General features: G+C 31.9%; 5 protein-coding genes, 1 long non-coding RNA gene and 1 other non-coding gene across 8 annotated transcripts; 3 read left to right on the top strand and 4 right to left on the bottom strand.

Annotated features, from left to right (window-relative positions):
• Positions 1–599: 599 nt before the first annotated feature.
• LOC116022022 (receptor kinase-like protein Xa21) lies at positions 600–4177 on the top strand. The gene is made up of 6 exons (XM_031262604.1): positions 600–1938; positions 2077–2160; positions 2339–2579; positions 2685–3223; positions 3405–3789; positions 3939–4177. Exons 1-6 carry the CDS (start codon positions 600–602, stop codon positions 3955–3957), a joined length of 2607 nt encoding a protein of 868 aa, XP_031118464.1. The 3' UTR covers positions 3958–4177.
• Positions 4178–12660: 8483 nt separating this feature from the next.
• On the top strand, positions 12661–18073 carry LOC116021933 (probable LRR receptor-like serine/threonine-protein kinase At3g47570). The gene is made up of 6 exons (XM_031262495.1): positions 12661–13252; positions 14570–14833; positions 14906–15715; positions 15998–17167; positions 17343–17727; positions 17878–18073. Exons 1-6 carry the CDS (start codon positions 12661–12663, stop codon positions 17879–17881), a joined length of 3225 nt encoding a protein of 1074 aa, XP_031118355.1. The 3' UTR covers positions 17882–18073.
• A 2140-nt stretch (positions 18074–20213) lies between these two features.
• TRNAQ-UUG lies at positions 20214–20285 on the top strand. The gene has a single exon. It is a non-coding gene; the product is annotated as a tRNA-Gln (tRNA).
• A 2549-nt stretch (positions 20286–22834) lies between these two features.
• On the bottom strand, positions 22835–23664 carry LOC115999834. Its single transcript, XR_004094041.1, has 2 exons — positions 23459–23664; positions 22835–23179 (listed from the first exon to the last, which is right to left on the bottom strand). It is a non-coding gene; the product is annotated as an uncharacterized LOC115999834 (long non-coding RNA).
• Positions 23665–35080: 11416 nt separating this feature from the next.
• On the bottom strand, positions 35081–38430 carry LOC116014597 (probable glycosyltransferase At5g25310). Its single transcript, XM_031254612.1, has 3 exons — positions 38303–38430; positions 36468–36819; positions 35081–35746 (listed from the first exon to the last, which is right to left on the bottom strand). Exons 2-3 carry the CDS (start codon positions 36804–36806, stop codon positions 35081–35083), a joined length of 1005 nt encoding a protein of 334 aa, XP_031110472.1. The 5' UTR covers positions 36807–36819; positions 38303–38430.
• Positions 38431–51110: 12680 nt separating this feature from the next.
• LOC116001452 (vesicle-associated membrane protein 711-like) lies at positions 51111–53193 on the bottom strand. Its single transcript, XM_031241331.1, has 4 exons — positions 52894–53193; positions 52440–52630; positions 51626–51789; positions 51111–51398 (listed from the first exon to the last, which is right to left on the bottom strand). The coding sequence occupies exons 1-4, from the start codon at positions 53108–53110 to the stop codon at positions 51308–51310; spliced, it is 663 nt and encodes a 220-aa protein (XP_031097191.1). The 5' UTR covers positions 53111–53193; the 3' UTR covers positions 51111–51307.
• Positions 53194–57282: 4089 nt separating this feature from the next.
• LOC116016715 (adenine phosphoribosyltransferase 5-like) lies at positions 57283–60182 on the bottom strand. 2 transcript variants are annotated; one of them, XM_031257092.1, is made up of 7 exons: positions 60025–60182; positions 59772–59882; positions 59064–59156; positions 58554–58703; positions 58379–58437; positions 57744–57853; positions 57283–57587 (listed from the first exon to the last, which is right to left on the bottom strand). In XM_031257092.1, the coding sequence occupies exons 1-7, from the start codon at positions 60113–60115 to the stop codon at positions 57575–57577; spliced, it is 627 nt and encodes a 208-aa protein (XP_031112952.1). In that variant the 5' UTR covers positions 60116–60182; the 3' UTR covers positions 57283–57574. The 2 variants fall into 2 exon arrangements, with proteins under 2 accessions (XP_031112952.1, XP_031112959.1); XM_031257099.1 differs by having other exon boundaries at positions 57768–57853.
• Positions 60183–72089: the final 11907 nt, after the last annotated feature.

Raw genomic sequence — 72089 nt, 5'->3', positions numbered from 1 at the left:
ATTAATATGTAAATTGTGAACATACAATATATATAAATTGTGTATTTTTAAACCCTGATCCACCTTACAAAATGGACCCGTGTCCATAGAATAATTTGCGAAAATTATTTATATGAGCCATTTTCCTTTTCGATCTTTTTTATTTACAATTTATACTTTGTATTTATTTGGAGATTTATATTTAGTTATCCAAGCTTACAAATAAGATAAATTTACACTCTGTACACTTTAGTACTTCTAATTCTTGAGTGAAGATAAAAAATTACATGAATGTTTGCACTAGATAAATTTCACCTTGTATCGCTATTTAACAAAATACTACCAAAAAAAAAAAAAAAAAGTAAACGAAAGTAGTTAGAGGTTGCCTATTAAATATGTTTTCCCATGAAAGACGTTGGTACCTCAAGCACGGTTTGTACGTCCTAATGGACGAATTTAAAGCTGCCTTTAGTTAATGGATTCAGTATTTGATAAGATTTTTCATTTTAATAACCCAAAATTTTATATTGGTTTTGTATTCTTGAGCTCTATATATACTCTCAACTATCCACCCAGTCCCAGTGCACTCAGTATAATAAAGTTTGTATCTTCCCCACAAAATGAGCTCCTCCCTCTTTTGTTTTTATGCCTTATTTGCCTTCCTCTGCAAAGCTTCCTTCTCCCTTCCCGGAAATGTTTCTGATCACACAGCATTGCTTTCATTCAAAGCCAACATCATCGGAGATTCTCTTCAGTCGTGGAATGAGTCTACTCATTTCTGTAATTGGGTTGGAATAAGTTGTGGTCGCAAACACCAACGAGTTGTAGCAATCCATTTGAACTCGAGCAACCTTCAAGGCTCTTTGTCCCCTGCAATTGGGAACTTGAGTTTTCTTAGAGATCTGTGGCTTGACAACAACACTCTAGCAGGTATAATTCCTAAAGAGATGGGTAGACTTACAAGATTAAGAGTGTTGATTCTCCAAAGTAATGTATTTTCAGGTGAAATTCCAAAAAACCTTTCACATTGTGTTAGTCTAACAAATTTTTATTTGGGAGACAATAATCTAAGGGGTACATTTCCTTTGGAGTTTCGATCACTGTCCAAACTTAAGTACCTTTCGGTTGACACAAACCACTTGATGGGAGAGATACCTGCTTACATAGGCAATTTTTCATCACTTAAGATGCTTTCTTTTGCTGAAAATAATTTCAAGGGAAAAATTCCTACTTCTTTTGGATGCCTGCAGAAAGTTTATTATATTGCTTTATCCATCAACTACCTGACTTCTACCATCCCCATATCCATTTTCAATCTGTCATCATTGGTAAGTTTTGATGTACAACAAAATAAACTTGAAGGATATCTTCCTTCAAATTTAGGCTCTACCCTTCCAAATCTAGAGCATTTTCATATTGGTTATAATCTTTTAAGAGGGCGACTTCCTATCTCAATGTCAAATGCCACAGCACTAGACTATTTTGATGTTCGTCAAAATGATTTTTATGGAGGGGTACCGTCATTTAGTGGACTTAAAACACTAAAATTTCTTTCACTTTTTGACAATCCGCTTGGTAATAGAAAATCCACTGATTTGGATTTCATGTCATCTCTTCTCAATAGTACTGCTACACTAGTGGTCCTGCTTCTTGATAACTGCAATTTTGGAGGGGTTTTGCCCAGATTCATAGCAAACTTTTCGCGTCTTGAGGATTTTTACATTGCAGAAAATGTCATTAGTGGTACTATTCCCAGTGAAATTCATCTTCTTGTTAACTTACAACTCCTATACTTATCAAAAAACCAGCTAGGCGGTACTATTCCAAGCTCATGGGGAAGCCTTCAACAATTCATTGGTTTATACCTTGATGGAAACAAATTGTTTGGTGAGATTCCAATTTCATTGGGAAATCTGTCCTTTCTTAATAGGCTTTACCTATCATTCAATGAGTTGCAAGGTACTATACCGATAAGTTTTGAAAATTTTAAATATTTGTTGCAATTAGATCTTTCCCAAAACAAACTCCAAGGAAATTTTCCCAAAGTTATCTTCACATCACTTGTGTATTTAGACCTCTCTCACAATCGCTTTACAGGTCCTCTTCCTGTAGAGATTGGTGGGTTCAAAAATTTGGTGACACTAAAACTCTCAAACAACATGTTCTTAAGCACACTTCCAAGTACCATTGGTGCACTGAGTAGCTTAATTGAACTCAACATCAATCATAATCTTTTCCATGGATTTATCCCTCCTTCTTTCAATTCTTTAAAAAGCCTAGAACACAGGAAAAATACCAAAATTTCTAGGAAAACTTCAGTACTTGAAGCAACTGAATATATCATTTAATCATTTGGAAGGTGAGATACCTAGTGAAGGGATTTTTAAAAACAAGACTGAAGTTGAGCTTGGTGGTAACTCCAACCTCTGCGGAGGTATTCCGCAATTTGGGTTGCCAACATGCCCAAGAGAAGGGGGAACAAAGCATCTGTCCCATATTCAAAAGCTGGCTATTTTTATTTCAAGTGGGACTTTGATTCTACTGATAATTGTGGCTCTCCTTGTGGTCATTTACAAGCAGAAGAACAAGCAGTCGTTAACGTTGGATGCAACAATAGAGTTCATGCCTAAGTTGTCATATTCGAGTATCTAGAAGGCAACTAATGAATTTTCTAAATCCAGCATAATTGGATTTGGAAAATTCAGTACTGTTTACAAAGGCATTCTTGATGGTAGTTTGGGAATAGTTGCAATTAAAGTCTTCAAGCTTCAAGTGAGAGGATCATCCAAGAGCTTTTTGGCAGAATGTGAAGCATTGAGGCAAATTAGGCACCGAAACTTGGTAAAAGTTTTAACCACTTGTTGTAGCATCGACCATGAGGGTAATGACTTCTTCGCCATTGTTTATGAGTATATGATCAATGGTAGTCTGGACAATTGGTTGCACAATCAGTCAAGGGACATCGGAGGGAATAATGATTCAAAGAGTTTGAACTTGTTACAGAGGGTAAATATCGCAATTGATGTGGCAAATGCACTTGATTATCTTCATAATCAATTGGAGACAGGTTTAGTACATTGTGATTTGAAGCCAAGCAATATTTTGTTGGACGGAGACTTAGTTGCTCACGTGGCTGATTTTGGATTAGCAAAGTTTCTTCCCACAGAAGTTACACTTGCATCTTCATCTAACCAAGAGAATTCATCTATAGGAATTAAAGGGACTATTGGATATGCAGCTCCAGGTAGACTATTCTCCTTTCTGAATTTAGTTAATCATCTATCTGAGTGAGTTTTAGATATTCACAACTTGAAACTTTTAAGAGAGAATCAATTCTCATTAAACATAAAAACTTTTAGAGTATATATATATATATATATATATATATTTGGTGACTACTAATGCTTGAATTTGAATTTTTTCAGAGTATGGGATGGGAAGTGATTTGTCAACATCTGGTGATATGTATAGCTATGGAATCCTTTTGCTAGAGATATTTACCAGTAAAAGTCCTACTAGTGATATCTTCAATAATGGCTTAACTCTTCATAACTATGTTAGAATGAGCATTCCTGAGCAAGTCATTGAGATTGTGGATCCAAAGCTATTCCACAAAGAAGCTAATGCAACACCTAGAAGCCTTGTACTTCAGAACCAGATAATAGAATGCCTTGTATCAATTTTTAAGATTGGAATAGCTTGTTCCATGGAGTTACCCAGAGACAGAATGAGCATTGGCAATGCCGTCAAGGAGTTACATTCAATCAAAGACACCCTTGCAGAACTTGGAGACATTAGGACCATTCCTCGGTGAGATAATTCATTTGTGATGCTCCTTAAATTAGTGCTTTGAAAATTTGCTTTTGTTGGTCATTTATACTTATTTATTTTTATATGTTTTTCATGCCATATTCAATATTGGTCGATGTCATACTACCATGTCGATCCATGAAAGTTAGAGCAAGATGTATGAAGTAATTAAGGTAGCAGCGGAGTTTGCAACGTCAACAATCCAATAAGCAGATCGAAGACTGAGATCATACAAGGAAGCAATTTATGAGGATTGTACTTGATTGAGAATTTGATTTGATTTTATTTCGTTTGTGATGTTGGTTAATTTTGATGTTTTGAAGATTTTGCTACTTTCCCTTTTGAAGTTAATTAGTTTGCAAGTCCATTGCAACTTCTTTTTCCTGCAAATTTCTTTCTCCCTTAGTTTTGACAATGCTTTCCCTGGAGTTTACGGATAATTGCAATACAAAAACACCCAGAATATCCACATGTAAGAACTCAAAGCACGAAGTAGAAACATATATGCTATTAGGAAAAGGAAAATGACTCATTTTCTAAAAACTATACTAGCTAGTACCATTAACATTCTTCATAATAGGTCTTTCTAAGTAATACAATCCATTTTCTGAAGATTTTTCTAGCATTGGCTGTATTTTGCCTATCTTGCTGAGAAATCTTAGCATAGACCTTATTCATTGATGAATAGGATCCGTCACCATAAGTTGTAACCTCAGATCACTCCAGCATACTCTTCATTTAGACCTATCAAGAATCTAGCAACATTCATTTGGGTCTTGATTCTGACCCCAAAAAAAAATTCCATCGTCTTAGTCGAACGGACAACAACCAACACAGGTTCAAAATTTTTACAGAGTGCTATGGTCATTGAATCCTCTATGGGTATATCTAATATCTCCACTTCAAAGTCTATTTTGTTTGGGGTCTATCAAATAATCTCATAGATGTTTCTAGGGTTTCTTTGCCTATCTGATAAACTCATTGTGTAAAAAATTGATAATCTGAAAATTTTGGGAGTCGGTCTATCTGAACCTATGCACACACATCCCCAAGTTGTTTCAATGCCTGAGATTAAATCTTATGTGAATATGTTTGCTCCCACTTTTGTACTTGTGCAAGTGTCCTTTGTGTCTATTCCATGTCTTTGCAAGTATACTTGAAATTTATGCACACACACCATAAAACATCAAAGTGCTCGCCTTTGGTTCTAGTTCGTCAGACTTTGAGTTTGAGTGCTCAAACACTAAAGTCGTAATCTGTTTTAACCTGGGAGATTGACGCTACAACGCTCCTAGCACCATTGGGAGGTGGCGGATCGATTTTAAGGAAAGTGTGTGACGGACAACTCTACGGACGAGATGAAAGGACGAATGGAGAATAAATAACATTTATCATGACATTAAAACGGATAATAAAATCAGTCTATGTAACCTTTATACCAGACAACCATTACTCTGAAAATTAATTATAAAATTTAAAAATTAGAATTAATTCCATAACATCAGAAATAATTAATACCTAAAATGGTACTCCGAATATTAGTTTGAATCGTGAGTAGTTCAAAAAGTAACTACTACCGAATGGTACCTTCCGGAAGGTCGAGACAAGGGGTTAACATTCGATTAAACCCATTTTTACCGAATGGTAAACCCCTCTAGTCGAGTAGTCAAGGCCTTCATTCGAATGGTAAGCCCAATTAAGTTACTACTCGGACGACATTCGTATCTGCAAGTGCTGACGTACACGAATCACACATTTTTCAAACTCATTCTGGGATTTGATTTACACACTCTGGTGCATGATATAAATTGTCATGGTAAACTAGGTGATGTTAATTTAATTCCATGCGTTGACTAATTATGTGAGGTGAGGCTAGCTATTTTAATTTGCCTAGAACTACTATTTAAATAAGATATCCGGCAAGAAACTCGATAAGACTCACGAGTTTTTGAAAGGTAAGACACATTCATGCTATCAATAATTGAAAGGGGTGCAAATCGAAAATCTAAATCACATGTTTATCAATGTGTTTCGCACATAATTTTGAAAATTTCAAGCAAGTAATAGTAAGCAACAACAACGACGACCATCATCATCAAGCCTATCTAGCTAGTCTGCGAAGTTAATTTCACACTGAGCTTGGTCTTCCAAATTTTATATCATACAAAATTCCAAGTCAATAGCTCTGATCTTCGTGATTCATGCTCCAAATTCCAAATTTTTTATTGATTTACGAGATTGTCTTTTTCTCGGTAGGTATTTTGGAGTGTGGACTTGAATTTAACAGTTTTGAGTTTGTTGTTCACAGATTTGTCCCATAATTAACAAATTAGACTTCATTGATATATGCATGTATGTGTGTGTACGTGTGAATGCCCATAATTATACTAGCCATTGAATGCGCGTTGTGCGTGTGAGAAATAGTGTAGGGACCCAACAATCTTTGTTTCTTTTTTTCTTCTTGTCTTATGCTGCCAGCTTGCTTCAACCACATGGAGGGACCCAACAAAGACGAAGAAAAATGTGCATGCCGATCTAGGATACAACGTTGATTATTTCAAATAACTGATGTTGTATCTTCAATTTTTTTATAAAAAATAAAAATAAAAAATTGAACATATACGTCGGTTCATTGAGGAACCTACGTTATATGTGTAATTACTTTTAAAAAAAAATCAATGAACATTTAACGTCGATTTTTGTAGTTAAGTGCACATTGATTATACTCAAGCATAATTTTTAAACACAAAACCCTATTAATTGGTGTGATCCATGCTTCATCTTGTTGTCACTTTCGCCAGAAATGAATTTTTGATTTAATCTAGTCCACTGGTGTTCTTTAGTGCAATTTTAGTGCCTTGGCGCAGTGCACCTTCAAAAACAAAACTGAATCCTCCTTCCAAAAAGACAATGATAATATGCATAGTTTTCCATCTATGTTGAAAATATACTGTAAATTAGGTACACATCACCAAAAAACACACCACTAGGTATGCAAATATACACCACACAGTGTTAGCAAATGCACCATTAGGGGCAGGAGAGTTATGGTGCATTATTTTGGGCGTGTGGTGTGTTTTTGTGTATTTCCATTGTGGTGTGTTTTCTAACATTGAGTGGTGCAAACCGCACTGCCCGCACGGGAAGACGCGGCCACATTTGAACAGATTTCTATATATATATATATGTGTGTGTGTGTGTGTGTGTGTGTGTGTGTGTGTGTGTGTGTGTGTGTGTGTGTGTGTGTGTGTGTGTGTGTATGTATGTATGTATGTATATAAAAGAACCAATTAAGTTAGGTCTATAACGAGAATTAAAAACTGTCCATCAAACTATTTGATTAAGCTAAGGGTCACACTTGTGTGAGACCGTCTCACGGATCCTTATTCGTGAGACGGGTCGGGTCGGGTCGAAGCACCATGCAAATGTCATACTTATATGTGCAAATGTCATACTTATATGCTCAAATATGATACTAATCAGAAATACAAATTTTGTTACTTATAAGAGAAAAAGTATTACATTTTTCATAATAAGTAATGTTGACATGTGTCCCTTACTTATAAAGGGAAAATATAATACTTTTGAGGGAAAATGTAACACTTTTTAATTGAAATGTAAAAGTATTGTATTTTCCCTTAAAAGTATTACATTTACCCTTATAAGTAGCAAAAATTTTATTCCCGATTAGTATTATATTTGAGCATATAAGTATGACATTTGTGCGTATAAGTATTACAATTCATCTTGACCCGACCCGTCTCACGGTGAGACGGTCTCACACAAGTTTTTGCCTTTGATTAAATGAATGGTTCGCATTATTTTGATTTCAGTATTTTTTATTTTCCTACTTTATCCTCTATTATATTATTTTCTTCCTTAAATAGCTCCGCATTCTGATAGTATAAACTTTAGTAACGGAATATTACGTTAACAATTTATTATTCTTAACTTACTCATTTATTCTATAAGAAAGGTCTTAGGTTGTTGAACCCCATCCCAATAAGAGTTGGCATAAGTGTTAGAGTTTATTAAAAAAATACAATATAGAATTTAACATAAACTTTGGTCAAATAATTAGCCCGACTAAATACATAGCATTTAAATTTGAGAATCAAAAATTATAAATAAGAAAACTTGAAAATTATTTTCTTGCATTTAAAAAAAAAAACAAATTTAGGTTAATTTTTTTCGTTTAATTAATCTTCTTTTGATTATTTAGAACAATACTCAATATTGCATTATTCCAATGGTACTTGATTGAGAATTTGGTTTTATTTTATTTCGTTTGTGATGTTGGTTAATTTTGATGCTTTGAAGATTTTGCTACTTTTCCTTTTGAAGTTAATTAGTTTGCAAGTCCATTGCAACTTCTTTTTCCTGCAAATTTCTTTTCTCCCTTAGTTTTGACAGCTTTCCCTAGAGTTTATTGATAATTGCAATAGGAAAACACCCCGAATATCCACACGTATCAATTGTGTACTCATGTATTGTTGCCTGCTGAGATTGGGCGATTGATGTCTGTGTTGTTTGTGAATTGTGTGATTTTCGTAATGTATGAACTCAAGCTACCATACTAATAGTTGGAGTTGGGGATTCAACCTTTTGGGAGAAGTGTAATAGGGCACACTTGCTATCTTGTTGACTTGCGCCGATTCTTTGCGGAATGTAAAGCAGAAAGAAAAAGATTTGCTTAAGGAGTTTAGCGCCGATTCTCCGCCGATGAAAAGCTGAAGGAAAAGGATTTTGCTTAAAGAGTTAGGTTCTGTTTGGTAAATGGCTGTTAGCTGATTGGGTTGGCTGTTTGGGTTAGAAGGTATGATTTGTTGATAACATTGGCTGATTGTAAAAAGTTGTTTGATAAATTAGCTGTTAGCTGATGGCTGTTTGGTATAATTTCTTTTCTCAAAAAGCTAATTGAAAAGGCTGCTTTGAGTAGCCTTTTGAATTTTAGTATTTTGGAGTTACAAAAAGCTTATTATTTACCAACTAATAGTGGTCAAATAAGCCAAAATTGACTGATAGGCTGATTATTTACCAAACAGGGCCTTAATATATATAATATATTGGCTAATGATGTTTAAGGGCTTGTATGCAGTATACATAATATATATACTATTTTTTATTTTAAATAAGGGGCCCCCAAGCAAAGGCCCTGGGCAGACATGCCCAGGGCCAGCCTTGGGTGTGCGAAGACAACAAGTATGTTGGCTGGAAAGAAAACAAAGCGTCCACCAAAATGGATTAAATGTTCGATAAGTATTTTATACACTTGTAAAACTACATATATTTTATTGCTTTTTATTAAATAAATTTATAATTGTATTTTAATTCAAATGTAGTGTGCCATACCAGTTGGAAGTACTGAATGCGGATTTTATATGATGAAATACATGTTTGAAATTCTTTCTGATCAAGCATACAAAGGAATGAATAATGCAAGTAATTTAATAAAATACGTTTTTCCTTCAAATTTTAAAAATACTACCTTACTAATTATTTATTAACTTTCAACTTTGTAGAGCTTGGAGAGAGTTGGTAGATTGAGCTACAATCAATCAGAGATTAATAAAGTTGACTTTAAATGGCTCTTATATATATAGTTGTAAACCCACTTTCGAAATCAATGTCAAACAAGTGTTTTTACAAGGTCATTCCACCTTTATTTTCTAACTCAAATGGGTGTACTTTGATAATCAATTTTTCATTCACCTATTATCCGTTTTGAGTGTCAATTATGCATAAATTTGTACATTAATTTTGTAAACATTCTACTAGCTACTGCCAATCCCCAAATTTTCACGCGGATTTTGGTCCCCCTAAATTTCCGTGCAATTGTTTTCATGAATTGTATTATGCAGAAATTTGTACAATCATTCAACTTTCTACTATCGATCAGGACCCAAATTTTCACGCGGATCGGAGTTTGGTCTCCCAAAATTTCCATGCGATCAATTGCTTTCACGAATATCAACATCGAAGTTATTCGAAAAACTATGAAGAATATATTTTCATTCAATATATAATTCAATATTTTTTAAAGTGTACTTTGGTACCTAATAAAAATTTCTGACATTGCCATTATTAACTTTTTCAAAAAGATTATGACTCTATTTGGCAGAATTTATTTAGGAGCTTATAGCTTATTTTAAGCTACTAATAAGCAATAAGTCCTGTTTGGTAATGTTCCTAAAGTAAGCTAATAGCTTAAAATAAGAGCTTATTTTAGAACGCTACCTAAAGTAGCGTTTCAAAATAAGCTAGTAGCTTCCTAACTTTTTTTCCATCCTTAACCTTATTATTTTAAAGAAATGACATCATTTACCCTTTCCAATTAAAACCTTTTTGGCTACACCTTTTTGACTTTTTTTCTTCAATATGTTTGGTTGTAATTTCAATTTGACATTTGTATTTGAACATTGATTTTTGTATGAACTAATCTTATGAATTATAAACATTTTGTTTTTTTTTTTGAAGAAATAAACATTTTGTTTTACTTTATATGTTTTCAAATATATGTTCTTACTTTATATTTTATTAAAATATATTGATTTCACTATTTTATATTTTAATTTAATATATAAACAAACCTAATTAAATTGTATGAAGATATCCTTTTTGGTCTTTTTACATTTATCAGTTTATCAAAAAGCTAATTTTACCAAACACTTTTAAGCATAAGAGCTAGATTAACAACTCTTTAGATTTCAGCTTCGAGCTTATAGCTTTTCAGTTTGCAGATACTTTTCAGCTTTCAGCTAGGTTTGCCAAACATAGCCCTAAGGCAGCGTTTCAAAATAAGCTAGTAGCTTCCTAACTTTTTTTCTATCTTTAACGTTATTATTCTAAAGAAATGACGTCAATTACCCTTCCCAATTAAAACCTTTTTGACTAAACCTTTTTGACATTTTCTCTTCAATATGTTTGGTTGTAATTTCAATTTGACATTTGTGTTTGAACATTGATTTTTGTATGAACTAATCTTATAAATTATAAACATTTTGTTTTACTTTATATGTTTTCAAATATATGTTCTTACTCTATATTTTATTAAAATATATTGATTTCACTATTTTATATTTTAATATATAAACAAACCTATTTAAATTTAAAACTATTTAAATTGTGTGAAGATGTCCTTTTTAGTCTTTTTACATTTATCGGCTTATCAAAAAGCTAATTTTACCAAACACTTTTAATCATAACAGCTAGCTTAACAGCTCTTCAGATTTCAACTTCGAGCTTATAGCTTTTCAATTTTTAGCTTTCAGCTAGGTTTGCCAAACATAGCCTACGCAGTTTATAAATAAAAACAAAAGCTTAAAAGAAAATTGTAATGGCACCTAGAAGATTAGTACGGTCTTGTGAAAAGATGACACTTATAAATTGAGAAATAGTTCAAATTTTTGTGTTATCCTAACCGAGCTGATGAAGTAATTGATTTAATAATTACAAGATTTCAAGTTTAACTTTATATGAAAGTCGTCTATTGGCATTTTTGGTTTAAGCTCGTCAACTATCAACAACCTAAGTTGATTTACATACTTGTGATTCTTTACCATAACAAAATGGATTTTATTCAAAGCGTCTCTTGCCAAGCACTTTGTGCTCAAATGGCAAGTAATGACATCCCTATATGGGAGGTCATGAGAGTCAATATTGATATTGACACTTTGTGCTTCAACAGATTAAAAAAGTATAGATGAACAGATACTACAATGTAGTAGGGCCAATTATATTTAAAAAAAATCGAAAATAGCTGTAGTTTTTCCGGAAACGACTAGCTGCAGTTTTTCCGGAAATAAAACAAAATTAGAGTTAATTCCAGCAATGGTCCCCCGACTATCATGATTTTCCAAAATTAGTCCTCGTCTTTTAATTTGGACAAAATAAGCCCTTGACTATTAGATTTCTTCCAACACTAGTCCTTCCGTTAACATGGCTGTGAACACACGTTAAGTTTGGGGGTAAAAACGTACTTTCGACTCGGTCTTCTTTTATTCTCCTTCATCTACGACCGGTTGACCATCTAAAGTTCAAAATCCCCAAATCGTAAGAAATTTTGCTTAACCCTAAGTTAGTGAGAACGAAGCGCAGCAACGGTGTGGTCTCAATCGTCTGACTTGGAGTTGAACAACGAAGTAATTGGAAGCGAAAAACAGCCAGAATAGATTCTTTGGTGATGGATTCGACAGGTACGTACTTCGTTTCACTAAATCTTGTCTTGTTGTCTAGCTTTAGGAGAAAACAAAACATGATAGTGGGGACCAAATTTGAATTTTGTTTTCTGTTGTTTATTATATGCTTGTTCGCATACATATATATATTGACTGTAGAATGAATTTTGTAGCGGTGGGGACCATGGGTCCATTGTTGTTCCTTTACTGCTGAATACTTTGTTTAATGCATATACATGTGTTGAAAGTAGTTGGTGGGACCATTGTTGGTGTAAAGTGTATTTCTTTGTTGTTTAGTGTATTGCTTTGTTCTAGAAAGTAATTCTTTGCAGTACTAGAAAGTTGTGCTTTGCAGTAATGAATAGTATAAACAATATTGTTGTATTTTATTTATTACTTGTTGTAAAGTAGGTGTTTATAGTAAATAATAGTATAAATTGTATTGTATTGTTGTTGTTCATTTATTATTTGTTCTAGAATAGTGTTGGTTGCAATATATAGTCTAAACTGTAGTTCATTGTGTTTATTATTCAAATCAGGAATATTTACCCTTAATTTAAGGCATGGAGGAAGGATAATTCAAAGTTTACCAGCTAAGTATATGGGTGGGACTGTTAGTTCATTTAAAAATATGGTAGAAGATGAGTGGGGTTTGATTTGTTTAAAAGAGAAGCTAATTGAAATAGGGTATACAATGGATGACCCTTTGAGGTTCTTCTCTTTACATGAAAATGGGTTGCAAGAATTGGTTCAAGATTGTGAAGTTTGGGATTTAGTAAACCAATCTTGTAGTCCCAAGGTGATAGAAATCTGGATTATAAAAGGAGTGGTTGGTGATGATAGTAATGGAGAGGAGTGTGCTGGCAGTGATAGTAGTGGGGAGGAATCTGATAGTAGTGAAGATGAATTCATTTCAGATGACTTAGGTAATGATGATGAAGAGTTTGATAAAAACATAGATGTAAATGCAGAGTATGGAGGATTAGGTGATGTAGAGGCCCAACACCAAAAACAAGCAAGTTGTAGTATAGTTGCATGTGATGAAATAAACTACTCTGATGAAGGAAGCATTGTAGACAGTGATGGTGAGGAAAAACGAATGAAATTGCCTAAGTTTTTGAAGGAGATAGAAGGAAAGTGTCCTAAATTTTCCTTGGGTTTGACCTTTAAAGATAAGACAGAGTTTAGGGAAGCTGTTACCAACTATGCAATCAAAGAAGGGAAGGAGATGAAATATGAAAAAAATGACAAAGTGAGATGTGTGGTTAAATGCAAGCATGAGAGCTGTCATTTTAACGGAAGGACTAGTATTGGAAGAAATCTAATAGTCAAGGGCTTATTTTGTCCAAATTAAAAGACGAGGACTAATTTTGGAAAATCATGATAGTCGAGGGACCATTGCTGGAATTAACTCAACAAAATTACTACAACAGTCGTTTCAGTGGCCCATGCTCTTGCTTTCACGAATATCAACATCGAAGTTATTCGAAAAACTATGAACGATATATTTTCATTCAACAATTTCAATTTTAAAAAAAAAAATTACTTTGGGCCCTAATAAAAATTTCTGACATGGCCATTATTAAAGTAAGTTTTTAATATACTAAATGTATTAGTACACAAATAATGTACATCCCCTGAATACAATGTACATTTTTAATATATTATTTTAATACTGAAAGTACATTATTTGATATTATGGTCAACACAATAATGATGACTATTTCAAAAGATTATGCAGTTTATAAACAAGTAAAAACAAAGGCTTAGAAGAAAATTGTCTATTGATATTCTTGGTTTACGCTCGTCAACCATCGACACCCTAAGTTGGTTTACCTACTTGTAGTTTTTTACCGGTTATGATAACAAGATGAATTTTATGCAAAGCGCCCCTTCGTGTACCGCGTGGCCGCACTTTTTCCTGAAATCAAACAAAATTAAAAGAACAGTCGTTTCAGTGGTCCATACTCTTACTTTCTTTTTTTTGAACGTAAACTGCATAATGGATTAAATATCAGAAGAAAGTACATGAAGAAGGGACGAAGGAGGGACAAATCTCCATTCCCTACGATCGGCAGTGAGTAAAGCTGTCCTAGCTAGATGATGAGCAGCTCTATTCGCGGATCGTTTAGCAAACATAAAGCTAATGTCTAAAAGATCACTAGCTAAGTATCTAATGTCCTGAAGGATAAGATCAAAGGAGGTAATGCAAGGTTGGTCCTTTAGACCGTTAATTACAAGCTTGGCATCGTACTCAATAATAATGGATTGGAAATTCAAGGACTTGAGCCATTTGAGCGCCTCTCTTATTGCGATTGCCTCCGCTGTTTTGGGGTGGTAGAAGAAGTCAGATCTTTGGTGAAAGGCAGCAACATACTCTTGCTTTCTAAGTTGTAACACAACGTTTAGACAAGAGGCTAAAGTCAGTGAATATGTTCACCAAAAATACGATTAAGGTTTTCCCAATGGGTATTTTTGTACATTTACGTATTCTTGAGCTCTATATATACTCTCATCTTTCCACCCAGTCCCAGTGCACTCAGTCCACAAAATGAGCTCTTCCCTATTTTGTTTTTATTCCATATTTGCCTTCCTCTGCAAAGCTTCCTTCTCCCTGCCCGGAAATGTTTCTGATCACACAGCATTGCTTTCATTCAAGGCCAATATGATCGGAGATTCTCTGCCTCTTCAATCATGGAATGAGTCTACCCATTTCTGTAATTGGGTTGGAATAACTTGTGCTCGCAAACACCAACGAGTTGTAAAAATCGATTTGGAGTCGAGCAACCTGCAAGTCTCTTTGTCCCCTGCAATTGGGAATTTGAGTTTTCTTAGAGAATTGATTCTTTACAACAACACTCTAGCAGGTATAATTCCTAAAGCGATGGGTAGACTTAGAAGATTAAGTCTGTTGGATCTGGAACGTAATGTATTTTCAGGTACAATTCCAAAAAACCTTTCACATTGTGTTAGTCTAACAGATTTTTATTTGGGAAACAATAATCTAACGGGTACATTTCCTTTGGAGTTCCGATCATTGTCCAAACTTGAGTACCTTTCAGTTTTCACAAACCACTTGACGGGAGAGATACCTGCTTACATAGGCAATTTTTCATCACTCAAGGTACTTTCTTTTGGTGGAAATAATTTCAAGGGAAAAATTCCTACTTCTTTTGGATGCCTGCAGAAAGTTTTTACTATTTCTGTACATAAAAACTGCCTGACTTCTACCATTCCCATATCCATTTTCAATCTCTCATCATTGTTACGTTTTGATGCACAAGACAATAAACTTGAGGGATATGTTCCTTCAAATTTAGGCTCTACCCTTCCAAATCTAGAGAAGTTTCTTATTGGTGGTAATCTTTTAAGAGGACGACTTCCTATATCAATGTCAAATGCCACAGCACTAAACCATTTTGATGTTCGTCATAATGATTTTTATGGAGGGGTACCGTCATTTAGTGGACTTAGACTAAAACTTCTTTCACTTGATGACAATCCACTTGGTAATGGAAAATCCACTGATTTGGATTTCATGTCATCTCTTCTCAATAGTACTACTACACTAGTGGTCCTGCTTCTTGATAACTGTAATTTTGGAGGGGTTTTGTCCAGATTCATAGCAAACTTTTCGAGTCTTGAGGATTTTTACATTGCAGAAAATGTCATTAGTGGTACTATTCCCAGTGAAATTCATCTTCTTGTTAACTTACAACTCCTAGTCTTATCAGAAAACCAGCTAGGCGGTACTATTCCAAGCTCATGGGGAAGCCTTCAATAGCTCATCGTTTTAGACCTTGAAGGAAACAAATTGTTTGGTGAGATTCCAATTTCATTGGGAAATCTGTCCTTTCTTAGTAGGCTTTACCTACCATTCAATGAGTTGCAAGGTACTATACCGATAAGTTTTGAAAAGTTAAAGTATTTGTTAGAATTAGATCTATCCAGAAACAAACTCCGAGGAAATTTTTCCAAAGTTATCCTCACATCACTTGTGCATCTAGACCTCTCTCACAATCACTTTACAGGTCCTCTTCCTGTAGAGATTGGCGGGTTCAAAAATTTGGTGTCACTAAACCTCTCAAACAACATGTTCTTAGGCAAACTTCCAAGTACCATTGGTGCACTGAGTAGCTTAATTGAACTCAACATCAATCATAATCTTTTCCATGGAGTTATCCCTCCTTCTTTCACTTCTTTAAAAAGCCTTGAAATTTTAGATCTATCCTGTAATAACCTCACAGGAAAAATACCAGAATTTCTAGGTAAACTTCAGTACTTGAAGCGATTGAATTTATCATTTAACCATTTGGAAGGTGAGATACCAACTGAAGGGATTTTAAAAAACAAGACTGAAGTTGAGGTGGTTGGTAACAACCTTTGTGGAGGTATTCCACAATGTGGGTTGTCAACATGCCTAAGAGAAGGGGAAAGACAACATTTGTCCCATATTCAAAAGTTGGCAATTTTATTGTCAAGTGGGACTTTGATTCTGCTGATAATTGTGGCTCTCATTTTGTTCATTTACAAGCAGAAGAACAAGCAGCCTTTAAAGTTGGATGCAACAACAGAGTTCATGCCAAAGTTGTCATATTGGAATATCCAGAAGGCAACTAATGAATTTTCTAAATCCAGCATAATTGGATTTGGAAACTTCAGCACTGTTTACAAAGGCATTCTTGATGGTAGTTTGGAAATAGTTGCAATTAAAGTCTTCAAGCTTCAAGTGAGAGGAGCATCAAAGAGCTTTTTGGCGGAATGTGAAGCATTGAGGCAAATTAAGCACCGAAACTTGGTAAAAGTTTTGACCACTTGTTGTAGCATCGACCATGAGGGTAATGACTTCTTGGCCATTGTTTATGAGTATATGATCAATGGTAGTCTGGATAATTGGTTGGACAATCACTCAAAAGACACAGGAGAGAATAATGATTCAAAGAGTCTGAACTTGTTACAGAGGGTAAATATTGCAATTGATGTTGCAAATGCACTTGATTATCTTCATAATCAATTGGAGACAGGTTTAGTACATTGTGATTTGAAGCCAAGCAATATTTTGTTGGATGGAGACTTAGTTGCTCACGTGGCTGATTTTGGATTAGCAAAGTTTCTTCACACGGAAGTTACACTTGCATCTTCATCTAACCAAGTGAGTTCATCTATGGGAATTAAAGGGACTATTGGATATGCAGCTCCAGGTAGGCTATTCTCCTTTCTAAATTTAGTTGATCATTTATCTGAGAGAGTTTTAGATATTCACAACTTGAAACTTTTAAGAGAGAATCAATTCTCACTAAACATAAAAACTTTTAGAGTATATATATATAACTTTTGGTGAAAGACTACTAATGCTTGAATTTGAATTTTTTTCAGAGTATGGGATGGGAAGTGATTTGTCAACATTTGGTGATATGTATAGCTATGGGATCCTTTTGCTAGAAATGTTTACTAGTAAAAGTCCCACCGGTGATATCTTCAATAATGGCTTAACTCTTCATAACTATGTTAGAATGAGCATGCATGAGCAAGTCATTGAGATTGTGGATCCAAAGTTATTCCACAAAGAAGCTAATGCAACACCTAGAAGCCTTCTACTTCATAACCAGATAATAGAATGCCTTGTATCAATTTTTAGGATTGGAATAGCTTGTTCCATGGAGTTACCTAGGGACAGAATGACCATTGGCAATGCCGTCAAGGAGTTGCATTCAATCAAAGACACCCTTGTGGAACTGAGAGACAATAGGACCATTCCTCGGTGAGATAATTCATTTGTTATGGTCTTTAAATTAGTGCATTGAAAATTTTCTTCTATTGGTCATTTATACTTATTTATTACTGTAATGTTTTTGTTTCATGCCATATTCAATATTGGTTGATGTCATACTACCATGTCGATCTACGAAAGTTAGAGCAGGCCGGCTGTATACAGTAAGGTAGCAGTGGAGTTTACAACGTCAACAATCCAATTAGCAAATCAGAGACCGAGATTATGCAAGAAGGGAGCAAATTATGGGGATTGATTCATTCCAATTGTACTTGATTGAGAGTTTGATTTGATTTTATTTCGTTTGTGATGTTGGTTAATTTTGATGTTTTGAAGATTTTGCTACTTCCCCTTTTGAAGTTAATTAGTTTGCAACTTCATTGCAACTTCTTTTTCCTGCAAATTTTGTTTTCTCTCTTAGTTTTGACAATGCTTTTCCTAGAGTTTACTGATAAATGCAATAGAAAATTGGTCTTTCTAAGTAATAAAATCCATTAACCTCCGTAGCCAAACCATTAATCATCTGCAACCCATGTATTCTTGAATTAAGCAAATGTTGAAAATTTTTCTACCATATATGCAACTGTTTCCAACAACTAACAGCTGATCATTTGCATTGGCTGTATTTTGCCTATCTTGCAGAGAAATCTTAGCATAGACCTTATTCATTGATGGATAGGATCCATCACCATAAGTTGTAATCTCACTTCAGCATATATACTATCAAGAATCTAGCAACATTCATTCTCAAGATGGGTCTTAATTGATTTTGACCCCCCAAAAAAAAACACTACATGTACTTCTCGGATTACTGTATAAGGTTTGTGGAGTTTAAATAGAGAGAAAAATAAATAAATAGAGATTATATAGAGAGAAAAAGCATTCAAACTTGGTTGAAGTCATAAAATTTGGACAATTTATTCCGTGGACGCGGATCCACCTTGTAAGGTGCACCCGGGTCCATGGTATCACTATTGTAAAATTTGAGTCCAATAAAGTCTCAAATATTGGACCTCTCATACATTCATTTACCAGATGATTATTTCTCGAGTACTGGCCCAGTTTATTTGTTTGGTCATGCCTGTGAAATTCAAAGGAAAAATTAAAGTTCAAAGAATATTGCATGCATGATCTTGGTTTTTCTCTCTCTCAAAATGAGTGGATGAAATTAAGTCAAAACTCTTCTACATAACTGAATAGGGTAGTTCAAGTGGTGAAACTGTATTACTTTTCAGAATGTTAGAGTGTACCAATTAACTAACTCAAATATCAGTCAAAATAGACTAGGATATCTGGAGTAGCAGAACTGTATTACTTTTTAGAATGTTAGAGTGTACCAATTAACTAACTCACTCGGATCGACTTATGAAGAAGCCATAGACTAGGATATCAAGAAGGATATAAAATATACTGACAACTTAGCAAAATGGTCTAAATAATCTAAACACAATAATTTTCCTACAAAATGGAGACTTTCACGCCAAAGTTATGAATTGAAGAAGCAACAGATTTTAAGGGATATATATAGCCAGCTTTTGGACACAGCTGCTCCTTACTATATATATATGCGCCATCAGTAACATTTGAAGTTGTTCAAATCTCTCCAAGGCAAATGTTGCTCAGTGTAAAAGGGTAACCTAGAAGCAGCTTGAAGAATAATTTTCTTCAACTTTCACATTCTTAGCATGAACATCTAGTTTTTTAAGAGAAATAATCAAGCTTTCAAGATAAACTCATTGTTCTTAGCTCCAACTTGAATCATCAAGATTCAAGGTATCCAGCACCACAACTTTCATTCATGAGGAATTTAATTGGAGACTCAACACTCAAGGGGACTTGGTGAAAGATCCTTGCAACAGAAAAGTCAAATAGTGAGACCAATTGCTAGGTGATACATCTATTCCCAAGGACTATCATTGAAGAGTTGAGCATGTAGCTAGGGAACTTTGTGATTGTCCTTCTGAAACGCTCTCCACTTTTACTTTGTAATAATACATCTTAAATTCTTCCATAGACTACACGAGAATAGTGGAATAGAGGATTTTCTGAACCGGCCGTTATAAAAATCTCTCTATTTATCTTTACCTATTTATTTACTTGCAAATTAACCATATTCACGCACAAAATTAATCACTTACCGCATTTAAATAAACGAAGCTGCAAAATCCTTCTTTTTAAGTAAATTATTAGCAATGCAAGTTCAATATTTATACTATGCACTATTAGTTTACTTTTTAAAAAGTATGAAAACTGTTTAAAAATAGAATATTTGTATCATTTTAATTGTATTATTGTGAGAGAAAAGAAAAGCACATGAAGATTAGTGGTGCTTTATTACTTATCAATTTATCATCAGTTAGTTTTTTGCATCATAGCATAACCAAACTCAAGAACATTTCCTCACAGCTTAAAATCTTAAATATGTAATTCAAATCGTAATTATAAAATGAATATTAGCTTTAATACTAAAGCATACTGGTTCCATGGTGTAGTGGTTAGCATTTTGGACTTTGAATCCAACGACCTGGGTTCAACTCCCGGTGGGACCTCTTTAATTGTTTTTACTGTGCTTGAACAATTATTTCATTTCCCTAATTCCCAGTTCTCAGACGTTTTAGACTGTAATACTGTTTGTTTTTAGTCCATGGCTCCATGCCCCCTAATTCCCAGTTCTCAGACGCTGTTTGTTTTTAGTCCATGGCTCCATGCCCCCTAATTCCCAGTTCTCAGACGTTTTAGACTGTAATACTGTTTGTTTTTAGTCCATGGCTCCATGCCAGGTATATATCATATAATACATCCATATGGAAGGAAGTGGGTTCGAGCCTCAGTGAAGGTGACGATTCACTCTTTGTGCTATAATACACCCACATGGAAGGGAGTGGGTTCGAGCGAAGGTGACGATACTACATTGTGACTCTTTGTACTTCAATAGATTGAGAAAGTAGCTATGAACAGATATTACATTGTAACAGAGTCAGTAGTACTATATCTAATAATTTTTAAAAATAATTAAAATATCATATAATATTATGATATATGAAATAGTTATTCAATGAGTCAATTTAAAAAAAAAAAAAAAATTAAAACAAGCCATCTAACTATTTGAGAAATACGAAGTAGCAATTAAGCCACCAAATTCAATTCAAATTCAAAAAATCTAAATTCAACCATGAACTTAGAAAATAATCACAATCATGTTGTTGATTTTTTTTTTCCACCCTAGATTAAGCTAAGCGCAGCAAAACCAAAACCTAGCTATTTAAGAAACTCCATTGGCTGCCTTTCTTTGATCACCAGTTTCAAGGACTTTAATTTGGGAAGATTGATTATACTTGTTAGGAAATAAATACCAAATGTTAATTAAAAATCTTTATGCCCTTATAACTTGAATGCGAAAGCACAAATAATAATGAACCACATGTAAATAAAATTAATCAATTAAACAATGTTCATGATTATGGATCTTTAATTAAAACAAGAATAAAGATAAAGACTTACTTGATCCCATTGAAGATGTAATCTCTAACCTGAATAATCAAGAATGCTTCTAACCTGAATAATCAAGAATGCTTCACCTCTCTGATCTGTATGCCTTAATCACCTCCTGATGATACGGAGACTAGAAAACTCAGAGACTGGAAACCTATGATTGAAAAACCATATTGTCCCTAGAGTTTTCTTGGGTATTTATAGATGTGATAAGAAACCCTCTTTTTCAAGAGGAATGGGAAACCTCCTTTCAGGAATATAAATCCCTATAGGAATGTGAAACCTCCTTTTAGGAGAACCCATATCCTTTTTCCATTATACATCTTTTAACCTTTATAAACTTAAATTTTAACAGAATGAGAGGGAGGGAATTTCATCTAGTAATTCCGCCTTTATACATCACTAATCATCAACGTGAGTCCCTTATGGAATTACAACCTTTATTATATAAATCAATGTTAGGAAATAATTATTTCTAACAGTCTCCCACTTGATTCATATAAGCATGACACCTTTATTATATGAATCAACGTTAAGAATAAATTATTTCTAACATTCTCCCACTTGATTCATATAAGTATGACTTTACATTTTCAATCCTTAATTTGAGCTCACTTAATATGAAAATGTAGAAGTCAGAACCTCATCGAACTTTACTAACCGAATCATGGCGGTCACAGGCCTGACATAGCGTCCTGCTCCCTTCCATGTATCACAGTTAATAAGAATTCGAACCATAATAATAAGGTCAAAATTCGAAATAACCTTATTCCTTATGTCTTAACTAAATAAGACTAATGTTATCACTTTTGAATTATGCATAAATAAGTGATCAACATCAACAATAACAAAATCAAAACATGAATAGATATCTAAGAGTATCAACATCGCAATGTGCTAATCAAACATAAATCCATACATGTATGACAGGATTAACCGTTATACAAGGACTTTACCAGTATGCCCAATTTTACCAACATGGCCAATGAAGGTTTTGGGCGCCAATCACTTAGTCAACGGATCCGTGATCACAAGATCGGTGCCAAAGATGCACTATTGATACTCCTTTTGATTTTGTACCTTCTCCTTAACAGACAGAAATTTCAAATCCATGTACTTGACACCTCTAGTATATCTGTCGTTCTTTGAGAAGAACACAGTTGCCGCATTATCATAATGAATCCTCAATGGTTTGGCTATAGTGTCGACAATGACCAAAACCAAAAATGAAATTGCGCAACCGTGATGATTTGAATCTGTAGCCTCAAAGCTTGCTACAAATTCTACCTCCATAGTGGAAAGGGTAATGACAGACTCTTTCACAATACTGACTCTCTCTTTCCCATTCATGAGTAGGGATGTAAACGAATCGAATCGAGTCAAATATCTCACTATTCGATTCGAATTCGACTATATTGATAAGTATTCGAATTCGTATTCGATTAATATTCGAATCTTAAATTTGATTCGTATTCGATTCGATCACATTATTCGAATATATTGGATTCGACTCGAATATTCGAGTTCGAAATGCCTAACTCAATTTTTCTTTTCAAATTCTCCAAAAAATTAAATAAAATGTAATATAATGTAATAAAAATTTAAATTTAAATAGCATAAAATTTTATATTATAAAACTATATGTAAAATTTTTACATCAAAGACTAATAACGGAACATCAAAATAAATAAGCAATCAATTCATAATTTACATAACAAATTTGCATTAAAAAATGCAACAATAATGGAATCTGTCCTACTCTTCATCCTCTTTCCCCTTCAAATGAACAAATAAACAAAGCCAAGCCCCTGCCCTGTGTCCCAAACAAATCTGAACCCAGCCCTCAGCTCCTCTACTGCCTCCAAATATTGCTCTCTTATTCAAGCACCAAAGCATTGAAAAGGTCACCAAGTATCTTGAAATTGAAGATCAATAAAAAGATGATGCATATCTGTCCAAACAAAAAAAAAAAGATGTAAATAGCAGCGATAAATAAACAATCCCAATTCACTATAAAAGCATTCATAGAACATACAAGCAAAACCAAACACCACTAACTATAAGTCTATCGTGAGTAAAATATATTCTTGGAGTCCTCTGTTGTCCTGTGCAGTGGCGGCTGTGCGTATTCTATCTAACAAATCAAGAGGAAATTTTATTCCAATACTATTTATCCAACAGATCCAACAGACCAGCTTCATCGCAGGAAATTTTAGAGGGGAAAATTTACCTTCTTCGTCGCAGACTCGCAGGTTGCCTAGGTCAGAGTTGCAGACAAGCTTTGCTTAGAGTCTTAGACTAGCTTGCTTGCTGGAAGTCGCCCAGGTGGTCTGCCGTGAGTGCCGTCTACGGATCTGCGATTTCTCGGTGGTCCGAAGAGGGGAAGAGTGGAAGAATGGAAGGCCGGTCTTAGGGCTACAGCCTACAGTAGAAATTAGAAGTAAAGATATAATATGGAGTATAAAATAATATTATATATATATATATATATATATATATATATATTCGAATATTCGAATACTATTCGAATCAAATATATTCTGATTCGTATTCGAATTCGAATCGAGATATTCGAATTCAAATCACGAATCAAATCAAAATTATTTGATTTGTTTACACCCCTATTCATGAGTTGCCTGACTTCCATTGAACATTTCTCATAGCTTATGGGTTCTTGATTTATTTTTTTTTTTAAACAGAAAAGGAAATTCATTAATAAGCTTCATAATACAGAGTTTTAACAATAAAAGTTTATGGATTCTTGATAATAAGATCCGTCATTTTCCATACTATTGTTGCTGCAGCCGAATTGTTTCCCACTATAAAATGTTGGGACTGCGCATTGGAGGGTCGAGTTCAACATTCTTTCATTAAATCATGGCGATATGGACACTCTAATCACCAATTAGTTGATTTACAAGATGGGTGACCTATTGGAGAGTAAGCATAGTATCGTGCTCAGATCTAACATAAAAACATCATGCGTGCACGTCGAATATATTTCATAATTTGGGTGTTAATTTGGTTCAAACATTGGAATTAGAATGATATATAATATGGAATAAAATATTTGGTAATGATAATAAGTTTAAGTAGAACAAGTCCCTTTATTTGGTAGTAAATATATAGGATTTGGAATCAAAATAAATAAATAATTAATTAAAACAAAAATAAATAAATATATAAAAATATGTAATAAATATATACACATACATATGTGTGTGTATAGGTTCATGTATGAATTTTGAGCTTTTTCTAATTGGTTGGCTTAATTGCTAATTTTCAAATAATTTGATGACTTATTTGTACTTTATCTCAATAAATTGTATAGTAGTGGAATTTAAATTTTTTTGAGTAACACTTGTGTGAGACCGTCTCGCGGGTCTCAATCCATGAGACGGATCGGATATTTGATTAATGGGTCAAATCTCTGATAAATAGGTCAAATCTTTGACCTCATTAATCAAAGATTCGACCTCACTACAAGAATAACGACATTTAGTGACAAATCTTTTGTGACAGTTCATAATTTAGTCACAAATAATACTCTTTTTGTGACCAAAAAAATAGTTTGTCACTATTGTTTGTGATAATTGTGATAACTTTTTTTTTGGTCACGAATAATATGGTAATTGTGTCAACTAAGTATTTGTTACAAATAAGTTGTCACTAATATTGGAATTATAGTGTCGTAATCTAAGTTGTCACTAAATATATGTGCGTATTCGAGACATTATAATTATGGCAGGAACAAATGTAATTGTGACAAAATATATTATGGACACAAAGTTTGGTACTTTTTGTGATAAATAGTTGTTGGTCACTCTTTTTTATAATATTTGTGACAACATTTTAGTCAATAAAAGTACCATTAGTCAGTACCATTAAAAATGAGATACGATTGTAACAAAAAATATTATTGTCACTTATATTGTTATTTTTTGTGATGAAATTGTTACAACTATTTGTGGCACTCTACAATTCAATAACAAAAATCACTAAATTTTGATAATAATTGTATTGACTTCAAGTTTTGTCACTAATAAGTCTCAATTCGGGTTATATCTCTGCTTTATGTCCATTTTTTCTGTTAATGTTTTTTTATACATTATGGTATAATAATTGTACTATACAATTTTTTTTTGACAAATATATCCATATTGTTATAATTTATGTTATCTTTTACAGTTATTATTACCACATTCACATGCATACAAAATATCTTTTATTATATTTTCAAAGGTAATAATGTATATAGAGATTATATATTGGAGTAATATAAGAAATAAGTTTGATTTTTTAGAATTTAATATAATGTAACCATAATTATATTTAATAATTTATCATATTTAAAATTCTGACTTTAATAATATTAATCATACTATAATTAAAGATAAATTATTAAATATAAAATACTAGTATGTTTTTATATGAGTCTTGATGAATTAATTTAATATTAAAATTGATTAAATTTATTATTTTATGATACAATATGGGAATAAAAGAATTAAAGAACAAATAAATCAAGAAAAAGGTAAAACGAATTAAAGAAATAAAAAGATAAGTAAGGAAAAGGGTAAAAAGATCTAATGAACTAAAAAGAAACGTGTAGAAGCATAAGGAAAGAAAGGGAATGGCTAGCAGAAAGATTAAAAGAGGGAAAATAAAAAGGCAAAGGGGATACGGCATAAAAGGAATTAAGGGAAGCATATGGGCATATGGCGGCAGAGATGAAGAAACGAGGAGGGGCAGCAGCGGAAGAATGATAGGAACGCACAACGCAACGATTGAAATCTCTGGTATCGACTAGTTCTTTTAATCTCAATTTTAATTTCTGTAATTCTTAATTATTTTGCTATCAATTTCCTAATTATAAGTAATTAGGGTTTTAGATTTTTAACTTGAAGTTATAACTCTATGATTTGATTTGTAAGATTTTGGGTTTAGATTTTCAACTCCAAGTTAAAACTTTATATTTAATTATTTATGTTGTTCACTCTTATGTGGTTTTGTATGTGAATATTCTTTTGAAAAAGGCTATATATGATGATTCTTTATTTATGTATGAATCTGAAATAATCTTTGGTGGAAATCAAATTGGTAGATCTTGTTATCTCAATTTGTAATTTTTTTTATGTCTCTTGATTCTCTTCTAGTTTATTTCTTATTAATAATAATAATTTTTTATTTATATGTAGGACCAAAGCAAAAGAAATAAAAATAATGGAGGAAATCAATATATCAAATTGATTAATGGTATAAAGTTTATTGTACAAATTGCATGCATATGAGATGGTAAAGTAAAATTTCTTATTAAAAATTAAATTCATGTGTTATTTTATCCACAAAATTTTAATTAATTATTACTTTTTGTTGTCTTTATTCTCCATTTTACAGAAAGACAAAGATTCTAATGAATGACCATATGTTTGAAGTTTGGAAGGTATCAAGAAAAATGTCTAATGAAACTTGGTCCATTCCAAATGGAGAGGAAATCATGGTATGAGAATTATCATATAAATGTTATGAAATTTCTTAAATTAATTTACTCAATTATTAATATCTATCTTAATTGCAGAATAAAATTCAAGAAGATGGAGAGAAGAATAAAGAAAAGATTTCAGTTGCATCTCTACCACTTGTTGAACATTTTGATTTGGTATTAAAAAGAAAGTCAAGCTATACATGTGATTTAGGTCTTAAAGGGATAACTTCAAAGACCCAAGAGAAGATTTATCTTCAAGCAAAAACAGAAGCTTCAAAGAAACGCGAAAACGCGAAAAGAATTTAGAAGGAGATTGAAGTTGTAAAATTTAAAGAAGAAGTTACAAAATTTTGCCACTAATTTTTAGTATTTTAGTGGCAAATATGCTGTTACTATTTTTAAAGATATTTGAAATGAAGATGGCTACAAGAAATTAAATTGTAACTACTTTATTTAACACTAATGATTGTTTTAGAGTTAACTTCTTTTGTCATAAATAAATACAATATTTGTTACTATGATTATTGTCACAACAAAGTAATTATCTGTTACTAATTTCACTGATAACCGCCTTTTAGTCAATAACAATTCTCACAAATAAGTAAAAGTATTGTGACTAAAATGTTGTCACAATAAAAAGATTAATTGCAACGATTTTAGTTGTTACTAGATCATTTTTTTGTAATGATATATTTGGTCACAAAATGTAAATTTATTGTGACCCTTAATGTTATCATTCAAATAATACTTTTAGTGTAAGTAAATCTTGTCACAAAAATCTTGAGTAATTGTGACAACTTTTTAAAAGTCGTCACTATTACAATAGTGACGGAGGATATAGTGACGACAGGTGACGACTTCAAAAATTGGTCACTAATTTTATTAGTGACCAAAATCGATAGTTTTGGTGACAACTTGTGTTATCACTAAATGTGAAATTTCTTGTAGTGCCTGTTTCACAGATTGAGACGGTCTCACACAAGTTTTTGTCTTGGTTGAAATAACATTGAGTGAACATAAATAATTTGTTTCGAACAAATTAAAATATAATCAAATTACATAACTTCACTTTACAAATTTTGAAATACCCTCAATGTTCATCATTAAACACTCTTATTAGTCATTATTCTGATCACAAATCAAAAGTTTCAAACCTTTACATCATTTTAAGCATAATTCAAAGTCAAAGCAAAAGTTTTTTCTAGAGGAAAAAAATTTATTCAAAAAAATAATTTTCTTGAATTTCTACATCACGGTGTTCTTATGAAATATGGATTAAACTGTGGTTAAATAATTAACTCTCTATTAAATTGTAGTCAATCTAGGGATGCGGAGGTGCTGGCTCGCTAGTCGCTACTATCCTGCTGGCTACGGAGGCGCAGGCTATGACGCAGAGGTAGTAATATAATGCAAGATGCTATTGTTCGAAAAAGAGTGAAAATTGAAATTTGCAATTGTAGAGGTCTGATGAAGACTGGGAGGAGCTGATGGGCACCTATAAATCTAAGATTTTAAGTGGTTTATGAAAGGAGGATTCAAATGAAATAATACCTATAAATTTAGGACAAAATAAAAAGAATTAACTCATTAGAACAAACATGAGCTAAGAATATGGCTAGTAATGATGAAGAGGTCGAAATGTCCTCATGTTTAACGCCATTTAAACAAATTTTTGATGGAGGATAAAAAATGATCACGTCACAATAATGTTAGGATCAACGGGGATGTTCTAGGAAAAAAAGAAAAAGAAAAGAGACTAAAAATGAAATTACACCTATAAATCTAAGACAAACAAAATGAACTAACTCAAAATTGAAATAAATTATAACTTAAGAATCAATTATATGCAAATTATACATCAAATTTTGTTTTTCTTTTACTTGAAAAATCATGTTATCTAAAATGTTATTTTAAAGAAAATTCAACTTTTAGTTATTATATTAACCATTCTAGTATTGCCCCATTAGTTATACTCTTTTATTTTTGTTCGTTACACCCTTGGCTTTCATTTATTTTTTCACAATTAGTCATATATTTAAATGTTACTCATTCTACATTCAACAAAGATGTGTAAATATCATTTTACTACTTGAACCATTTCCCCTGCATATAATTTCTCTCAATCACGGGAAATTCTTTTAATTGGATGATGAAATTATATGTTAAACATCTTTATTAATTAAATGGTTAAATGACTAAAACTTAAACATGAACAAATTGTGGTAAACAAATAAAAAATTTGAATATAATCAAACTAAATTTAAAAGTAAGATAAAATATGACTTTACCACAATAGTATGAGAACTAAAAGTGTAATTAGCTCTCATCATGTATTATATTATTGCTGAGTATGATCTGATTAGCGTGAAAACGAAGATCTACCAAATCTTGATTTATTGAATATCTAATTTTTAAGTAAAGGGAGGTGGGGTGTGTCGAATAAGTCCAATTATACTCTACAAATAATAAACCTCATGTACACAAGAAATAAGCCTAGAATATACATGCCTAAATAATTAATCTTTAATAAGTTTGTATGCATGTGCTCAAATAATGAACCATATGTACACAAATAGTTAATTAGCTCATCAACACATAATGTTATTATTGCCACCAATATAATGTTGACACACCTGTTGTTGCTAGTGAAAGTACTCTACCTGTTGGACAAGAAGTTGTAGCACAAGGAGGAGTTATTGACTTATTGGGACTACCTTACAAGAACATGTTTTATTAGCAGGTGATCCTAATGAAGAAATCACATCAACAAGGTATAACATATTGATGGAGATATTGGAAACGGCCCAATTAGTAGAGACCCGGAGTCCGGAAGTGCATAACTCGAGTAGCCGAAGAGGAGTCCTAAACCCAGGGCCCGTCTCTAGGCCCATAATGATGGGCCTTGACTTAGTCTTAGAGCATTGCTATCAATGGTTTATGCATGGATAATGTCAGAGATAATGGTGTGTTGGAGGAGAGAGAGAGAGAGAGAGAGAGAAGGGTGAGGATCATCTGCTAATATGGGTTCATATGGAGGAAAGAGAAAATTTTGAAACAACCAAAAGTGGCCGCGTGAGCTGCAACAAGGCACCCAGCGGGCGCGTGCAGTGCAGGCGCGCCTGACAAAGCCTGAGTTCTTTATTTATTTTTTTTTAGTTTAATTTGTTTTGTTTTTTTTTCTCCTCCCCTATTTTCTCTTTCCTAATCACACTCACAAAAACTCCTCAATTACCGTGAAATAATTTCATTGATAAGGATGCTCTTATGGCCCATCGTATGGGCCTTAACCTAGTCTCGTGGCCCACCACGAGTTTAGCCTAGGAAGCTGAGATTTCCTTTGTATAAATTAGCTATGTGCAGGCATCACAGGGACGGGTTCAATTACATCACAAATCTCCTTGTAACCTTCTTACAACACTATATTAATATAGAATTGGCTCCGCGACATTTATTAATTGTACGTCTTTTCATTGAATCATCCTTCGATAGCATTTCTTTATTTATTGGATTTAATAATTCGGACCACCTCGAGTTAATTAAATCCATCAGATATATTTGCAAGGACATTAGAGGAGAAAGGATTGAACTTGCTAGCGTAGAATTTCAAACAAAATCTAATTACAATAATTCCTAAGAAGCTATAGCCTAGCAGCTTAAGTAGAAAATTATATTGTTCCAGTACCACCGGATAGAAGACTAATAGGGACAAGTACTCTTCAAGAGCACGAGATCAATTTTATTTATATATTTAAAAAATAATGTGCAGGTTGGAGAGCTAGCCCGATAGCATACGAATGGGTTGTTATGCCGTGGACCCAGGTCCACCTTGCAAGGTGGACTTGGGTCTACATTCACATACACTATACTCTACATTTACATACACTATACTCTACATTCACAATTTGTAAATTCCACATTCACACATTACAGGATTATATGTTTAGTAACTATACTCTACATTCACATACACTATACTCTACATTCACAATTTGTAAACTCCACATTCACACATTCAAAACTCTATATTCACAGGTCCTATACTCCACATTCACAACTTGAGAACTCCACATTCACACATTACAGGGCTACAAGTTGCTAGAACTTCTTAACTCTATTACAGGTTCACACATGCATAACTCTACATTCACGATTTCTATACTCCATATTCACAATTTGAAACCTCCACATTCACACATTTTGGGCAACTCTACATTCACACAATCATAAATCTACATTCACGATTTCTATACTCTACATTCACACTTTGAAACCTCTACATTCACACATTTTTGGACAACTCTATATTCAGCAATATGTTTACTAATTAAAAAAAAAAAAAAAAGAAAAAGAAGAAAGAGAAACAAAAACGACATAGTTTTGGACCCAGGTCCACCCACAGCATAATTTGCCCATACGAATTGGATTCAAATTTCTAAACGCATATAAAATGGGCTTGACCCGTTTTTGTCGACCTGTGTTGGGCCAACTGCTCTATTTGGCACTATCTCCTCGTAAAGTCTATTTTCTATTATATGATAAAGTTAAATGTTATTTTTAATAGAGTTAATTCCAGAAATAGTCCTTTGACGCAAATTATGTTGTGGACCCAGGTCCACCTTGCAAGGTGGACCTGGGTCCAAAACTACGTCGTTTTGTCTTTTTCTTTTTTTTTAATTAGTAAACATATTGCTGAATATAGAGTTGTCCAAAAATGTGTGAATGTAGAGGTTTCAAAGTGTTAATGTAGAGTATAGAAATCGTGAATGTAAACTTATGATTGTGTGAATGTAGAGTTGCCCAGAAATGTGTGAATGTGGAGGTTTCAAATTGTGAATATGAAGTATATATAGAAATCGTGAATGTAGAGTTATGCATGTGTGAATTTGTAATAGAGTTAAGAAGTTCTAGCAACTTGTAACCCTGTAATGTGTGAATGTGGAGTTCTCAAGTTGTGAATATGGAGTATTGGACCTGTGAATATAGAGTTTTGAATGTGTGAATGCATAACAGTGGTAATATATATAGTTACTAAACATATAATCCTGTAATGCGTGAATATGGAGTTTACAAATTGTGAATGTATAGTATAGTATAGTGTATGTGAATGTAGAGTTTGTGTTTCACATTTCAGGCCAATATGTTTTAAAAAAAAAAAAAAAAACGGCGTCGTTTTTGGACCCAGGTCCACCTTCACGGCATAACTACTGGTCTTTTGACTATAGGTTTTACCAATTTTTGTCCTTGACTTTTAATTTGATCAAAGTTGATCCCTTAACTATTGATTTTGTACCAATTTTAGTCCTTTTGTTAAATTTATGTTAAATAGGTGTTAAAATTAAGGGCAAAAATGTAAAATTAAATATTTGAGCCTTTTATATATTACTACAATATAATATATACTCTGTAATAATTTTTTTTGGACTAAACTCATCCATCACTTTGATTACCAAATTTTCAACCAGAAAAATGACAAATTAGAACAGTAAAAAATTAACACAGAATAAAGCAAAAATAATAATAATAATAACATACCGGTGCCCTTTTCTACCATTTTTGCTATCAAATAAAGCAAAAAAAAAAAAACAAAACAAAAAAAAACCTAATGCAACAATAAAATATACAATAACACTCTACATCCAGTTAGAGAATTTACAAAAAAAAAAAAAAAAAAAATTACGGAGTATATATTACATTGCAGTAATATATAAAAGGCTCAAATATTTAGTTTTATATTTTTGCCCTCAGTTTTAGCACTTATTTAACATAGACTTAACAGAAGGACCAAAATTGGTACAAAATCAGTAGTTAAGGGATCAACTTTGGTCAAATTAAAAGTTGAGGACGAAAATTGGTAAAAGTTAATAGTTGAAAGACCATTTATGAAATTAACTCTTTTTAATACTATATTATTATTATTATTATTATTATAAAAAAATTGAAATTACAGGGTTGTAAAGGAAATATTAACAAATTACAATTATGTTGTTAGAATAGTAGGACCTATTTTTTGGAAGTATTTCGGAAATATTGATACCCTAATAGTGCGGTTTAAACAATTAAACCTTCCTTAGGAATCTAAATCTACAGGCATAATAAGTCTCAATCCAGGTTATACCTTGATTTAAGTCTGTTTTTTTCTTTTTGTTTGTTAAATTTTTGTATACATTATGCTATAAGAGTTGTAATATACAATTTTATGGACAAAAATATCCATGACGTTATAACTTTGTTATGTTTTCCCATTATTATTACGATGCACATACATGCATACATAATATTTTTTTTCTTTTATTCTTGGCAAAAGCGTCAAATAGACCCATGTACTAACACTGATTGTTCATCCAGCACCATGAACTAAAATATGGTCCATCTAAGTCATTATACTCCTCATTATATTTCATTTAGCATTTTTAGCCTATTTCTAACAAGTAACCCATCTAATTTGTTGACATGGAAAAATAAAATAATAAAAAATGATATGTTATTTATATGAATGTTTTGGATGATTTTACCCTATTTCATTAATGGAGGAAATGATTTCTTGCACTGAAATAGGGTAGAAATCAAAGTTGTTATATAATGTTTTAATTACAGTGTACTGCACGACTGTGTATGTATAGTAGGATATTCAAAGTTGTTCGGCAATGAAATTCCATAAAAATCGATATATTAAAATTAAATATAATAACTTAAGATATTATATTGGGAAAATTTTATTATTTTTTTAAAAAATAATTTAATTTTTATATATCAATTTTCATGGAATCTCATTGTCGAACAACACTGAATACTGGGAAAATTTTATTATTTTTTAAAAAAATAATTTAATTTTTATATATCAATTTTCATGGAATCTCATTGTCGAACAACACTTAATACCCCGCTATACATACACAGTACACTCCGCTATACATACACAGTACATTGTAGTTGAAACTTTATATAACAACTTTGATTTCTGCCCTATTTCATTCCAATAAATCATCCAAAAATACAATATCTTAAGTTATTCAATTATCCAAGAATCCAAAAATATTAATTTATTTTTAAAATAAAATAAAATTTACCCAATACAATACATCTTAAGTTATTATAAAAATAATTTAATTTTTCATATATCGATTTCCATGAAATCTCATCGCCGAATGATAGTGAATACTCCGCTATACATACACTCATGTAGTTAAACTTTATATAACAATTTTGATTTCTACCCTATTTCATTGCAAGAAATTATTTTTTTCATTAATGAAATATAGTAAAAATCATCCAAAACATCCATATAAATAACATGTCACCATTTTTTCTAATTTTATTTTTCCATGTCATCAAATTAGATGAGTTACTTGTTAGAAATAGGCTAAAAATGCTAGATGAAAAATAATTAAGAGTATACTTACCTAGATGGACCATATTTTAATTCATGGTGCTAGATGAACAATCAATGATAGTACATGAACCTATTTGACCATTTTGCCTTTATTCTTAAAATGTAATAATGTATGTAAACATGCTATTATAATAAATAAGTTTGATTTCATTAAATTTTAATTAAATCTTACCATAATTATATTTAGTAATATATCATATCTAAATTTTTTATTTTTTTGAGAGTATCTAAATTTTTTATTTTAATAATATTAATCATACCATAATTATTACTCAAATTATCAACTATACTTTTATTTAATATAATATGAATTCTACAACTATACATTTTTTTAAAAAAAATTATGTACAATAATTTTTTAAAAAATATTTTAACATTTAGTATTAAAATACTAGTAGTAAAATAATTTCGCATGATGCAAAAATTGTAATTCATCTTCTTAGGGATAAAATTCCTAGAAGTAAACTAATATATAGAATAATTTTCCTACAATCATACAACAATCAAGGTTATCAAGTATTGATGGAAAGTCCAATGACCTTGTGGTGAAGTGACATGTAGTAACTCTCTTAAATGAGAGATCATGAAATCAAGCCTCAGTGAAGGCAGGAACTATACAATTGCCATATGAGGCCCTCTAAGTACAATGGACTAACTAACTTACAAGTATACTCGGTGGACTAACTAACTTACAAGTATAATAATAATGATAAACTAAATAAAATCATTCTTCTTCAATTCATAAATGTATTAAATTGCATGTATTTCCAATGCTTCAAATTGATTGTCCCCAATAGATATACACAGAAAGCAACAAAGGAGTACACTAGATTTTAGCAATTGTAAGTATATGTAGTGAAAAATCTATGGATGACCTAAAGATCCTATATTGACTGTATCAATATTTTCCCCCTAATTCTTGGAATGATGTGCTGATTTAACGAGTAATAACTAATTAAGTCCCAACAATATAATAATCACCCCAAGCTAAGATTCAATCTCCTTAGCCAAACCGAGTGCAAAATCATGTGGAAAACATCAAACCTCTGCGCGGGCTGGTTGAACACAAAATGCTTTCTGACAGCCCTCAACCCCTCCTTAAGCCGCACGTACTTGTCGTCCGTGACAGCCGACAAGATTTCCTTCAACCTCGGAATCTCCGAAACCTCAACCTGTATCGAAAATGCATCCCAGTTGAGGACATCGCTGAACGGCAAAACGTAATGTTCCGACAGAATAACCGGCACGCATTCGGAGTAAATGGCCTCGGGGATTCTAGGGCTAGCCACTTCATATCCACTAGGGCACAGGCAGAATTTGGAGTGCAAAAGGAAGGAGTAGTAGTCTTGGCCCTCTGGTAAGTATTCGTGGACGCGTAAGTCTGGGTCTTTGTCTTTCCAATGGTGGAGGAGGATGGGGCGGATGGGGCCGTGGATGCCGCCGGCGAAGAAGCCGAGGTAGGGCCTTGATGCGTTGGGCGGTGGGGGTGTTTGGATCTCCGGCGAGATTTCGCCTCCGTAGAGATTGATCTCCGGTAGGCTCACGTCTTTCTGTGGGTTGAATCCTTCTGAAGAGTTTGCGTTGCATAAAACCCTGATTGATGTGTTGTAGAGGAATGCATTGCCTTCAGAAGCCATGGGACCCTGCAACAATTTAATTACAGCAACATAACTCAACAGCAAAAATTTGCAGATAACCAAAGCGAAGTTAGTACTCATAAGGTTACTACCCATGGGTATACCTATTGATTTTTTTGGTTTAAGTCAATTAACTATGAGCAACTGTTCCACTTTCTTATGGTCTTTTGTCAGAGCCAAAATGTAGGGTTTACTTCCTTATATATGGTAGTGACTATGCTTTTCTCTCGTCCATGAAAAAATACGGAGCATAGACAACTCAGCCAAGTTGGTCAAGCTACTGACTTGTAACCACAAGGGTATAAATATGACTCTGTAGTCTATTGGCCTTCTTGGTTTAAGTCAATCAGTTATGGTCAACCAGCTAGGGGTGGGCGTTTCAAGATTCAGTTTGAGTTTTTTCGTTTTGGTTTTGTATCGGTATTTCGTTATTAAAAATTGATTTCATTCGAATTAACATTATAGTTAGGTTCAGTTTGAAAAAATTCGGTTCAGAATTGGGTCGGTTTGGTATTCAGTTTAGTTTAAAAGCCTCAATTTTCAACATTTTCTAATTTTCAAACCAGTTAAGCTTGTTTACCTCATTGTGATCCTTTATCGGTTAAAATCACAAAGCGCGGATTAATCCGTGCACACCCTCGGATAGTACGTGATGGCAAGTTCCCTCCTCACCCAAAAACAAAAAATTGCAGGCATGAAAACTCAAGACAAAAGGCGTACTACGTACCCAATCATGGCAAGAAATCATGAAGTGATCAGCGCCGGAAGTTCGATTCCAGAAAGGATGTTTGTTGGAAATGACAGTGACATAGTCGGAAACGAAGTGTCTGAGAGGAGTGACATCGTAGGTGTCGTCCTTGTAGATGTATCTCACCATGGAAACAACGCTGAAAGGCATGAAGTAAAGGTGAGCCAAGTTGGGGTTTGGAGTCCTGAAATGTGTGGTGCCGCTCTCCATCTCGCCGATGAATCTTCCCTCGCTAGAATATATGCTCTTGCATGGCCCGTCGTGGACTAAGGGCGTCTCGCCTTCCTCGTATACGTACACCTTCAACCTTCTCTCCATCTCTTCGTAACTCCTTCACAAATAAATTTCAGGCAATCATGAAAATACAATTCAAATTGTGAACATTTAGTATGGAAATTGACATGAGTTCAACTTGGTAGAACTATTACCAATTTTTAATTGAAAGATTAATGTATCCAATCAAATAGTGTCATATCACGAGGTGAAATCAGGAGAGAAAATTGTTTAGGGGTGAATAGCATTTTCAAAACCCTTCTTCTATAAAAAAAAAAATGTATTTTAGAAGTTTATCTAAATTGTGTTTCAGAGGTTTAATTGAAAAACTTCATAGTAATTGTTATAACCTAGTAGCTTAGAATAGTTGGTCTGCAAATTGTTACTTTAACGTATGGTTGGAAGATTTGACCTTGAACTACTTGAATCGGTATTATTATAGTTTTATAAATTGTTATACTCATTCCCCAATTGTAATGCCCAAATTAAAGTTAATTTCTCTTGGAAAAGCAATAAAGTGAAAAATGTTTATGCATAAAAAATAAATTTCTGAAATTTTTTTTTTTTTTTACTGAAAATAACTAGAACAGCAAATCAATGTTTCATCCTGTGCAGTAAACCATGTGGACTGTTAGGCCTCTAAAGGGAACACTCCTCTTTTTCAAACTGACAAAAATTAATTTTGTAGTTCACAAATATATATATATATATATATATATATATATATATATATATATATATATATATTCTACCATTTCTAGAGGCTCTCTGACTCTCTATGTTTAGAAGAGTTTGCACTCTCACAGTGAAAATAAAAGAGGTGAAATTCAAATTTAAATTTAGTGTTTAAATATTATTGTAATGAATTTTATTTTAAAAAAATATCAATCAAATTAATATTTGATCCATAGCAACATCCTGCTCCTAGGTATTACCCAAGTCAAATGAGGTATTCATCAAATCGAGAACAAGATGATGTCGTAAATGTAATTTGGTAAATTTAAATTTTTTCTATTTTAGCTTATTTTATGCTACTAAATACATAGTACAAATTTATGAATGATATGATATAGTATTGTTACCTACAATACCATATAATTTTTCAATTACAATAATATTATAATGTCCAAAAAGGGACTGATATTATTAACACAAAGCTTATAAAACTAAACTGTTGTCAATGATGTCAATGACCTTTTGCTCTAGTAGATCTCCCAAATTGAGAGGTGGAGCAGTATTGTAACAAAGTTAGTAGCACTCATAAAAATAAAGCTAAAATGTTAATTATTTATACAAATCTCAGAGTATATTTATATTAATATCTTTGTATATAATAAGTCAAAATATTTCAAAGATAATAATAATAATAATAATTGAAAAACACAGATACACGCACACCATGCAAATATGGAATGTGAGCAGTCAGAATTTGCTAGATACGTTACCTTTCTCGGAAAATTTATTGCCTTTAATTACTCAATTAATTTCATTCCATAACATATGAACGGAAATTAATGATTTCCAAAAAAACAAATACTCACTGATAAAATGCGCCGGCGTTCCGGTAGATCCCGCCGGAGATGGCATCCGCCGACGTGTTCCCAGTTGAAGCTGCTTTCAGAATCGCCGCTCTTGCTCGAGCCAATCCTTCCTCCCGTTGGTTCTTTCTCTTCAACGAAACCTAGAGATCGAGTCGTAAAAGTTCATCCATTACTGTAAAATTTTTATATATCCAAAAAACAAAAAATTCATAGAATTATTGATGTATTTTACTGATCAATTGAATCGATGACCTTGGGAGAAGTAGCCGGAGACGGAGGCGGAGAAGCTGAATTATCTCCGCCGCCGATCACCGTGGAATTAAACTGCACCGTAACGCTGTTATTTTCCGGCGGCGGCGGCTCTGAGTCGGAATTTCCAACGCCGGCGAGCGAAGCGGTCGGAGGCTGCAGAGAAGCTCTATTTCCGGCGCCGGTGAACTTTCCAACGGCGGACGATTGTTGGAAAACAGGATCTCTGAAACACATAACCGCGAGTGCTGAGGCGAAAAGCACGAAACACAGTATCCATAGCGAAGCATAAAGTACTTTTCCTCCAGCCTCTACTTCACCTTCACCTTTCTTGCTCATCCTCTCTATTTCTAAACATATACATTCATGCGTCACTGTATCTATCTAAATATATATGTATCTGTAGAATTAGGGCGGGGAAATGCATATATGCGTAATGCATTGTGGACCACACATCAAAATGACGTCGTTTTGATTAATGAAAGCAGACGGATGAATTCGCGCTACTCACTTTCAGTTCATATACACTGTAGTTACATTTCAACACAACTGCAGTTACATTTTGATATAACTATAGTTTAATTCGATAATATAAAAACACAAATGTGAAACTGTTATTCAGTAATATTTCATATACACTGCAGTTACATTTCAACACAACTACAGTTACATTTCGATATAACTACAGTTTCATTCGATAATATAAAACACAAATGTGAAACTGTTATTCAGTATCAGTTCATATACACTGCAGTTACATTTCAACACAACTACAGTTACATTTCGATATAACTACAGTTTCATTCAATAATATCAAAACAAATGTAAGGCAGTATCTTTTGAGATGAACTGTAGTGTCAATTACGGGCTCCGTCTCCCACTTACTGAAACAACGTCGTTTTAGGACCACGGTCCACGATATAAGAACTGGTGGTGATAGTGTTGCCGGAGAATTGCTGGCCCTTAAGCCTTCCCCATTGATAGCTTTTGGACCAAATTTTAAGAAAAAATGGGTGAGGTGGATGAGAGAGAGAGAGGAGAGAGAAGAGAAACATAACTTGCAGGAGTTTGGGATTTTTCTGACATATTGTGGGGCCCACCTAAAAAAAACAAGCAACAAAATGCAATTCTGTCTCTCTCTCTCTTCTGACATTTTGTATTTTATTCTTTTTTTCTTGTTTTTCTTTTTCTTTTTGCTTCCCTCCTAATCCTAGGTGGAGCTTAAATATGTGTGCAAAGAACTAATCTATTGTGAAAGACCTTAGACTACTACTGACATCATATTATCGTTAGGCGAACCTCCCATAACTGGAGTCGAGCTATTTGGTAAATAATTAGCCTATCAGTCAATTTTGATTTATTTGATCACTATTACTTGTTTGACTTGGTTAAAAAATCAATATAAGTATTTGGTTAATAAGCTTTTTGTAACTCCAAAATACTAAAATTCAAAAGGCTACTCAAAGCAACTTTTTCAATTAGCTTTTTGAGAAAGAAAATTATACCAAACAACTATCAGCTAACAGCTAATTACCAAACACCTTTCTACAATCAGCTAATGTTATCAACTAATTATACTTTCTAATCCAATCAATTAACAGCTATCAGCTATCAGCTAACAGCCATTTACCAAACAGGCTCATTAATGTCTTAGAACAATCGCAAGGTTGATTCATTCCTTACCTGAGCTATCTAGGTTGGTTACCGAGTTAGGGGTTTGAGATGTCATTTATGTTTTCCCCAACACAACATATAAAATGAATTTTAAAAAATTACTTTTATAAAAATAAAATATTTATAAAAAAAAAACTAGAGCACCACATAGGTAAAACTCTGGTATAATATATAAATCTAAATGAAATTATAATATATAAATTTAAGTCAAATTTAAAATTAATTAATCAAATTAATTATTCAAATATTAACAAATAACAAATCAAATTTGAAGCATTTAATAGGGTTTCGCTTAATTTTATATTTATCTTAAATTGAAGCATACAGATGAACTCCAAAACACTAAAAAAAAGTTTATGTTAAATAAACTACATTTAGTGAGATCATTGCAGTCGCAGATCGACCTTTTCACTAAGTATTTGTCTACCTCAACTTCTGAGAAACTTGTTTTATGGAATAGGTTTGAGAAGGAGTCTTGAAAAGCAAGACTAAAGGTCTACAAATAAAGGGGAGTAAACATATTTGCAGTGCGATACACTCTTTTTTCTCTTTGTCTTGATTTTTTTTTTCACGGGGTTTCCCTAACTTTATAAGGGGTTTTAACGAGGTGGCACTGAAACACTAAGATTTTGAGCTTGTACACTTTTTCATTCTGTATGGTTATTTTACGTTTTCCCTACTAAGCTTTCTAACAAGGCACATAAGGGCACATCCATATGATAATTAGTCCAATGTGGAGTGTTATATAATATAATAACTTGGAGTCCAAGTGGATTTGGACGTAATTACCTCAATTATAGAGACCTTCTAGACTTTGCTTCCAACTTTATCTTTCAAATGTCGAGGTTATGTATGTATCTTACTTCCATAAATAGAGATCTCTATGCATGCATCAGTGTAGCATATAGTCTATCTAAATATTAATAAAATATTTCTCTCTCTTATATTCTTGTCTCTCCAATATTATCTTTCTCACTTTACTTTATCAGATTTACATACATCGATTGTATCCCAAAACAAGAACGATACAACTATTCACTCAAGGAAATGTCTCAATTCACAATAGAAACAACTAACAATTATTGTTGTTGTTGTTTTTGTTGTTATAGAATTCATGTTTCACATGCTTAGTGATAGAAAAAAAAAATCTAAACATTTGTGATGTGTGACAATTATATCCAAACTTTTTAAAGTAGGTAAAAAAAATTAAATATGTGCATTCTTTGACAATTATACACAATTGTATTATCTAATCCTAAAAATAATTCAATTCTCATGATTTAAGAATTAATTGGTAGCAATAATATTTGAACATGCTTTTATATATGTAAAATGCTTTATTTTTTAAAATTTAATTCAACTTTTAGTTGGATAAATTATATATTTTGATGAATTATTTTTTTAAAAAATAATGTTATGTTGTAATTAAATTTTAAATAATCTAATTGAAGACATCAGAAATTCTTGTTAGTATTTCATTTTTCTATATAAGTATTACATTTTCATATTGACCCGGACTGTCTAACAGACAAAGATTACACAAGTTTTTACCTAAATATTTTCATTATTTTAGCAACTAATTCCTTTGCAACTTTGATAACTCAAGGATAACGCATATAATTGAAGAAGTAAATTGACTATTTTCTTATTATAAGACCATCGAAACTATAATTTTTTTTAAAATCTTAGATCGTACAATTTAACTTCAAGTTTATGTGACTTTCATGGTGTTTGATAATGAACATCAGTTTAGAAAACGGCATCAAAAACTTCAATGATTATTTAATAATTTACGATTCCTGTCGCGCCAATAACTTCTCAAATTTAGAACTACTTCTCTGATATGCTCTAAAAGTTTACCATGTGCACACATGTCACGGTTTAATTTTAGGTATAAAGTAGCATTACAAATTTTCATCTCACACTTTCATACACAAATCACTACAAATATTCATAATATGACATGTTATTATTGTATATTTGTATTTAATACTCCGTATTTTTTTTATATTTGATTATTGTACAAATTCTTTATTACCTCATAATAAAATTGATCACTTTACAAGTAATCGCTTAAAATAAAGAGCTAGTTTTACTTTATTTATAAGTCGTCATATAAGGTAATAAATACTCCGTATAAAAGAGTAACTTTTTTTTTTGTCAATTATAAAAGGATTAATATTTGATGCACCGCCGGTGTATAGCATACACCGGCGGTGAATGACAAGGTGACACATCATTTTTTTTAAAAATCAATAATGACCGAGTCCTTGTTTGCAAAATACTTAAGACTTTATTGTATTAGAAAACTTTGTACTTCTTATTAACAAAATATATCACTTTCCTAAACATATTAATTACTTCTATTTTCCTATATCAATAATTACGTTATATATGTATATATAGTCATCTAATTTCCTATATCAATTTCCTAAATCTAACGTCACAAAAGTTCCTATATCAATTTCCTAAGACAAAAGCATACAAGTCACAAAAGTCATCTATCTAAACTACTGTGCATCGAACGTTTTATACATTTTTTTTTTTGAAAATAACATTTTATACATATAATTAAGGATTCTGTAATTTTAATTAACAAAATCATCTAATTTCCTATGTGTATCTAAAGTCCTAAATCTATTTAAACCCATAAACTCCTAAATTTAATTACAACCTTAGTCACTATTATAGACAATTGCAAGAATATATATTCATCAAAATCCAAATTTTATCTGTTATAAGAACTCAATCTGTCAATCTTCTTTCTGTGTAAGAATCTTTATCAGTACTCCATTACTAAAGCGTTCTCTTCGGTAAGTTATTTTTTTTATTTATTTTTATTATTCAAATTCTGTTGTAAAGTTATAATTCTTTTTTCTTTTAGTTTGTATGTAAAATTTAAAAAAAAAACTATACTTTTTAATATAAAGTGAAAAGGTTGAGTTTGTAACTTGATTTATAGGTTTTTGGGTCTTAAATTTTAAGAGTATAATATGTATAATTCTGTTAGTGGCTAAGAATGATGAACATTGTAATCACTATTTTATTTCATCTATCTTTTTTTTTTTTTTTGTTCCTTTTACTATTTTGGTACTTGGTGACAATAGTCTTTTAACACCTTGATATATGTCCATATTCATGGTTTGTGTTCTAATCCGTTTAATTATATATTTCTTTACAGATTAATAATGGCTACTTTCCATGATAAAGATCATAATATAGTTGAAATTGAAGAAGATCATGGTTTTGAAATTCCTACACAATTGAGTGAAAGCAATCATGATGAATTGGTGAATAATGGTGAATTTAATATAGGTGAGATTGAACAAGATGCCAGTGAGAATGTGAAGAGTGATGTGAATAATGAGACAATAGAGTTATGTATTGGAATGGAGTTTCAATCACTAGATGATGCTTTAATGTGCTATACTAATTATGCAAAACATGAAGGATTTGGAATTCGCAAAAGCCGCATACTAAAGTCTAGAAAGAATCAAATGGTTATTGGACAAGAGTTTGTTTGTTCAAAGGAAGGTTACCGTGCTAAAAAATATTTACAGCGGGACAATAGGAAAAAGCCTCCACCTGATGAAACACGCATGGGATGCAAAGCTATGATTTCTGTATCTAGAAAAGACGAAGCCAAATGGGTAATATCTAAATTTACTAGAGATCATAATCATGTGCTTGCTTCTCCTAGTAGTGCTCGATTTCATCGAGTTCATAGAAAGAGGACAAAATCTCAAAGGAATTTGATTGACGTGCTTGATGAATCTGGAATTCGTCCTAGTAAAATAATGTCTGTTTTGGTTACTGAATCTGGGGGAATAGATAGGGTTGGTTGCATTGAGCGAGATATTCAAAATTATTTAAGTAACAAAAGACAAAAGCAACTTGAGAAAGGAGATGCACAAGCAATGTTGAATTATTTCAAGGAGTGTCAATCTAAAAATCCAGGATTTTTTTATGCAATACAAATGGACACAGAAGGTCAATTAGCCAATTGTTTTTGGGTTGATTCTAGGTCTAGAGTGGCTTATAAATTTTTTGGAGATGTTGTGACTTTTGACCCAACTTATTTGACAAATAGGTATAAAATGCCATTTGTTCCTTTCACTGGAGTCAATCACCATCACCAGTCCATTTTATTTGGTTGTGCTCTGTTATGGGATGAGACAGTGGAAACATTTGTTTGGCTATTGAATACTTGGTTAGGAGCAATGGATGGATGTCATCCAAAAACAATAATTACAGATCAAGATGCAGCTATAACTACTGCAATTGCAAGGGTCTTGCCAAATACTGCACATCATTTTTGCATGTGGCATATTGAGAAAAAATTTCCAGAAAATCTTAGTCATGTTTATCAAAAGTTTGATGATTTTAAGTTTCAATTTTCACATTGTATCCATAGGATATATATGCCTAGTGACTTTGAAGTAGAATGGGAAAAAATTCTTGACAAGTATGGTTTACGAGAAAATAGTTGGCTTGAGAAGTTGTATTCCATTCGTGAAAAATGGATTCCTGCTTATGTACGTACTAGTTTTTGTGCCGGAATGTCTACTACTCAAAGAAGTGAAAGTATGAATAAGTACTTTAAAGATTATATAAATGCTAATACACCAATAAGTAAGTTTATTGTTCAATATGACAAGGCTCTTGATGCAAGGTACAATAAAGAAAGGGAGAAAACCTTCAAAACATTGAATTCAAAACCTATCTTAAAGACATTGTATCTAATGGAGGAAGAAGCTTCAAAGGTTTATACAAGAAAGATGTTTAGAATGTTTCAAGACGAATTGATTCATTCTCAGCAATTTGTTGCAGAAAAGTTTATTACTAATGAGCATGACTCTGTATATAAGGTGCATGAGTTTGATAAAGAAAAACCAGAGTACATAGTGACATTCATGAGTTTGTCAACAACTATAGAGTGCTCATGTCACATGTTTGAATTTTTGGGCATCCTTTGTAGACACCAATTGATGGTTCTTCTCAAGAAAAATGTATATTCTTTACCTAAGCACTACATTTTACAAAGGTGGACAACAGATGCTAAAAAAGGAGAAATTAGAAGCACATCAAATGAAGAAGAGATGTGTGGTTACAATATGTGTTCAACAACATTGTTTAATAATATCATGGTTCACTCATTAGAACTTTCGGAAAAGGCTTCACGCTCAAAAAAACATTATGACACCACGATAGAAAGCTTGCAATGTTTATTCAAAAAGTTAGATGCATTGAAGATTGATGATGACATGACTAGTAGCACTGGCCGTTTGACAAGCATGATAAGTAATCAAGATGATGATGATAATAATGTACCAATGCGCGATCCTCCTCGTGTGACTACAAAAGGTCGTCCTCGGTCTATCAGAATGAAAGGAGCTTTAGAGCTTAAAAGTAATCGAGTTACATGTTCAACTTGTAAAAAGAAAGGGCACACCAAACGTACTTGTACACTGAAAAACAAAAATATGGTATGTAATATGAACATATTTTATAATTCTATTTAAATTTTTTTATTTTTAAATATTAGTTTTGTTCATAATAATAATTCTCATTAATCTCTTATTGTAGAATTTAATTGCAGATGGACAACAATTGCCAATTGAGACAAATTAAAAGAACTGATTTTGATGAGAACAATGAAGACATAAAGATATGTGGCTCGTTTTATGTTTCATCGTCCTAGTTTGCAAATTTGAATTTTGTACGTTATTGGATATTGTTGTGTGGAGTATTAAATTTTAACTTTAATTAAGTTTTAAAATATAATTTGAGTATTACACAATATTTGATTAATTGTTGATTTTTTACATTATAGTCTCTAATAGTGACTAAGGTTGTAATTAAATTTAGGAGTTTATGAGTTTAGATAGATTTAGGACTTTAGATAGATATAGGAAATTAGATGATTTTGTTAATTAAAATTAAAGAATCCTTAATTATATGTATAAAACGTTAGATGCACAGTAGTTTAGATAGATGACTTTTGTGACTTGTATGCTTTTGTCTTAGGAAATTGATATAGGAACTTTTGTGACGTTAGATTTAGGAAATTGATATAGGAAATTAGATGACTATATATACATATATAACGTAATTATTTATATAGGAAAATAGAAGTAATTAATATGTTTAGGGAAGTGATATATTTTGTTAATAAGAAGTACAAAGTTTCCTAATACAATAAAGTCTTAAGTATTTTGCAAACAAGGACTCGGTCATTATTGATTTTTTTTAAAAATGATGTGTCACCTTGTCATTCACCGCCGGTGTATAGCATCTATACACCAGCGGTGCATCAAATATTAATCCATTATAAAATAGTAACTTTAGAATGAGAAAGTATCATTTTTTCATCAATGTCATTCAATTCATTGACATTTCACAATTTGTGTCCCCAAATGTCGGAAGAAGTGAAGATAAAGTGGTGTTACTTGTCAGTGAAGATTATATATATATATAAGAGATCAGGTGTGTTTGCGCCTTTCTGTGCGGTCGGTGTGATTTAAACTACTAGTGTTAACAAAATGCATCACTCAATATTAGGAAATGCACAACACAAATAAACACAAATATGCACCATTAGGTAGGTATCACCAAAAAATACACCACTAGGTATGCAATTATACACCACACAGTGTTCGAAAATGCACAATTAAGGGCAGGCGAGTTATGTGGGTATTTTTGTGCATTTTCATTGTTGTGCATTTCATATCGTGGTGTATTTTGTTAACACTAGTGGTGTAAACCGCACTAACCGCACGGGAATGTGCGACCAAATTTGAGCATATATATATATATATATATATATATATATATATATATATATATATATATTGGGTACGATACAAACAAAATGAGGAAATGCAATTAATCTCACATAGAAAATATTCCAACTTTTTTGTGCCAGCCACATTGATTAATCTCACAGGCTTTAACTTGATAAAGGTGTCCTGCTAGTGGTGGGGGATTTAATTGGTTCGCTTTTGGACAAGATGGTATGGTGGACACAAAATAGAGATAGATGTATTTTACGTACAATTGGCAATTAAGAACTATTCCTAATTTTCTCTCTAAAAAAAAGAACTATTCCTAATTAATAATCAACTACTTTTGTGGCTTTCAAAAATAAATTCTGAAACTATTATTACTATGGAAAAAGGATAGGTTTCTAGCTTAGAAATACCACAAAATGTAAGTTTGGTCTACAATTTAACACTTTTTTTTTTAAACCATTTTTTTAGTAGGCTATGTCATCCCGCACCATGAACTACGATTCTTCATGCCGCACCCTAATCTTTCAGAACATACATTTCAATTCGTTAACCATTAATTTTTTTTTCGTCTAGCATTTTTAGCAGGTTTGATACAGGTTACAGGTAATAGTATTTGACTTTTTTTTTTTTGCCTAGCACCTTGACCATTCTCCACATCATTGTCCACGAGGAATAATAGTTGCCACTTGGCACGAAGTTGACCGCCATGGGGAGGCGGCAGTGGCCGTGAAACGTTGTCATTTCGTTCTGGCTGTGGGGTTAGTGGTGTGAATTCGGGTTTCGTCGGAGAAGATGCCAACTTTTTCGGTTTGGGTTTGGATTTCTCTTCTGCGAAGACGTTTCGATGCTGTAGGCATTCTTCTCGGATGGTGTGATTCCAAAGGATTTTATATCTGATGAAGAAGAAAAGGAAAGTGAGATAACCAAAGTGTCATGCAGGGTTCTGTTGGTGAGCGATACGCTGATACGATATCGTCGAAATACAGGCTTGTATTGGAGTCAATTATCAGCCTATTGCCAGCAGAAAAGGGAACGGTTGCCTGCAGCTGCTTTCTGCTAAATTAAAGATCCTGAAAGCCGCCAGCTTACTCAGAGCTTCAAATTCGTCGAAAATAATGGAGGTTGCGAGTCAGGTGGCTCTCCGGGCAGACGGTGCTAGTGTGGGTGATTTGTTGATCCCCTCCGTTTCATCGACAAGCGAACAGTGTATGTGATAAGTCTTGGTATCCAAATGTTCTTTTTGAGCAAGAACAAACTCGGTCTTCGTACTCGAAGTGTACGCAACTCCTATACTTAAACAAGATAATGAAAGAAAATTAAGAAACTAATGATAATTTTGCATCTTTTCTTTTGCTGTGTACAGTGTATTTAAAGGCACTGATGTTCCTATTGGAAGAGAGCAAAAATTAAAGAACATATATTTTAAATTAAATATTGCAACTAGCGGAAATCTGCTCAGGACCATTTATATATCTCTTCCATGCATGCATAGCTGTAGATAAGGTCATTGTTTGCTCTAGGGAATCTGTCAAAAGATTGGTATCTTCCATTTATCCATAAACAAATGAATCGCCTTGTTTGTGTCTGCTATTGCGGCTTGACCGAAGAGGTGGTAAGTTATTACTTACTGTGTGTGGTGCAGACTCCGTATCAGTATGATGTTGATATAGTGATGATTATGCTTGAGGAGTTCTTGTTGCAGGGGAAGAGTCCCGGCTCCGACAATCCACCCAGGAGGAGCAAAGGGGATTTCGAGTTCACCACCACCGTGCCGAAGGAAAATTCAAAGTAAATGGTCCAAATGGGTGCCTTAGATGTCCATTCTGTGCTGGAAAGAAGCTAAGAAACAAGATTACAAGTACAAGGATGGAGGCAATATTTTGGTCACTGGTCAACAGAAGGTCCATGTCAGCTTAACCGGTGCCATGTCACCATGGTAACTGGAAAACCTGCTAAAAATGCTAGACGCAAAAAAATTAATGGTTAGTGGATTGAAATGTATGTTCTGAAAGATCATGGTGCGGCATGAAGAATCGGATTTAGTTCATGGTGCGGGTTGACACTTTAGCCTTTTTAGTACTACTGACTCTGTTAAAATGTAGTATTTGTTCGTAGCAATTTTTTCAACCTATTGAAATACAAAGAGTCAATACTGCCCCCACTGGTACTCGAACCAATGATCTCCCCTTTGAAAGAGTCACTAGACCACAAGATCATCTTTTTCATTAACTAAATGCATCTTCTTTATTTTTATTATTAAGGCACCATCCATAAAATGAATTACAATGATAAATGAGATACTTTTGAGATTTCAGAACGAGTTTGATTAACCCTATTTGAAGTGAGAAGAGTTGTTCGTGATGAGAGTGTGACAAGACCTAAAAACGTTTTTTGGGGAAGAATTTCGGGAGAACCCGGGTTCAATTCCCAGAAGTGACGAATCCCCCTAGGCCAACTCCCGTGCCTCCCGGAGCGAACGTGAGTGGACCCTGTAAATTTACCTAAAAAATTGAGGAGGTGGCATTTGGTTGGTGATTTTTGTATCCTAGTGTTGAATTTTATGCTTATTATCATGTTTGTTTGCCTGTTTTTTTTTTTCTTTTTGGAATAAAAATGAGGAAGAAAAAAAATATTATATTATTTTTATTTTTATTATTTACTTATTTTGATTCCAATTCTTATATACTACCAAACAAATAGACTTCTTTTCCTTAAATCTATTACAATTAATATTTTTATTTCAATGTTTGAACCAAACACCACTAAGTATGAATATCTTTCTCTCCCAATCCAAAACACTATTAAGTAATACAAGTGACTTTAAAATATTAACTTAAAAATGTACAACTAGTAAAAGGACCCAAGGCAAGTTCAAAAGAGCTATCAAGTATAAGGATTGATTGATGCAATACATTTAGAATCATGAAATTTGCTCAATGTTTTAATAATAAGTTGTAGCCCATCACTCCCACTAGAGCTATTCAAGCCTCAGCCCTATGGATGCTATATAAGATCATATCAAATAGACTAGTTTTGCATGAACTACATAGTAATAGCGTGCCACGGAGGGGTACGTGCTACATCTAACATATACAATAATTTCTTTAAGAAATTAAATCAAAGGATTGATATAACTCAATACACTTATACAATTATTAATAATTTAAAACACTATACATGTTTAACATAAACTTAATAATTTCTCAAAAACAAAAAACATAAACTTAATAATATAAATTAACTTATAAACGTCTCCTGACTTTCCTCTGCCAACCAGCACCATATCCATCAATCTACCACTACATATCTACCACCATCACCACCAACCTTACACAATTAAGCTTTAAACATCACCCCTACCAGTTTTCGTTAAGTTGAACTTCAATCATGCCCTATCACTAGCAACCTCTCACCATAGAACACCTATCCCCTACTACCAGTAACCTCTAACATGAAGCTCTAGGCACCATCGTCACCAACTTCTTATTGTGCGGGTTCTATGCACCACTGTCACCAACAATATCCCTACCATCACAACAAATCTTCCAACTCATACAAGGCCTAGAAGATGAAAAAGAACCCTCTATAAAGTTTAGGACAACAAAATAAAAAAGAGAAAAATTACGCTCCTATAGCCTTCTTAATAATTTTTCACCATTAAGATCACCAATAATTAATCTTTAATAGTCAGTTATTAGCTTCTACCGAGCTTTTGACGAGTATAACTAATGACAATCATTAGTAGATCATTTTTATTCACGAGACATCAGTTTAATCGCTAAAGCCCTAATAGTCAAAACCGTAATAACTGCGCTATTACAAGTCAATTAAAGATTTTTAGTTGTTGATGCACGAAAATCAAGGTGCCAATTTTGACATGTTTCTTTTTGCTTTTTTTTTTTTTATGACAATAATTTATACTAAAATAAACTTTAATTATAAATTATTCATGAGTAAAGTATAAAACATACTTTTTGTTCTTGTTTTCTTTTTACGGCAATAAGTTATATGAAAAATAGTCACTCCCTCTTACTATAATATGATTATAGGGTAATTATTAAACTTTTATAAAAGGTGTCATTAAATATATTAAGTTATGAAACTAGGGTGCAGTAAGAACATACAACCTGTCAATACAAACTAATTGTATTTTCTTTCATTCCACCCTTCCATCCCCTCGTGGAAACAAGAATCTACCTTTTCTTTTTTCTTTTTATGACCTAAAAAATAAACCATATGCAACAAAATGAACAAGAAGAAGAAGAAGAAAGCAGTGGATAATGCCTGAATCTCAATTCAAACATGATGGAAGTGCAATCCCGTGACAAGTGAAGGCCAAAATTACGTAGATTACAAGCACCAGGAGGAGTATCAGCGCAACTCTGCAAAGCAACAAACACAATTCAGCAAAGAAATATCATTGAAGATGCTCAAAAATGACCAACCACATATTACTATGCATTCATATACCAAGTTAATTAACTGAATTGATCGGCATTGATAAGAAATGTATTGTGTGTATATATCATTACTCCATTACTGAGAGAAAAACCCAATAGTATGTAGAAAATGATAAAGTGAGAGGTGGGAAGAGTGTACTGTCACATACATAAGCCTCACATTTCTCCACCATACTGTGCTTCTGAATCGTCGGGCCTGCCTCCTGAAGCGCAAGGTGTTTCCATGCATGTTGGCAGTTTTATCAACCAGCAATTCCAAACGATCCCCTCTCTCTAGAACTTTATCAATGTTCTGAACCATCACATTACGCACCTGCCACACAACATTTAACAGTTTCAAACTTCCAAGAAAATGGCCATCAAATCTGGAGAGTAAACGAATATTGAGTAACAATATATAGGATTGAATGAGCAAGTAACATTTTTAATTAACTCATTTACTGCACCAGAGCCCAGAGGCACACACATAGTATGGGTTAAAATCATCATAGTATGTAAATGATGTATGCCACTGGGTACAATCAGAAATGAGTGGTAGCTAAACCTACACGAGTAGCTCAATTGGTTTCTGGGTGATAGATTATATAGGCAAGGATGCAAGATCCAGCCCTCGCAATCGCAATATGAGAATCACACCCAATGTGGTGGCCTCATTGTGGGCACCAGGCACTGGTCCTCCCACATAATTGGCTATTGAGTTGCCGTAATTTACCACATCCACAAATTCTATCGGGCCAAGGCGAGGGATTTCACCTTTTATGGGCAATCCAATAACACATTTTACTTCATAGGGAACCCTATCGTTTTAAAATGAATCAATCTAATTGCCACAAATTGCATTCAGAATGGAGATAGCTAAGGCACACAGCTATAGTATATATATTAGCAAATAAGAAAGAAAAAGAACATTTTTGTATTGAAGATCATATGAAGTATTGTATTGCAAAGGAATTCAGAGCTAACCTGACTCATTTCACCTTTTAGCCGGTTTATTCTATCTGCATTTGGATCATTGGCGAAATATTCCATTTGCTGGGCAAGGACCCTTGAGAATTCATCATTCATGGCATAAGCTTGTGCAGACAGCACTGCTCTGCCATAGGTTCTCACAAACCTCTGATGAATATCCTCCAGGAAATCAAACGGAAGTCTTCCTACAAAGAAATGGGTCCCCAATACCTCAACATCACAGCCACATTTTAATAATAATCCTTTCAATCTTCAACTATTTCATTTTAAATTTCAACTCAAAATTAAATCCAAACACACGAAACGAACAATGGAATAATTCATTACAAAGGTGCAATCAAAATTCGCGCAAAACATAAATTATAAATCAGGAAATAAAATAATTAGAAGACGAAAATCTGAGATCGAATTGGAATTGAAAAAGAAATTGTTAGGGGTTTCGACATACTGCCGGCGACGTCGTCGGCCATGCAGAGGGCGGTGAGGCCATCGGTGCGCTTAACGTGGAAAATGTAGCGATCCTGAGAGTATGAAACGTTGGTGTCGTTGCTCCCAGGGATCTTCTCAAGCACCTGCCTAGCGATCGTGCTCGCGTTCGTCGTCGTCGCGCTGTGCTCCGCAAGCACTACGGATCCCCGGGCCACCAACGCATATAATATCGTCATTTTCCCTTCTCTCCCTCTCCCTCTCTCTCCCTCTCCCCCTCTCTCACTATATGCGTATATGCACGGCAGCTATGCCTTTCCTTTCGTTTTGGCGGATTTGATTTTCTCGTGGAGAGAGTTTGAATGGTAGAATTTACAGAGGTCAGAGAACAATCGAAACGAGAATAACAGATTATTAATTTATTATTACAGATATCTTTACAGAAATATAGGAAGAATTTTGGGCTTGGGCCGGTCTAACTCAATAGTTTTATGTTGGGCTAAAATATCAAGTTAATGTGTTATCATTCTACATTCAATTTTGTTAATCACTAATTTATATTTTTGATCCATTAGATAATTTCAGGCAAATTTTACTATCGACCATGGTCCATGTATTGACAAATTATTATGTGGACTATGATTCACATACTGCTATGTCAGTTGTTACGTCATGGACCCGGGTCCATCTTGCAAGATGGATTCGGATCTATGTTCACAATTTCATTATTCTATGTTTATAATTTCATAACTTCACGTTCACATTTTCATAACTCCATATTCACAATTTCATAATTCTATGTTCACAATTTCATAACACCATATTCACAATGTCATAGCTCTATATTCACAATTTTATAACTCTATGTTCAAAATTTCATAACTCTATATTGTGAACATACAGTTCTAAAATTGTGAACATAAAATTCAAAATTACATATATAAACTGTGATCATAGAGTTTTAAAATTGTAAACATAGAGTTATAAAATTATGAATATAGACTCGGGTCCACCTTACAAGGTGGACCCGGGTCCATAGCATAATTTGCCATGCTATGTGGATCATAAAAAATATATTTTTAATATACTAAAAATACATTATTTGTGTGTTGAATGTACATTATACAAAATACATTATTTTGTATAATGTACATTCAACACACAAATAATGTATTTTTAGTATATTAAAAATATATTTTTTATGATCCAAAATAATGTATTTTCTTTTTCGAAAAAAAATAATAATAATAATGTATTTTCTTTGAATCACTTGTGGAATTGAACCCGTGTTCTCCCAAAATTTTTCCTCACAAAAAGAGTTCATTTGTCACTTCAACTACCCTATTGCCTTACATTTTTAACACGGAGTATATTAAAAGTATATTATTTGTGCACTGTACATTATTTGACAATACACAAAATAATGTACTTTCAGAACTCCAATAATGTACTTTATGTATACAAATAATGCGTCTTTTACTTATGCATGGTCCACACAGTTGTGTAGAATATGGTCCACACAATAATGATTGACATGTATAACGTGGACCATAGTATAATTTTATTTTTCATATACATTAGTTTCATCATAGTAATGTTGAAGTATCATTATTTTAATTACACTTTATGTATTTGTTATCCAATTTCATTTTATACATACAATAGGTTCATTACAACAAAACTAAAGTATTATTTTAATTCCAAAGCACGTTCATTTGACAATATACATTTGTATAAGCTCTGTTATTCAGTTTCATTTTTATACATACAATAGGTTCAATATATCAGCACTAGAGTATGATTTTAATTTTACTATACGTTCATTTGACAAAATACATGAATGTATGAACTCTACTATTCCGTTTCATTTTATACACACAGTAAGTTTATTATATCAACACTAAAGTATTATTTTAATTTTATTAAAGATTCATTTGACAATATACATATTTGTGCATGGTGTACGCTATGGTCTATTGTACACATGATATTGAGTTTTTGATCCCTTGAGAGCTAAATGTTTCATCTTTTATATATATTTACAAGGTTCGAACCGAATTTTTCTTTTTTTTTTTTTATGGTTGTAAATTCTAATTTGTTTTTAAAATTGTTCAAATTCAACAACAACAACAACAATAATAATAATAATAATAATAATAATAATAATTATTATTATTATTATTATTATTATTATTAAAAAATTTATATTCTAAATTATTTTTAAAAAGGTTATATAAAATATTTAAAGTTTAAAATTTAATCAAATAATAGTTAAACTTTAATCTAATAATAAATAATAATTAATTTTTTAAAAATATTTTTCTGTTTGGAAGCCCGTTCCGGTTCTAAATATTATGAAACCGGAACTAAAACCGTCGATACAGTTTCAATTCGATTCCAATAATGCACGATTCGGTTCAAACTAAACCTTCGTCATCCCTAGTTGTGGACAACCATGGCAATTTTTTTGGATGGCCACCATTGCCATCCATTGTGGCAGACTGGCAGTGGTGATAGTCCAAATTTGGACAACTACGACTATCCTTGGATAATGGACAATGACCAATGGCCAGCCACGTTGGCCGCCCAAAAAATAGCCACAGCCCACATGTTCACAACTTCTGGCAATCAAACTAACCCTCTGCTTTAAAAGAGGTGACATTGTTGTTCACCTCTCTGTTTTATTTGACTTTCTTTGCTCTCTAATATATTGCAATTTAAGACTATAGCTTTTGAGTTTTGAAGCAAAAGCTATGTATATTATTGAATATTGACTAGAGCTACTTCATATAATTGAATTTTATGCCGATATTGGTGCGTTGATTACAGATTTTTGGTGGCCTTGGAAAGTGAAATGAGCAAAGTCAAGACACAAAAACTGACAAGGATATAACTAACATATATGGGAAAACACATTTTTCTTAACTAAATATCAAAGTGGTTACATGGGGAAAGCTAAAATGTCTTCAATCAATTAATTAGCTAACATTGTGGTGCTGTCAAATGAAAAAGAAATGTTTGATTAAATGAACCAAAATGGTGGTTTTTCCTTCTAGCAGTAGAAAATGTCTCCCATCTTTTACCTCTTTCAAAAATATTGTTTTTACTCATTATAAGCCAAATTTTCAGGTGACAGCACCACATTGAGACAAGGACAAAACATGACACGCTGAGCAATATGCTGAAAAATATTTTTGTTAATAGGGTTAATTGAGACTCTCTTTCATAAAGCACTTAGTCCGGTGATGGTGATGGTGACGGTGACATTAGAACATTTAAACATCTTCCAATCATATTGCAAGATGACCCATTAGTCTTTCAGGTAAGATTTTCGAAACAGTGCATCTAAATAGCATTTCAAAATGCACACCCTTCTAACCGTTCTTCTAAATGTATCATAAGAAAAGAAAGTTAACTTTGTAACTAATCATGCTCATGAACATATGGCATTATGAAGCTCCTTCCTAAGGAATAATCCTTCAAAATGATCAATCAGATCAGTAAGATGCAACCAAATGTTCTTTTTTCTTTCTAAAGCTTCTTACTTGTAAGGCACCCTTTTCACCAAAATGTGCAAGCTAGAAGTCATGATTATTAGCTTTTGTAACTTTACTAAGCATCATTATGTATACGGGCAAATAGAAGTGTTTGTCGGAGGCTAGTGAAGGGTCAAGTCTAGCATAAATTAGCTAGATGATTGTTGGGCAGAGGCGTGAAGAGCCAAGTCCAACACCAGCCTCCCGAAAATGTGGTGATAAAAGAAAAAAAAAAAATTATCTTCGCATAGTGGTAAATACTTGATCCTAACAAGTGGTATTAAAGTCAAGTTACGGGGTAAAAGTTGTGCAGTTAAGACTGTCAAGTGCCAAGGGAAATTGTTGGACGGAAGCCGGTGAATGGCCATGTCTAGTCCAACACCAGGTGGCTAAAGGATTGTTAGGCCTCGCGGAGGTCTAAAGGGTCAAGTCCAGCACCATGTGAAATACATTGCTAGTAAGTTTGGTCAACTTGAGAAAGAAAAACAGGTGGGCAAGCAGAAGGGTGTTCATATTACAGACAATGATGTTAGCACCCAGATTCCAACAGTATGATAGCATTACAAGTTTGTCATTAATTCATTATGATGTTCGCTTTTGCTTGCAATTTACTGTGTCTGTGTGTGTGGTGGTACAGGGGTGGGGGTAGGGGGGAACAGGGCCAAGCTCATGTCTCAACCTCTCTTCAACACTTGATCTTTTGCAGAAACTGAATCCAGATCATAAGAAAAGAAGGTACAGAATACAAAATTTTATAATTGAATGGCTGAATCAATAATAATCAATTAAATGTTTAGAGGACAGCAATATTTTACTCAGTTTAGAGAGAATTTATTTTTAAAAAATTAAAAAAATTAATTGTGACCAACAAAAAGTAGTAAGGCATTGAAGGGACATGCATTATTGGAAATTGAATGGAGGAGACATGGGGCCTGAAGATCATATGAGAAATATGCTTCAAGATATCCTCACTGTTCATCTCAGCACAAATTTCTCTTAGAAAAATAAAAATAAAATGATCAAGCAATGAACAAAAGAAGCTAATAATGAAACTGAATAGACACTAGAAGATGGTATAGAATCCCTCTATCCTATTTTATTAGTTGATGTGAAAGATTTGGAAGCTTTTTTTCCCATCATCATCTCTTCTTGATAGACTCCAGCATGTCAATTTCCATATCTACAAAATAAAAAATTAAAAAAAAAAAAAAAAAAAAAGGATTTTAAAGAATCACATAAAATTATTCAATGTTTCTGCATGTCTGTGTTGCAGTTGGAAACGAAATAAGCAACGGAACAAATATTCTACATGGAAAGGATGATCGATTGATCATACCCTGTTCTCGGTTCAATTTTGTACCTCGAAATTTCAAAAAGATCAGAGTCATCTAATTCCCGGGGTTCGACAAGCATATAAACTGGCCTCCCTTTTAGCCTGTTTTGTCCCTGAACAACCATACAAGAAAGTCAAATCTCGGGGATATCTGCTAAAACAGGATCTTAACAACCGTAGAAGTCAGAAACACTCAAAATACAGTCGATCGAGTGAAAACTTATGCTGTGAAAGTTGTCCACTTCCTTGATGTGAAAGTTGTCTCAGGGATAGAATCGTTGACCACTATGCTAGCAGCAATGTAATGTTGCTGTCCCGATTTAAGCACTTCCACGATAACTTAAGCTATATAGGATCATAAGAAAGTTTATTTTTCCAACTTAGGCTCAGATTCATGTGAATTTGGTACGTTTTATGTACTTTTGGTCCAATTTGGCAGCTTTCAGCTAAAGCTGCAAGATTGTTTTAATTTTCCTTGTGGTGGTTAAAATTGCTTGAAGAAATTTAGCAAACTATACCCACCCTTACAGCTAACAAAATCCTTTTCGTACCAGAAACCTAAAACTAGTTTCAAACATTTATCTTTTCCGGCTAAGTTATGAAAAGGCAAGGCATAAAGAAAGTACATTAAGCACTACCTCAACTTCCGGCAATCCAATAACACAACCGCATTCAACCACTTCAGCTCCCATCCGTTCTAGTAAAGGCCGCAAAACATTTTTTGTCAGGCAACCACTAGAGAACCGGCAATCAAAAGTCGAAAAGAAATTAGGAAATTAACATAAAGACGGGACCAAGAATAGTTCAACTTACCTAGAAGGTTTATGGCAGCCGAGAGAGTCCCTCCTGTAGCTATCAAATCGTCGATTACCACTACCCGGTCCCCCTTCTCCACAGCACCCACGTGCATCTCTAAGCAATCCCGACCATACTCTAGTTCATAGGCCTCCGAGATCACTTCACCTGTAAATCCAGATCAAGGATAATTAGACGGGAGTTGTAAGAACTGTTGTACTTAAACAGTGTACAGGACACAAGACAAGCGGCTCCTTTCTGAAATCCCATTCATACAGCTATTTGTAGAACGGGCTAAAATACATGTTGAGAAACATTTTGTTGGGCACGTTAGCTTATGTGTTCAAGTTATGATATGAAATAAAAGAAAACGAAGCACTCAATTAACATGCTTCGAATCTATCAAAGTAATAACTTAATACTTATCTCAAATGCAACTATAACAAGGTCGATTAGAAGACATGATACAAAAAAAAAATGAAAAAGCTGTTTTCTTTTGTAGTTGAAACACAATTTTACACAGCATACCTGGCAATTTTCCTGGCTTACGTAACGGAACAAACTTGGCACCGATTGCTAGGGCAATAGGTGGACCGAACATGAACCCTCTAGCCTCAACTCCTATGAAATAGAACACGATGGGAGAAAAGAAAAGAAAGAAAACAGACAAAATTTAATAAACAGGAAAGTTTTAAAAAGTTTTATATGGTGGAGATCACTATCAGAAGACAATTTCAAAAGTTCATGTCTAGATGCAATTCATATTGCCAGCTAAACTTCAAACTAACCATTGGTCCCCTACAAAGGAAAAGAACTTCATTGCATATCAATATGCCCACTGAATAAAATGCTCTGCAGTTTACAAGAAAAATCCAAAACCTCTTATCAACCACTTCCAACACTAATCTAGGCAAAGATATTGTAGGCATCCAAGAAATCTATGATGTGCCATTTTCTATCAACTAAATCTAGTAAAATCCCAAACTTCTTATACCCCCCAATTAACAATTGGCAACTTGGAGAAACTAAGGTGTGGAAATTCTACAATATAAAATAAACAAGTTGTACCCCACTATTGACCATTAACCCAAAATATATACTCCAAGATGATAAAAATAAGAATCAAGATAGCATCAACTACTGAAAAACACATAAACAAATAAATGAATATACTAAGAACCCCCATATATGTGTAAGTAAATAAAGAAACAAAACCCAGAAATCTGAAGAATTTACCAGCAACAACTGATATGCCCATATCTTTGTATCTATCAACAAATATTTCAACAGTGTCTTTGAAGACCTTGGGATTCAACAGCAAAGTGGTGATATCTTGGAACATTATGCCTGCAAAAACAAAGAAAAGGGCCGAAAGGGAACATGCATTTGCATCAAATTTCATTTCTCTTATGCCCACAAAATTATTAAAAAAAAAAAAAGGAAGGGGAAATTCAAGAAAGAATGCAGAGAGAGGGAGTGAAGTTGAAACCTTGTTTAGGAAAGTTGGGAATGACTCTAATGGCTTTAGTAATGTCCTGAAGCCTTGGGTCTCCTTTCAGGCCATTCTCTGCTGCAAACATCTTCTCGCTCTACCTCACACACACACACACACACACTCTCTCTCTCTCTCTCTCTCTAGATTTTGTTGTTGTTCTTGTGTGTGTGTAGTACAGTACTTTTATAGAGTGATTAATGCAAACTATGGTCTGTCAATTTCTCTAATTATTTGATCTTGGTGTGCAAATTATAGATTGATTATTGAATATATCACAATAGCGATGTTCTTATCCAAAACCACTAATTTAAATCTTAATATATACATATGATTTTATATTAGTTTTAAAGGATTGGAGTAGGACCTTTGTGTGACCGGCTCAAGTGATACTTGCAACATTTTTTTTTAAATGTAATACTTTTGAAAAAAAAATATTTGACATTGTCGTTGTATGTATGCTATACGCCGGCAGTAAAACCACAACACACCACATCATTAAAAATAAAAGTCAAATATTGACTATCCCTTTTCTACAAATATAAATAAATCTCGTATAAAATATAAATTTTAATTAAAAATAAAATATTATTTATTATACTAGTATTTTCGCCCGTGCGTTGCATGGAATGGATTTGTTATAATATTTTAAGAATATTTGGATCGATATACAATTATATAAATTATAACATTGAATATTGTATAGCGCAATTGATGAAATTGGTTGGATCAATTATGTTGTCTGGTGTTTTCCTTGCTTGAATTAGAGCAAATAATTGTTCAATTACCGGTGCGATGCACAAATAAATTTTTTATTATATATTTAGATAATAAAAATAAAGAAAATTATTTAAAAAACTCTAATATTGAACGTGTACATTTATTTGATTATAAGATTAGTGCAAAAGTATAACTCAATTAATTGAAATATATATGACTTGTTTGTCTACAATTATCTTAAAAAGATCGATATGTAATATGACTTATGTAATTATATTATTACTAAAATAAATATGAGAAAAATGAGAAATAATTTAATTATAATTATTATAAAAATAAATTCAACGACCAGTGTTATTATCATAATAATTATTAGGCAACTATTATTAGTCAATTACACTAATATATGTGCAATTATACTTTTATACCTTAAGTATATTAATTTTCACCCTATCGCATTTAGTTTTTCTTCCTCCTTCATATTTGAATGAATTAATTGTAACTATTATAAAAAATCTAACAGTCATGTTTAATTAATTTTTTTTAAGTTTTTAAATAATTTTCAGTCAATTAGTAATATCCATTCCCTTTTTCAATTTGCCTAATTTTCCTTTTCCATTATGATTTTTTTTTATATTTTCAATCAATTAGTAAAATCAGTTTTCTTTTTCATTTTCTCTTTAATATTGTCTGGGCGGAATTTCACAAAGGATGACTGACTCGGGAGAAAGCCACATACAATTGACCCTGACTAAAGACCGATTTTTTTAGCAATAACCAAACGTGAGTTAGTGTTTGGCCTTAGCTTTTGTTTATAGTCATGGCATATGCAAATATCAATGAGAATTGTTTATGCTGGAACTTGAAGGACAATCAGTGGTTCTGCCAAATCAACATTATAGTAAGGTAAGACAGAATCCACGTGCTCCTCCCATAGAGTAACAGTGAGCCGACTACCCCTGAGTAGTGAAAACAACAATGAGCATGATGATGCCTAAATTTATACTTAAACAAATCAAAAAGACATCCAAACAAACACATACCGAGAGTCTTCAATGACAAAATCAATCAACCTTTGAGGATTTGAATTAACTTGGACAACTTTTTGCTCATTAATGAAAACAACACGGCCAATCAAATCTGCAAAAAACCAAACAAAAGATTTGCAATAAATGACCTTTTGTATCCTATATTGCGAAACTAAAATTTATATATTTTGTAGCAACTAAATATTTAAAGTATTAATAAGGATGCATGTATATTTAATATTATTTTGGTCTGATAAAATGTTTCTTGACAAAAGATTTAAAATTGGCATTCATGAATGTATACTATTAGAAATTTAGTATAACAAAAAGAAATAAAAACACCAAAAAAAAAAAAAAATAAATAAAAACACATCTAGTATAGAATAAGATTTAAAGAAGAATTTACCAATTAGCAATTTAGCATATTGTTATCCACTCCTCCGGGAGCCTTCAATGTTTCTTGAACTTAACCACAAACTCTTTAGGGATTTGTAAATGGATACAAGTTCTCTGAAGAAAGAAAAAAAAAAATTGTAATGCTCTCCAGGTGCAAATATTAAATATGGCTACAGTGTTCACTACAAAATGTCAACCACCGCAAAATTTACACAACCTTTTTTCCTCTAATTCATAGAACAAAATTCGGCCACGATATAGTCACAATCTGCTCTCCCTAATTTATATACACTTTTAAACTTAATAGCATTTACCTGGGAGTCATGGAGTAAGCACTCCAGTGTGTGTTGGTTGATTGTGGAATGTGGATATTCCCTTGACAAATAACAACGCATTAGCCGGAGTCTAATACAACTCCTTCTCGTCTTGGGAGATAGGTCGGAAGCAGAGACAAAAACAGACCCCATTAGTGAAAGAACAATATTGTTGAAAGATTTGCGTGACAATATCATTTTACTATTTCGATTTGTGTAAGTAGGTTATAAAATTTCTAATTGATGAATGTATTTATAATACGAATTGGCGGAGGAATTGTAGTATAGGAATTGTAGAGGAATTGTAGTATACGAATTGTATTGGAATTGTAGTATAGGAATTGTAGAATAGTAGACTTCATTTTGTAGTATTGGATTTCGTGTTTTAATAGCAGATTTATTTGATACGAATTGTATTGGAATTGTAGTATAGGAATTGTATTGTTTTAATATTATTCTATTGTTTATACGAATTGTATTGGAATTGTAGTATAGGAATTGTATTGTTTTAATATTATTCTGTAGTATTAAATTTCGTGTTTTAATAGCAGATTTATTTGATACGAATTGTATTTGAATTGTAGTATAGGAATTGTATTGTTTTAATATTATTCTATTGTTTATACGAATTGTATTGGAATTGTAGTATAGGAATTGTATTGTTTTAATATTATTCTATTGTTTATACGAATTGTATTGGAATTGTAGTATAGGAATTGTATTGTTTTAATATTATTCTATTATTTTAATTGTTTTAATATACAATATTTTGGGCGGGAAGGAAGATTTCGTTTTGGAGAATTTTGTTTTTATATATATAAAGATTACGCAAACCATAATATATAAAAGTCAAATATTGACTATCCCTTTTCTACAAATATAAATAAATCTCTTATAAAATATAAATTTTAATTAAAAATAAAATATTATTTATTATATTCTAAAATACAACATTAACTCTAAAAAAATACACATTGTTGCAGCAACGACCTTAGTATTAACCTAACAACAAATGAATCAATTTGTTTATTTCTACGCAAAATTAGAATACGCAAATTAGTATTTTTTATAAAACTTAATTAGTTTTGTTATGTTTTTCTCCCATCTTAAATACTAAGAAAATCAAATCAAGCAAATAACACATATATCATTCAATAATTTTTGTGCTCGTGATCTCTTAAATTACATTCTTGAATTCTACAATAAGCCACTCTTGTTTTTCTTGCCATTCAAAGCTTAACATACCTTTAATATAAAAAGGACATCTTTGATATAAAACATAAAGTTGATTTCAAGCATATAAAATAAATAAAGCATATAAAATTTTTTATGGAGAATCTATTGATGCAACGATAAATAGTGTTTTAGGGTTATTGATGTATTTTAGAATATAATAAATAATATTTTATTTTTAATTAAAAATTTATAGTGTAAGAGATTTATTGATATTTGTATATATATAATAAACATTGGCTCAATCATTTTTTACTTTTATTTTAATGACCTGACGCATTGTGATTTACTGCTAGTGTATAGCACTTGTACACTGACGGTGCATAAAATATTCTCTCCTTGAAAAAAAATATTTGATACATTGTCGGTGTATAGGTGCTATACACCGGCAGTAAACCACAACACACCACATCATCATTAAAAATAGAAGTCAAAAAATATTGACTATCCCTTTTATACAAATATAAATAAATCTCTTATACAATATAAATTTTAATTGCAAATAAAATATTACTCCCTCCGTCTCGAATTGGTTGTCTCATTTAATTTTTACACTGCTTTTTAAGAAAATTAAAGTAAATGTAATATGATTTTTAATTATGCCACTCACTTTTTCACTTTTAGAAATAAAATCAATAAAGAAAGCAAAAGTTAAGGGAAAATTGGAATAGTAGAATAATTGTGATGTTCAATTTTGGAGAGAGGACAACATTTTTGAACAAACTAAAAAGAAAAGTAAGACATGTAAAATGGGATAGATGGAATATTTATTATATTCTAAAATACACCATTAACTCTAAAAGAATACTCATCGTTGCAGCAACGACCTTAGTATTAACCTAACAAGAAATGAATCAATCAATTTCTTTGTTTCTGCGCAAAATTAGAATACGCAAATTAGTATTTTTTTTTATAAAACTTGATTAGTTTTGTTATGTTCTTCTCCAATCTTAAATACTAAGAAAATCAAATCAAACAAATAACACATATTTTTTTGACAATAAATAACACATACATTATTCGATAATTTTTGTGCTCGTGATCTCTTTGATTACATTCTTGGATTCTACAGTAAGCCACTCTTGTTGTTCTTGCCGTTCAAAGCTTAACATGCCTTTGAGATAAAAAGAGCATCTTTGCTATAAAACATAAAGTTCATCTCAAACATATAATTAAACTAAATCAAGCATATGAAAAATAAAAAATAAAAAATTTTAATGAGACTCTATTGTTGCAACGATAAATAGTGTTTTAGGGTTAATGATGTATTTTAGAATATAATAAATAATATTTTATTTTTAAATAAAAAATTTATATTGTGTAAGAGATTTATTGATATTAAAAAAAAACAATAGTTCAATTAATTTTTAACTTTTATTTTAATGACTTGACGCATTGTGATTTATCGCTACTATATAGCACATGTGCACTGATGGTGCATCAAATATTCTCTCTTTGAAAAAATATTTGATACACTCTCGGATTATAGGTGCTACACACCGACGGTAAACCACAACACGCCACATCATTAAAAATAAAAGTCAAATATTGACAATCCCTTTTCTACAAATATAAATAAATCTCTTATACAATATAAATTTTAATTAAAAATAAAATATTTTTTATTATATTCTAAAATACACGATTAACTCTAAAAGAATACTCATCGTTGCAGCAACGACCTTAGTATTAGCCTAACAACAAATGAATCAATTTGTTTGTTTCTGCACAAACTTAGAATACACAAATTAGTATTTTTTATAAAACTTAATTAGTTTTGCTATGTTCTTCTCCAATCTTAAATATTAAGAAAATCAAATCAAACAAATAACACAAATAGTATTCGATAATTTTTGTGCGCGTAGTCTCTTTGATTACATTCTTGCATTCTACAATAAGCCACTCTTATTTTTCTTGCCATTCAAAGCTTAACATGCCTTTGAGATAAAAAGAACATCTTTGCTATAAAACATAAAGTTCACCTCAAGCATATAAACTAAATAAAGCATATATATGAAAAATCAAAAATAAAATTTTTTATGGAGAGTCTATTGTTGCAACGATAAATAGTGTTTTAGGCCGAGTTAATGATGTATTTTAGAATATAATAAATAATATTTTATTTTTTAATAAAAAATTTATATTGTGTAAGAGATTTGTTGATATTTGTAAAAAAAGAAAAAAACATTAGCTCAATTAATTTTTAACTTTTATTTTAATGACCTGACGCATTGTGATTTACTACTAGTGTGTAGCACATGTACGTACACTAACGGTGCATCAAATATTCTCTCTTTGATTTTGCACAGCAACGACCTTCGTATTAACCTAACAACAAATGAATCAATTTGTTTGTTTTTGCGCAAAATTAGAATACACAAATTAATATATTTTTTAAACTTAATTAGTTTTGTTATGTTATATTCTTCTCCAATCTTAAATACTAAGAAAATTAAATAACACATATATTATTCGATAATTTTTGTGTTGATGATCTCTTTAATTACATTCTTGGATTCTGCAATAAGCCACTCTTTTTTTCTTGCCATTCAAAGCTTAACATGCCTTTGAGATAAAAAGAACTTCTTTGCTATAAAACATAAAGTTCATCTCAAGCATATAAACTAAATTAAGCATATGAAAAAATAAAATAAAAATAAAAATAAAAATCTATGGAGTGTCTATTGCTACAAAGATAAATAGTGTTTTAGGGTTAATGATGAATTTTAGAATATAATAAATAATATTTTATTTTTATGGAAGAGAGATTTGATGCACCGTTGTACATGTACTATACAGTAGCAGTATTTGAAAATATTTGGTAGCCTTTTTTTTTTCTTTTTTTTTTTTTACAAATATCAATAAATCTCTTACACAATATAAATTTTTAATTAAATATAAAATATTATTTATTATATTCTAAAATACTATCATTAACCCTAAAACATTATTTATAGTTAGTCTCCATAGATTTTATTATTATTATTTTTTTATTTTTCATATGCTTAATTTAGTTTATATGCTTGAGATGAACTTTATCTTTTATAGTAAAGAAGTTCTTTTTATCTCAAAGGCATGTTAAGTTTTGAATGGCAAGAAAAACAAGAGTATAGTGGCTTATTATATTGCAGAATCCAACAATGTAAATTTGATTTTTATATTTTAAAATTTTCTAAATTTTAAGAATAATTAATGCTGTGAAACTAATTAACTATTATTTTTCTTAATGCCGCAATCCTCGTATCTTCCTTTAATTTTTTAGGAATAAGGTTCAAATTGGCCACTCAACTTAACCTGAAAATGCAATTAGGCCACTGAACGAAAAAAATGTGCAATTAGGCCACTGAACACTCCAAATGCATGCAATTTCACCTGATAGCATGTTACCTTCCATTTCATCAGGTTGTTTGCTTACATGGATGGTGATGTGGCATTTTAAAATAATTTTTTAATAATAAATATAAAAAATAAAAATTTAAAATTTAAAAATAATAATTTTAAATATTTTTTATAATATTTATAATATTAATTTTTTAATATTTTTAATTAATTTTTATTTTTAATCTTTATTACTCCATCTGTTCCATTTTATCTGTTCTACTTACTATTCATTGGTCAAACCAACTATTTCTTCTTTGTTTATTTTTTTATTATTTTTTAATTATTATTCCTAAAGTCTATTCCTCCCGCGAAACATATAATAAAATACAATTTCTATTCTATTCCTTGCCTATTCCATTCCTTATGCGATATCATTCCTATTACCTCAAAATTCATTCCGTGAACCAAACATGTTGTAATTGTATTACGAATAAGAAAGTAGGAAATAATATATTTTATTAGAAATTGTATTACCATATTTTAATGTACAATTATAGTACATTGTATTACCATATTTTACAATATTACACAAACCTTAATAGTATAGGAGTGTTTTAGACGTAAAGCTAAAATTAAGGATTTTATTTTTATTAATAGTATAGATTACGTTGCAGGAAATATATGTACTGTATTATTACGATTAGTAATTTTAATCTACAATTGTATTACGAATAGGAAAATATGGAAGAATATATTTTATTAGAAATTGTATTATTACCATATTTTAATGTACAATTGTAGTACGAATACGAATTGCATTACCATATTTTACAATATTATGCAAACCTTAATAATATAGGAGTGGTCTGAGCGGGAAGTTAAAATTGAGGATTTTGTTTTTATTAATAGTATAGATATAGATTTTAATGTACAATTATACTACGAATAGGAATTGTATTACCATATTGTACAATATTACACAACCCTTAATTGTATAGAAGTGTTTTGGGCAAGAAGTTAAAATTGAGAATTTTGTTTTTATTAATTATATAGATTACGTTGTAGGGAAATATATGTACTGTATTATTACAATTAGTAATTTTAATCTATAATTGTATTACGAATCTTTAATGTACAATTGTAGTACGAATATGAATTTTTTTTGTTTTTATTTTTTTAATAAAATAGATTACGCGAATTTTTTTTGTTTTTATTTTTTTAATAAAATAGATTACGCTGCAAGAAATATATGTATTGTATTATTAGGATTAATAATTTTAATCTATAATGGCATGTTTGGTTTGCAGAATAGGCCTGGAATGGAATAACATTCCCAGTAATAAGCCTATTCTTTTATTTGGTAAAAACTCCTATTCCTAGGAACAATATTTCTGAAAATGACATATTCCCCTTACAAGGGGAATAGAGATTCCTAAGCCGCCTAAGTATTAGGCTATTCCTGAGTTCTCAAGAATAGCCTAAAATTGCTATTTCCAATTTTAGCCCATGACATTTTACGAAAAGATATTCTTTTTCCCAAAATGCACCTATATTATTTTTTTAAAAAAAAAACATATAACAAAGAACAATTAAGGCTCCTTAAATGAATGAGCTTTTGGCTCTTTAAGGTTTCCTCATCTTCTTGTTAATTTTAAAAGAGAAGCAATGCTTTTCTTACATAGAGGAGCTCAAATGAGCTCATCTTCCTGAGTTACCGATGTGGGATCAAAAAACTCACATTTGTGTTTTAAAAAAATGTTGTATAAATAATTTTGTTTTGTATTATTATTATTATTATTATTATTATTATTATTATTATTATTATTCCTTTTTTCTTATTATTGTATTAATATTATTATTACTATTATTCCTTTTTTCTATCTTGTTATTAATATTATTATTAATATTAATATTCCTTTTTTCTTATTTTTGTTATTAATATAAACTATATGTAATTAGAATATGAACATTAATGTTTATTATTATTATTATTATTATTATTATTATTATTATTATTATTATTATTAGTACTACTACTACATACCCTTATTTTATAAGGCTATTTATGTCTTTTAAAACATATTCTATTTGTATTTCTTAAACCAACCAAACACTGTAATATAATTCCTAAAGTCTATTCCTCCCGCGAACCAAATAATATAATACAATTTCTATTCTATACTTGCCTATTCCATTCCTTATGGGATATCATTCCTATTACCTCAAAATTCATTCCGTGAACCAAACATGTTGTAATTGTATTACGAATAAGAAAGTAGGAAATAATATATTTTATTAGAAATTGTATTACCATATTTTAATGTACAATTGTAGTACATTGTATTACCATATTTTACAATATTACGCAAACCTTAATAGTATAGGAGTGTTTTAGACGTGAAGCTAAAATTAAGGATTTTATTTTTATTAATAGTATAGATTACGTTGCAGGAAATATATGTACTGTATTATTACGATTAGTAATTTTAATCTACAATTCTATTACGAATAGGAAAGTAGGGAAGAATATATTTTATTAGAAATTGTATTATTACCATATTTTAATGTACAATTGTAGTACGAATAGAAATTGCATTACCATATTTTACAATACTACGCAAATCTTAATAATATAGGAGTGGGCTGGACTTGAACTGTATTATATCCTGTACATAATTCTCCCGTCCAACTGAAGCTGAGATCGAGATCGGAGTCCTATGGAGAAGCAATTTTGGTTTGTCGGAGAAGAAGAAGAAAAGGTGGGTTCGCCGGAGAAGAAGCAAAGGGATGTGAAATGACTAAAGTATCCTCATTATTTTAGGGTTTTGGATTTTCCGACGAAGTTGGCCGGTAATTTGGCCGGAGTGACCGAAATTGATAAAAATTGAATAGTTAAGGTACGAAATTAACAGTTTTGAAAGTCGTGGATTGCAATTAACAGTACCCCTATAGTCAATGGACCAAAATGACAATTTTCTCTATCATAGTATTACTCTTTACACGCGTATTATGCGACTGATTTAATGCTTAATATTTATATTTGAATAAGTAATTTAAAGTATATCAATGCAAGATTATATATATATGAGAAGTTCATTAATTATAGTTAGCAATAAAATTAATGTTTACACTTTTTTAAAAATATAGTTATCTAAATACTTATTGTAGTTAGCATGATATTAGGTAGTAGATACTACATTTGGTTGAAATTACTCTAAATTTTGTTAATTGTCTTTTAGATAGGTTTGTCATTGTCTTCGTCTTCATTGCTTTTCGATCTGCTTTTTTTTTTTTTTTTTTTGTTGGTATAGTGTCTCATGTGCAATTGGGCTACTAGTGCTAGTTTGCAAATAGAACAAATTTAATTTGAATCTAAAATAGGTCAACAATATTATTTTTATTTTTGGGTGATTGTTGTTTCAATTTCATAATTATATTGGATTTAAATGTGCTGACTTTGTTGTATGAGTTGCAAACATGAATAGCGTAAGAAGAATGTGTATGCATTACTTGCACAAATTGAAAGTTGAAAATATACGAAAAGAAGTGATAGAGAAGGCACAAAATCATATTGTCAACGTATCTGATCTCTTTCACTTATATATATCCAAGAGAGGACTAAGCTAAAGGGACTCAATGATGCACACTACCTTCAATCTGATTCCCCCAACCAAAAAAACATTTGAAGGCTCGAAAAGTTCCTTAACAATTGAAGAGGCAAGAAGTACGGGCCAATTAAATGTCTTAGGAATCAAAGATCTTGGCTGGTGAGACTTAACCAATTGCTACCACTCCCTCGTTTCCTACGTTTGCTTCAGTACTCCACAAGGTTGATGAAATCACAAAAGATGCTCGCCAATTAGATGCAGTTGGTGACTGCAGCATCAAAGAATCAATTTCAAGCTTGAATGAGTTTGACAATGACATCAATTCCAGTGGAGTAACCGAGTAAGTATTATTATTATTCTACATAATGTTGACTTTGTAGCTCCGTGGCAATCTGTATGTCGATTAAAGCTAGATTTATGCAGCAAAAGTTTCATGAAAAATCTTGAAAATTTTCTTTGTATTGATTATGCAATTCTTTAGCTTTCATATGATGATTTTTTTTTTGAACATTTCAGGTGGAGTTTTTGGATCAAGAAAGTTTAATTTGTTTAATCAAATTATCCATTTTACTTGGGAAGAATTAAATATATAGACTACAAAAGCAAGATAATTCATTGACACTTTTGTGTTTTTGATGCATTGATTTTACTACAAAAATGGTAAAGTTCATTAAACATATAACTTTGATTTTTCTCATTATAAATTAATGAATGTATATATATAGTTTATTTGAAATTCTTATTTAAAGGACACTTTTAGTAATAATGAAGTTACAAACAATGTGAAGGTTATTGAATATGATGTGTTTTTTTTAGATATCTCAGTAAAATAAGAATGAGTGATTTTCATAGATTGAGTGCATAGAGTCATGTCACATCGTTTTACAGCCATCACTATATAATATTTAATATCTAACGTGTCATTATATTGTTATATTTGATATATATCTCTTTATATATATTTGATTATTTTGTTGACTGTTTATTAACTCACAATGAGATAATCAATTAATTTAGGGTCACACTTGTGTGAGACCGTCTCACGGATCCTTATTCGTGAGACGATTCGAGTCGGGTTGAAATGTAAATGTCGTACTTATATGTACAAATGTCATACTTATATATATGCTCAAATATAATACTAATCAGGAATACAATTTTTGTTACTTATAAGAGAAAAAGTATTATATTTTTCATAATAAGTAATGTTGACAAGTGCCCTTACTTATAAGTGAAAATATAATATTTTTGAGTAAAAATGTAATACTTTTAAATCGAAATGTAAAAGTATTGTATTTTCCCTTAAAAGTATTACATTTACCCGTATAAGTAACAAAAAATGTATTCATGATTAGTATTACATTTGAACATACAAGTATGACATTTGTGTATATAAGTATTACGCTTTCATCTTGACCCGACTCAACCCGACCCGTATCACA

The sequence above is a fragment of the Ipomoea triloba genome, chromosome 1, assembly GCF_003576645.1.
Source record: "Ipomoea triloba cultivar NCNSP0323 chromosome 1, ASM357664v1".
In the NCBI taxonomy this organism is placed as follows: Eukaryota; Viridiplantae; Streptophyta; class Magnoliopsida; order Solanales; family Convolvulaceae; genus Ipomoea; species Ipomoea triloba.
This window is presented reverse-complemented; position numbering and strand designations above follow the sequence as displayed.

What these genes read in the sequence shown, in the direction of transcription:
- LOC116022022 (XM_031262604.1), top strand. Translation starts at nt 600, where the DNA reads ATGAGCTCCTCCCTCTTTTGTTTTTATGCCTTATTTGCCTTCCTCTGC. An exon ending in GTTCTTAAGCACACTTCCAA is followed by an intron (nt 2,161 to 2,338) that starts GTACCATTGGTG and finishes ATCATTTGGAAG; the next exon opens with GTGAGATACCTAGTGAAGGG. An exon ending in TATTGGATATGCAGCTCCAG is followed by an intron (nt 3,224 to 3,404) that starts GTAGACTATTCT and finishes GAATTTTTTCAG; the next exon opens with AGTATGGGATGGGAAGTGAT.
- LOC116021933 (XM_031262495.1), top strand. Translation starts at nt 12,661, where the DNA reads ATGGATGACCCTTTGAGGTTCTTCTCTTTACATGAAAATGGGTTGCAA. An exon ending in TAAATGCAAGCATGAGAGCT is followed by an intron (nt 13,253 to 14,569) that starts GTCATTTTAACG and finishes TCCTCTGCAAAG; the next exon opens with CTTCCTTCTCCCTGCCCGGA. An exon ending in TTACAACAACACTCTAGCAG is followed by an intron (nt 14,834 to 14,905) that starts GTATAATTCCTA and finishes ATGTATTTTCAG; the next exon opens with GTACAATTCCAAAAAACCTT.
- LOC116014597 (XM_031254612.1), bottom strand. Translation starts at nt 36,806, where the DNA reads ATGGAGAGAAGGTTGAAGGTGTACGTATACGAGGAAGGCGAGACGCCC. An exon ending in TGATTTCTTGCCATGATTGG is followed by an intron (nt 35,747 to 36,467) that starts GTACGTAGTACG and finishes AAATTGTTGCAG; the next exon opens with GGTCCCATGGCTTCTGAAGG.
- LOC116001452 (XM_031241331.1), bottom strand. Translation starts at nt 53,110, where the DNA reads ATGACGATATTATATGCGTTGGTGGCCCGGGGATCCGTAGTGCTTGCG. An exon ending in GGCCGACGACGTCGCCGGCA is followed by an intron (nt 52,631 to 52,893) that starts GTATGTCGAAAC and finishes ATTTCTTTGTAG; the next exon opens with GAAGACTTCCGTTTGATTTC. An exon ending in TAAAAGGTGAAATGAGTCAG is followed by an intron (nt 51,790 to 52,439) that starts GTTAGCTCTGAA and finishes GTTGTGTGGCAG; the next exon opens with GTGCGTAATGTGATGGTTCA.
- LOC116016715 (XM_031257092.1), bottom strand. Translation starts at nt 60,115, where the DNA reads ATGTTTGCAGCAGAGAATGGCCTGAAAGGAGACCCAAGGCTTCAGGAC. An exon ending in TAAGCCAGGAAAATTGCCAG is followed by an intron (nt 58,704 to 59,063) that starts GTATGCTGTGTA and finishes CTGGATTTACAG; the next exon opens with GTGAAGTGATCTCGGAGGCC. An exon ending in GGCTGCCATAAACCTTCTAG is followed by an intron (nt 58,438 to 58,553) that starts GTAAGTTGAACT and finishes GGCCTTTACTAG; the next exon opens with AACGGATGGGAGCTGAAGTG.